Raw genomic sequence first — 72089 nt, 5'->3', positions numbered from 1 at the left:
GGCTCCATCATTAGCTTTTGTAATTCATTTAAACGGAGGTACATTTTTAAGCCGGGATTTCGTGATTTCAAATTCATATATCAAACCTAGAGATATACACATACGGGCATGTTCAAACTTTATAATCATCCACTTTATTCATACACATACACATTTTTTGCTTTTGTCATCATATTTAGGATAAACACATTTGGAATTTCATTTGAATTGGACCATATGATGGTATTTGCTTGTAGTAGCTCAATGATCCATATTTGAATTGAATGGACAATCTAATTTTCGAGTTGGAGACATTGATTTTCAAAACTTGCACTTTTTTGCGTGCAAAACAAACAAATTCTCGGCCATGATATCATAGTCGGCTGTACAAGAGCAGAATATAATTTCAGGCGCCAAAAGCTTTCAAACTTCCCGCTCACATCGAAATATCTCGCGCCCGAAAGTTTAGCCCTGTGATATTCCTGTTTTACCCTGCCACATGAACGGAAAAGGGCTACTTTGGTAACTCCATTGTTTTCCCCTCTTTGCCCCCAACATTCTTCCCCAGAGCCCCTCCCCTTCCCCTCCCCGACCCCCCCCCCAACCACGGCAAGCCGCCGAATATAGTCCTCCGCCGGAGCGGTGGACCTCACACCGCGACGGATCTACCTTCCGCACCTTGGAACCCCCAACTGCCAACTCACCACTTCACCGGAGCCGCTTCAGCGACTGGCTTCTACACCGCTCCAGATCTCCTTGACCGCCATCATGGTCCACCGCACCGGATCTGCTTAACCGGTGCCCTCGTCCACCACAGTGTAGGCCCTTCAGTGACTCCCTCGTCCGCCCCTTCACTGGCCCTTCATACAAGCCCTCGTCCGCCGCAACAGATCCGCCTCACCGAAAGCACTGTACAATGCGCCCACCGAAGCCTTCGTCCACTGCACCGGACCCGCTACACGGACGCCATATTCAACTCCATCGGCCCTGCTTTACCGATGCCGTAGCCTCATCAGGTTATTTCGATCTGTACTCCTTCGGTTTTTCTCTTTATAGTGCAACTGTTCACTTACCACATATGAGCTTTCTTGTATGTCGACAGGCGCCGCAACCGTAGCACCGGAGCCACTTCACCGACGGCGGCAGCCGGCCCAAACTCAACCGCAACACGAGCACCATCGACGATCCTTAGCTATCAAGTATGCCAACGATACCCATACGCCGCCGAGAATCAGGTACTATTATCCAACGGCCGGCGCCTACGTTCACTTTCTTAGCATAAGCACCACACCTTTGAATTTCTTCAGGGCATCATTCAGTTTTTCATGAGACGCGTTATTCTGCTTGCACCTGTAGGGCCATACTTCTGGCAGTGAATATTTTACATGTGCTAAATTACATACGAGTGCACATATAGTTAATATGGTTTAGTTTTGTCCTAAGTATTACTGTACTTCCTAGATATCACTGCCTACTATTTTACTTCTTGCATGCTATATTTATGATAATGGTGTTGTTCTGATGCCACTTGTTGATTCCATCAGACTGCTTCATGTTCTCTATGCTCAATTACACATCAGCAAACTAGCATGTGGTTCCGCTGGTTTTTGTTCGTTTTACCCTACATTTTCTGATGCTAGCTATTACATCACTGCTACGAGCCTCTGTTCATTACTTTTTTGTGTGTTCTTGATCTTCCCAAGTTGCATGACTAATTTGATGGTTCTATTAATTATGGAGCTGCCAACCCCATCAAGCAAAATATTTATTCTTTTGGGGCTGGCACCTCGAACAAGCATAAAAATAGAGGGAAGCAGATATATTGTCGTGTATGCACACCACCCTTCTTTCATTAGTTTAGATGAACCATTGATGATCAATTCGAACCAGTGCATGCGATTAAAAATTAATTTTACCTAAATAGAGGGTGCAGAATAAACTACAACAAGTAGATTTGCAACCACGGGATGCTGACGATATCTTCAAAGAACATTGCAATAGCAGCGAGGCTTCACAGCAACATATGGTAAGCTAGTGTGTTTTAGTACATGTGAAATGTAATGCGTGTGGGCTGCTTTCTTGGCTTGTGCCCTCAACCTGTAATCCTACAGAATAACAAATAGTTCAGTTGTCTGCTTTGCTGTATTGCTTGATTCGAATGTTTGTTTGTTACTTGTTATGCTATACCTGAGTTGGCCAATATGTCAGCAGTGCCTGCTGTACTATCGTAAAGAAATGCATGCCTAGTTCATTTGAGTCCTTAACTTTTCCTCTGAACTTCATCACAAGAATGTCTTCGTAGTTTATATGAGGCCACACTGTTAAGTGCTTTCTCAGATTATTTCAACTGCTTAGATGCCTTCGCAACTTAGCGGTGGTACACTCCCTTTCAACTAGGGATGTCAACTGGGTCCCGTTTAATGTCGATTAAAGTCCACTAGTGGTATGGTAGTTCAAAAGAGTTTTTGTTTTTTGAGGAAAATGAACCAGGGAGCTAGCAAAAACTAACTAGATGGGACTGGCGGATGTCGTTTATTTTCCACTTACGTCCCTAGTTTCATCCTACCATTTTAATTTCTTTTCGACTGATGCTGCTTCGAACCATTTAAATATAGCTTGCCATGCTCGGCAATAATTCGTATGTCGTTTACCATGTAAGCTTACTGCCTGGATCATGCGATAACTATCTCTTACTTATGTCCAACGGAAACCTTTCAGGATGCCGTTCACACTAGGACACAATGTACAACCCCAGAATCTATTTGTGGAAGCAGTGCACCATCCATGTTACCAGATGGTAGGAGTTCAGAGGCAACACAGCCGGAGAGCAGTCTGAGCACTGATATTATAGTTCTTGAGGCTCTACTAGAGGCAGAAAGAGATGGTGTGGCTGCCATGAATGAGCTAATCTCGATCTTGAAGCTGGAAATTATGCAATTAGCTGCACGCATTATGCAAGCAACCCAAGAAATGGAGGAAGTAAGAATGTTGCATTTGAAGACGGAGGAGGTCCTGCTGCTTCTGCTATCTGAAGCCCAGGGTAATCCCAGTTCTTCTTTAGATAGCAGTTGAAATTGTCATTAGATTATTGTACTTGCATGTTGTGTCATGTCTCTGAATGGATTATGTTGTAAGACCCCCTATGTTGTCCATGTGTTGTAATGATCCGAATTTTTTAGGCGAGGTAATCCTCAGTACTTGTATGATTGACATAAGGTGAACTGTTTTTCGTGTGAGCATATTGTATTGGATGAAATAACTGTTTGACTCAAAGTGTATCCAACCTACTGAATTCGAAGATCACGGCATTTATAAATCATGATCATATATAAAGGTGGAATAAATCTTTGTGGTGGTTTTGAAGAAATAAATAACAAAACGTAGAATTATCTATGGATATTTGTAATCGAATAAAAATTGGATTTGGATTTAGTTGCCAGGGCCCAGGGCAAATGTGAATGCTAATTCTCCCAAGTTTTGAACGAAGTGGCTAAACACCCACTATCATTTGTGGGCTGCCCGAAGCAAGTGTTTGCAAGATGGAAATTACTGTCTACCCCTGACACTTGACATCCTTATCGACCGGATTTGCACTGCTGTCGATAGGGGTAGACTAGTAACTTCAATCAGACGTGACACGACGGCCTCTGAGCCCATTCAGACACGGTGGGCGCCAAACGTGGGCGGCAAAACACATTTGATTCAAGCTCGTCCGAAAGACATGTGTCTCTCCCTCCATTTCCCCATTCATCCACGGTGGGCGGCAAAACAAACTCTCCTCGTTCGAAATCGATGTAGGCTAATATTTTAAATAGGGGCAAATGTGTAACTTCCCTCAGACGTGACACAACCGCCCTACCTGTCAGCCCCGTTCATACACCGTGGGCGCCAACCGTGGGAGGCAAAACACCCTCTCCTCGCCCGACATCGTTACCGGCAAATATTTGGGAGATGCGAGATATCCCCAACCGATGTGATGTCCGAAATTTTAAACAGGGGATAAGTTCGTAACTTTCCCACATTTCAGACAAGCGCATCCCAAAGTTTGAGATCCCCCCCTCCCCCTCCATTTCCCCATTCATACACTGTCGGCGCCACGACAACCTCCCCACTGCAGCCAGCCTCCTCCGTCCGCCACCCCATCCTCCACCATGCCGGAGCCGCTACCCCTACCCCGCCGTCCACTACAAGAGATGGACATATCTCATCCACGGCGTCGGACCAGGATCCTTTCATCGCGTCGTCTCGCTTCATCGGCGCCGTCGTCCACTTTGTCGTTGCCGCTCCTACGACCGCCTCGTCCACGGCAACATGATTTATCCCCCAACCCGGTCGTCTGCCATCTAAAGTCTTCTTCCCCGCCGCCGACAGCCATCGCACCCGCAGCACCCTCAACGTATCAGCAGGGGCCTACACGGCGTCGCAAGAGAGGTGGTACTCTTCCATATGTGCTTAAGTTATTGATCTCACCCGGAAAATAGATCTTAAATTGTTTACTGTACTTTTCTTATCCGTACCAAATCGTAGTGGCTAGTTGAATGCAAACATTGGTTGCGAAGTAGCTTTGTCCGGTTTGCACCTTCAGATCCGCCATGTCACGGTCACTATACTCGTAAAGCTTATGGTTTCCCCCCTTTATATTCACTACCATCATCGTAGGTGCTTCCCTGCTTCGTGTCGTGCTAGCACTACTCCTCAAGACCTCAACCCATCAAGCGAAACAACATGCCACTCATAATTCCAAAGCTTACGTGTTGAAATACGAATCTGATATGATGCTCATATTACTAAAACAGAGAACGTTTAATTGGTCCCCTAATGTTCCTATATTCGTTTTGAAAAGCATGTGCGCCACCCACTAGTCCAGCTAGTTCCACTTTCCTGATTTTACTCTTGATGCTTAGGGTTTTCCCCATTTATCTACTCTACTATGATCTGCGTAGGTGCTTTCTGTCATACTAGCATTACTCCACCCTTCAAGCTAAACAACACAACACTCAAAATTCCAAAGCTTAGTTGTTCAAATATGTTGTGATATGATACTGATATTAGTTAACAGACACATTTAGTTGGTTAGCTAAAGGTCCCACTTGAGTTTCCAAATGCATGTCGTGACATATAGAGAGACAGCAGAATTGCATTTCTTTGTCACTTGTTGACTGTACTTTCTTGTTCATACCAAATCTTAGTTGTTATTTCAAAGCAAATATCGGTTGCTAACTACCCTTTGCGCGGTTTGCAGCTTCAGATCTGCCATCCCACTGCCACGGTCAACACTATACTCATCATGCTTACGGTTTCCCCATTTTATGATGACCACGATCAGCCTACATGGTTCGTGTCGTAATAGCACTGCTCCACCCATTGAGCTAAACAAGCTTAGTTGTACAAATTCAAATCTGATATTATGCTGATATTAGTAAAACTGAGAGATGTTTAATTGGTCAGCTAAATGTTCCTACTTTAGTTTTGAAATGCATGTGAGCCACATATGAAGAGACCGGAAGGAATAGTATTTCTCTGTGCACTCTGGTTCATCATGGATGGCCAACCGACATTGTATAGAAAGACTTATGATATCTTCAACCTGCTTGCTCTTCTGCTCTTCTTTAAGATGATCCTCTTCTCTTGCGGTCGACTGGTCAAGTCGAGTTATTCTCCCTTAGTATATTTTGAACCTGTCAGGTCAGGTCGACTTGTTCTTCTTTACTATATGTTGAAGCTGTCATCTGCGAAGTATCATCACTTCTGGAGCTCTCATATTTTGAGTAGTAGGCCACATTATATTAATGCACACACCAAATTACAGCATGCATGGCACCTCTTAGAAGTTGCAAAGATAGCACAAAGGAGTTTACAGGGAGGAAGTATTGGATTAGAATCACTTCTACATTACAAGGATAACCTCACTTGTTTTTATGTTTTCATGCATGTCAGGTATTGAACATTATCAAAAGGAATATGAGAATGGGCGCACGAGAGGAATATTGCGGAATGATCCACTGGCTAACAAACTTGGCATGGTGGAGGATGACCTATCTTATTCACCCATCAAGGTGCATGCTCTAACTTGGCAAGGTTGTATTGGTCGCACATATTTTGCATCTGACCTCTTGCATTACTTCTACTTTGTTACACCATCTGCTTAGTTTAAGCATCATATATGAGTATATGCCATACCTATCCATTTTCTGTACCTATTCCATGTGTCGTCATACTATGTTTTTCCAGTCAAATGTTGTTCTTTCGTAATAGATGTCCAAAAGGAAGAGGGTGATTGCAGATCCTCAAGGAGTACAAACTAGGTATTTGGAAAAGGTAGTGATACCTGTTAAATCAGATAGATCAGCAGCCACAGAAAACACGGGCCCAACTGTACCAGACTTTACCCCTACTCTAGTGGCCAAACCCCTATTAGAACTGCTGACAGCCCAGCGTCAGGTACTGTCTATGATATCAATTCAAAATTTGAACTCCTAAATTTATGCATGTGCCTTACCTTCTCTCTTGTATGAAAACTAATTTCAGATGAATATCCTTGCTCAAAGGATCATAGGATCTCACGACAATGCTGGGCTCTGCATTGCTCTTGTCAGTACCTCTTGCCCTTTGTCAGCATACTTACACTCATTGTTGTTTGATTATGTAGCATCACTGTAAATGTTCGCTTCTTTATCCTCCCTTTGCTTGAAATTATAAGATCTATATTTACTCTTAGATAAATGTAGAATTAACACAATGGTTATGAAGTTTTGGATTGCTCATGTAAGTACCTGTTGTCATGTACTCCCTTTGTATCGAATTAATTGTTGATCAATTGGATGTATTTAGAACTTAATAGTGCTAGATACATCAGCGACAACTAATAACGGACGATGGTGGTATTACTGTACATGCATCGCGAGATAGTTGATTGTCTAGCAGTACTCTGCATCTTATCTGCCCTGCCCTCCACTTTCTCCAAATTATCATATCTACATTTACTCTTACCAAAATGTTAAATAAAGCCAATGCCACTGCACACATTGATGTCTGCATTCCTCTTGTCAGTACCTTTTGCCTTGTAACGTTGTACTTAATTAATTGTTGTATCATCAGTCTGCACCTGAGCTTCATTATCCTCTATTTCTTCCAATATTATTTGATCTATATTTACTCTTTGCAAAATGTAGAATAATGGCAACGCTTATAAAGAATTTTCTTCAGGGAATTTATTGAATTATCTTTCCATCAACATGGAGAAGGGCTTTGTCCAGCCCGTGTTAACATGTAATGTAAGTTCATCCTTCTCAAGCCTTCAAACTTTGTTCTAGTATAGATTTGGATAGGCATCATTTCCTCCACTGTTGTTTACATCTGATTGGATGTTTGCAACAACTACAGTTTTAAATTGTAGTTGTAAAAACATGTTCCTTATGCAGAACAGATCCATTTATTTGCTTATATAATTGTGAAACCTGTTACGTGTCTCCTTGTTTCTCTTTCAGAGTCGTATCTCTTATGCCAGGCAGAACTTTAGGAAAGATAGTGAGCCAAACCATCTTGAGGACAGCGAGATGACCCCAAGGTCCTGTCTTGATGAAGACAGTGAGTTGAAGCTACTCACCAGCAGGTGTGAGATAACCTCTGTGCAGTCGCTGCCTCAATCAGTTCGACTTCTTCAGTCTCAACTTAAAGCGAAAAGGCTTGCTTCAGCTCAGCTCCGACTTGAAGTCAAAGATGTAATGAAGATGTCAGGGGACTGCCTTGCGCACTATGGTGCCATACAGCTAGGGATGAAGTATCTATTGTTGACACAACTGAGGTCTCATCAGCTTGTTCGGCTGCTTGCGGGGGCCCGAGCTTTCCAGGTCTAGTGCCTTCTGAAGTGCTCTCAGTTTTGTATATTCTTTTGTCGGCGCGTTTATATGCACTGGTGGCGACCTTTGATGCCCAGTGTATGTAATCCGCGGTCATGTTGCGCTTTATTATCACCGGGTAGCGAACTTTGATTCCTAATATGCTGTAATTTCTTTGTTGTATAGTATAGGTTTATTCTTTGGTCGGTATGCTGTAATTTAGGCCGGAAGGTTCAGTGGATCTCAGTGTTGTCGGTCTTCAGGCCGGCTCGTTACTCATATGGGCCAAAACATGGGCCTATAATCATCTTGCGCCATTAGCGGGTCTAAACCTATAGTAGTTTCCCGCCTTTAACAGGCCATGGTCTACATATTTACTGTAGTGACGTTGGGCTTCCTACGGGCCGTAGAAACAATGGGCCTTCTACGGGCCGTATCATCAATGGGCCTTAGACGGGTCGTATGATCGATTGGCTAAACATGGGCCAAAAACAGACCGCATTATGGCCGTAAACGGGCTAAAGTTGGAGTCGTCCGTTCATGGGCCGACCATAACGGGCCATCGTTAATATGCTGTGTTTGATGACGCTATGAAAACGGCCCAACGTATTAACGGGCCACAAACGGGCCGACTGTAACCACGCGCTGAATTTGGCCCACAAGCAGAAAATGGCAGTAACGGGCCGTAAGTAATCGAATGCTGGAAATGAGCCCAAGAATAAATGGGACCTGAGAAGGACGAAAGATAACACGCTGCAAACGGCCCAATGGATTAATGGGCCGTTAATGGGTATAAAGTGATACACTGTTCATTACGGGCCAGTTTCACCATGGGCCGTTAATGGGCCAAGAGTTACAAAGGGCCTCATCTGGGCCGAAAGACGTCATGGGCCATACATGGGCCGGAACTTAAAATGGGCTGGAATCATATTGGACGGCCCAGATGACGCTACTGGGCATAATTCCGATAGGTCGTAACGGGCCCTGGGTTAGCGGGCTATAAATGGGCTATATGCGAACAGGTCGTTAACAGGCTTTCCGTGGGCCGGCCCGGCACCTTTTGACCAAGTCAAACGGGCCGGCCTTTTCACAGGAATGGGCCTCTATTGGGCCGTGCCACGTGTCGACGTATCATAGGCGCCTTCTGTCCAATGAGTGGATGACATCTGTCCCAACGGTGAGCCGACACGTGTTTCCTCCAGCCAATGATGATTTTACACGTGGAAAATCCCCATTGGTCGGGGCTGTTAGTGGGTTATCGGATCCAAAACCGGCCCCGATAGCTTAACGGCGTTCCGTTACGGTGGATGCCATGTGTCGGTCACCCTTGACGAAAGCACTTCTGTGACGCTCGATTTATCGTCATGGAAGTGGACACTTCCGTGATGATAATTTTGGTAATGTCATGGAACACTTCTACGGCAGCACAGGTATGACTATGTTGATTCTGTCATAAAATTGTCATGGATGTACATGCATGACAAAAAATGCGACCTACTGTGACAAACACGTATCATCACGGAAGTGTATTTTTTTTGTAGTGATGCATAAGGTGGCTAGCGGGTGTCTGTCTCTCCCACTTTAGTCGGATCGGATTTGATGAAGAGGGTCCTTATGAAGGGTAAATACCAATTGGCATATCACCGTTGTGGCTTTTTCATAGGTAAGAAACGTTCTTGCTAGAAACCCCATAGCAGCCACATAAAACATGCAAACAACAATTAGAGGACGTCTAACTTGTTTTTGCAGGGTATGCTATGTGATGTGATATGGCCAAAAGGATGTGATGAATGATATATGTGATGTATGAGATTGATCATGTTCTTGTAATAGGAATCATGACTTGCATGTCGATGAGTATGACAACTAGCAGGAGCCATAGGAGTTGTCTTAATTTATTGTATGACCTGCGAGTCAATATAAACGCCATGTAATTACTTTACTTTATTGCTAACCGTTAGCCATAGTAGTAGAAGTAATAGTTGGCGAGACAACTTCATGAAGACACGATGATGGAGATCATGATGATGGAGATCATGGTGTCATGCCGGTGACGAAGGTGATCATGTCGCGCCTCGAAGATGGAGATCAAAGGCGCAAGATGATATTGGCCATATCATGTCACTTTATGATTTGCATGTGATGTTTGTCATGTTGCATCTTATTTCTTTAGAACGGCGGTAGCATAAAATAAGATGATCCCTCACTAAAAAAATTCAAGAAATGTGTTCCCCCTAACTGTGCACCGTTGCGAAGGTTCGTTGTTTCAAAGCACCACATGATGATCGGGTGTGATAAATTGTAACGTTCGCATACAACGGGTGTAAGCCAGATTTACACATGCCAAACACTTAGGTTGACTTGACGATCCTAGCATGTACAGACATGGCCTCGGAACACAAGAGACCGAAAGGTGGAACATGAGCTGTATAGTAGATGCGATCAACATGGAGATGTTTACCGTTGATGACTAGTCCGTCTCACGTGATGATCGGACACGGCCTAGTCGATTCGGATCATGTATCACTTAGATGACTAGAGGGATGTCTATCTGAGTGGGAGTTCATTAAATAATTTGATTAATTGAACTCATTATCATGAACATAGTCTAAATTGTCTTTGCAAATTATGTTGTGGATTAATAGCTCGCGCTTTAGCTCCCTGTTTAAATACGTTCCTAGAGAAAGACTAAGTTGAAAGATATGGTAAGCAATTGTGTGGACTAGGGTCGTAGTCTGAGGATTGTCCTCACTGCTACACAGAAGGCTTCTGTCCTTGATGCACCGCTCGGTGTGCCAACCCCTATGGCGTCGTCTGTGGATGTTGTGAACATCTGGCAGACACGTTCTGATGACTACCTAATAGTTTAGTGCGCCATGCTTTACGTCTTAGAGTCGGGGCTCCAAAGGCGTTTTGAACGCCATGGAACATATGAGATGTTCCAAGAGCTGAAATTGGTATTTCAGGCTCATGCCCGTGTTGAGAGGTTGAGACCTCTGACAAGACCTTTGCCTACAAGATGGAGGAGAATAGCTCAACCGGTGAGCATGTGCTCAGAATGTCTGGGTACTTCAATCGCTTGAATCAAGTGGGAGTTAATCTTCCAGATAAGAGAGTGATTGACAAAGTTCTCCAGTCACTATCACCAAGGTACTAGAGTTTCCTGATGAATTATAACATGCAAGGGAAGATGATCCCGGAGCTGTTCGTCGTGCTTAAGGCTGTAAAGGTAGAAATCAAGAAGGAGCATCAAGTGTTGATGGTTAACAAGACCACTGGTTTCAAAGAAGGGCAAGGGCAAGAAGGGAAATTTCATGAATGGCAAGCCAGTTGCCGCTCCAGTGAAGAAACCCAAGAACCCAAACCCGAGACGAAGTGCTTCTATTAGGGGAACGGTCACTGGTAGCGGAACTGCCTCAAATACTTGCTAGATAATGATGGGGAACGTAGTAATTTCAAAAAACTTCCTACGCACACGCAGGATCATGGTGATGCATAGCAACGAGAGGGGAGAGTGTTGTCCACGTACCCTCGTAGACCGAAAGCGGAAGCGTTAGCACAACGCGGTTGATGTAGTCGTACATCTTCACGATCCGACCGATCTAAGTACCGAATGTACGGCACCTCCGAGTTCAGCACACGTTCAGCACGATGACGTCCCGCAAACTCCGATCCAGCAGAGCTTCACGGGAGAGTTCCGTCAGCACGACGGCGTGATGACGGTGATGATGTTGCTACCGACGCAGGGCTTCGCCTAAGCACCGCTACGATATGATCGAGGTGGAATATGGTGGAGGGGGGCACCGCACAGGGCTAAGAGATCAATTGTTGTCTCTCCAAGGGGTGCCCCCCTCCCCATATATAAAGAAGTGGAGGAGGGGGAGGGCCGGCCCTCTCTATGGCGCGCCCTAGGGGAGTCCTACTCCCACCAGATTCCCCCTTTCCTAGTAGAACTAGGAGCCCTTCCAAGTAGTAGGAGTAGGAGAGAAGGAAAGGGAAAAGAGAAGAGAAGGAAGGAGGGGGCGTCGCCCCTCCCTCTAGTTCAATTCGGACTAAGCCTTGGGGGGCACGCAGCCTCCCCTCTCTCTTTCCCCTAAAACCCAATAAGGCTCATATACTCTCCGGCGAATTCCCGTAACTCTCCGGTACTCCGGAAAATACCCGAATCACTCGGAACCTTTCCGAAGTCCGAATATAGTCGTCCAATATATCGATCTTTACGTCTCGACCATTTCAAGACTCCTCATCATGTCCCCGATCTCATCTGGGACTCCAAACTACCTTCGGTACATCAAAACACATAAACTCATAATACCGATCGTCACCGAACTTTAAGCGTGCGGACCCTACGGGTTCGAGAACTATGTAGACATGACCGAGACACGTCTCCGGTCAATAACCAATAGCGGAATCTGGATGCTCATATTGGCTCCCACATATTCTACGAAGATCTTTATCGGTCAAACCGCATAACAACATACGTTGTTCCCTTTGTCATCGGTATGTTACTTACCCGAGATTCGATCGTCAGTATCTCAATACCTAGTTCAATCTCGTTACCGGCAAGTCTCTTTACTCGTTCCGTAATACATCATCTCGCAACTAAATCATTAGTTACAATGCTTGCAAGGCTTATAGTGATGTGTATTACCGAGTGGGCCCAGAGATACCTCTCCGATAATCGGAGTGACAAATCCTAATCTCGAAATACGCCAACTCAACAAGTACCTTCGGCGACACCTGTAGAGCACCTTTATAATCACCCAGTTACGTTCTGACGTTTGGTAGCACACAAAGTGTTCCTCCGGTAAATGGGAGTTGCATAATCTCATAGTCATAGGAACATGTATAAGTCATGAAGAAAGCAATAGCAACATACTGAACGATCAAGTGCTAAGCTAACGGAATGGGTCAAGTCAATCACATCATTCTCCTAATGATGTGATCCTGTTAATCAAATGACAACTCATGTCTATGGCTAGGAAACTCAACCATCTTTGATCAACGAGCTAGTCAAGTAGAGGCATACTAGTGAAACTATGTTTGTGTATGTATTCACACATGTATCACGTTTTCGGTTAATACAATTCTAGCATGAATAATAAACATTTATCATGAAATAAGGAAATAAATAATAACTTTATTATTGCCTCTAGGGCATATTTCCTTCAGTCTCCCACTTGCACTAGAGTCAATAATCTAGTTCACATCGCCATGTGATTTAACACCAATAGTTCACATCATTATGTGATTAACACCCATAGTTCACATCGTCATGTGACCAACACCCAAAGGGTTTACTAGAGTCAATAATCTAGTTCACATCGCTATGTGATTAACACCCAAAGAGTACTAAGGTGTGATCATGTTTTCCTTGTGAGAAAAGTTTAGTCAACGGGTCTGCCACATTCAGAGCCGTATGTATTTTGCAAATATTCTATGTCTACAATACTCTACATGGAGCTACTCTAGCTAATTGCTCCCACTTTCAATATGTATCCAGATCGAGACTCAGAGTCATCCAGATCGGTGTCAAAGCTTGCATCAACGTAACTTTTTACGACGAACTCTTTATCACCTCCATAATCGAGAAATATTTCCTTAGTCTTCTAAGAATAATTTTGACCAATGTCCAGTGATCTACTCCTAAATCACTATTGTACTCCCTTTACGAAAATAGTGTAGGGTATACAATAGATCTGGTATACAGCATGGCATACTTTATAGAACCTATGGCTGAGGCATAGGGAATAACTTTCATTCTCTTTCTATCTTCTGCCGTGGTCGGGTTTTGAGTATTACTCAATTTCACACCTTCTAATACATGCAAGAACTCATTCTTCGACTGTTCCATTTTGAACTACTTCAAAATCTTGTCAAGGCATGTAATCATTGAAAAAACTTATCAAGCGTTTTGATCTATCTCTATAGATCTTGATGTAAGCAGCTCCACCGAGGTCTTTATTTGAAAAACTCCTTTCAAAAACTCCTTTATGCTTTCCTGAAAACTCTACATTATTTCCGATCAAAAATATGTCATTCACATATGTTTATCAGAAATGTTGTAGTGCTCCCACTCACTTTCTTGTAAATACAGGCTTCACCACAAGTCTGTATAAAACTATTTTCTTTGATCAACTCATCAAAGTGTATATTCCAACTCCGAGATGCTTGCACCAGTCCATAGATGGATCGCTGGAGCTTTGCACATTTTCTTAGCACCTTTAGGATTGACAAAACCTTCTGGCTGCATCATATACAACTCTTCTTTAAGAAATTCATTAAGGAATGTAGTTTTGACATCCATTTTATAGATTTCATAAAATATGGCATTTTGCTAACATGATTCGGACAGACTTAAGTATCGCTACGAGTGAGAAAATCTCATCATAGTCAACACTTTGAACATTGTCAAAACCTTTTTTTGACAAGTCTAGCTTTGTAGATAGTAACACTACTATCAGCGTCCGTCTTCCTCTTGAAGATCCATTTATTTTCTATGCCTTGCCGATCATCGGGCAAGTCAATCAAAGTCCACACTTTGTTCTCATGCATGGATCCCATCTCAGATTTCATGGCCTCAAGCCATTTCGCGGAATCTGGGCTCATCATCACTTTCTCATAGTTCGAAGGTTCGTCATGGTCAAGTAACATGATCTCCAGAATAGGATTACCGTACCACACTGGTGCGAAACGTACTATGGTTGACCTACGAGGTTCGGTAGTAACTTGATCCGAAGCTTCATGATCATCATCATTAACTTCCTCACTAATTGGTGTAAGCATCACTGGAACTGATTTCAGTGATGAACTACTTTCCAATTCGGGAGAAGGTACAATTACCTTATCAAGTTCTACTTTCCTCCCACCCACTTCTTTCGAGGGAAACTCCTTCTCTAGAAAGGATCCATTCTTAGCAACGAATATCTTGCCTTCGGATCTGTGATAGAAGGTGTACCCAACAGTAACTTTTGGGTATCCTATGAAGACGCACTTTTCCGATTTGGGTTTGAGCTTATCAGGATGAAACTTTTTCACATAAGCATCGCAACCCCAAACTTTAAGAAACGACAGCTTAGTTTTCTTGCCAAACCATAGTTCATACAGTGTCGTCTCAATGGATTAGACGGTGCCCTATTTAATGTGAATGCAGCTGTCTCTAATGCATAACCCCAGAACGATAGTGGTAAATCGGTAAGAGACATCATAGATTGCACTATATCCAATAAAGTACGGTTATGGCGTTCGGACACACCATTATGCTGTGGTGTTCCAGGTGGCATGAGTTTGTGAAACTATTCCACATTGTTTTATGTGAAGGCCAAACTTGTAACTCAAATGTTCATCTCCGCGATCAAATCGCAGAATAACTTTTATTTTCTTGTTACAATGATTCTCCACTTCACTCTGAAATTCTTTGAAATTTTCAACTGTTTCAGTTTCATTAAGTAGATATACCCATATCTGCTCAAATCATCTGTGAAGGTCAGGAAATAACGATACCCGCCGCGAGCCTCAACACTCATCGGACAGCATACATCGGTATGTATTATTTCCAATAAGTCACTAGCTCACTCCATTGTTCCGGAGAACGGAGTCTTAGTCATCTTGCCCATGAGGCATGGTTCGCAAGCATTAACTGATTCATAATCAAGTGATTCCAAAAGCCCATTAGCATGGATTTTCTTCATGCGCTTTACACCAATATGACCTAAACGGCAGTGCCATAAATAAGTTGCACTATCATTATTAACTTTGCATCTTTTGGCTTCAATATTATGAATATGTGTATCACTATGATCGAGATCCAACAAACCATTTTCATTGGGTGTATGACCATAGAAGGTTTTATTCATGTAAACAGAACAACAATTATTCTCTAACTTAAATGAATAACCGTATTGCAATAAACATGATCAAATCATATTCATGCTCAACGCAAACACCAAATAACACTTATTTAGGTTCAACACTAATCCCGAAAGTATAGGGAGTGTGCGATGATGATCATATCAATCTTGGAACTACTTCCAACACACATCGTCACTTCACCCTTAACTAGTCTCTGTTCATTCTGCAACTCCTGTTTCGAGTTACTAATCTTAGCAACTGAACTAGTATCAAATACTAAGGGGTTGCTATAAACACTAGTAAAGTACACATCAATAACATGTATATCAAATATACCTTTGTTCACTATGCCATCCTTCTTATCCGCCAAGTATGTAGGGCAGTTCCACTTCTAGTGACCAGTCCCTTTGTAGTAGAAGCACTTAGTCTCAGGCTTAGGTCTAGACTTGGGCTTCTTCACTTGAGCAGCAACTTGCTTGCCGTTCTTCTTAAAGTTCCCCTTCTTCCCTTTGCCCTTTTTATTGAAACTAGTGGTCTTGTCAACCATCAACACTTGATGTTTTTCTTGATTTCTACCTTCGTCGATTTCAGTATCACAAAGAGCTTAGCAATCGTTTTTGTTTATCCCTTGCATATTATAGTTTATCATGAAGTTCTAGTAACTTGGTGATAGTGACTAGAGAACTCTGTCAATCACTATCTTATCTGGAAGATTAACTCCCACTTGATTCAAGTGATTGTAGTACTCAGACATTCTGAGCACATGCTCACTAGCTGAGCAATTCTCCTCCATCTTGTAGGCAAAGTACTGTCAGAGGTCTCATACCTCTCGACACGGGCATGAGTATGAAATACCAATTTCAACCCTTAGAACATCTTATATGCTCTGTGGCGTTCAAACCATTTTTTAAGTCCCGGTTCTAAGCCGTAAAGTATGGTGCACTAAACTATCAAGTAGTTATCATACCGAGCTTTGTCAAATGTTCATAACGTCTGCATCTGCTCCTGCTATAAGTCTGTCACCTACCGGTGCATCAAGGACATAATTCTTCTGTGCAGCAATGAGGATAATCCTCATATCACGGATCCAATCCGCATCATTGCTACTAACATCTTTCAACATAGTTTTTCTCTAGGAACATATCAAAAATAAACGGGGAGCAACATCGTGAGCTATTGATCTACAACATAGTTATGCAAATACTATCAGGACTAAGATCATGATAAATTAAAGTTCAATTTAATCATATTACTTAAGAACTCCCACTTAGATAGACATCCCTCTAATCATCTAAGTGATCACGTGATCCAAATCAACTAAACCATGTGCGATCATCACGTGAGATGGAGTAGTTTTCAATGGTGAACATCACTATGTTGATCATATCTTCTATATGATTCATGCTCGACCTTTCGGTCTCAGTGTTTCGAGGCCATATCTGCATATGCTAGGCTCGTCAAGTTTAACCCGAATATTCTGCGTGTGCAAAACTGGCTTGCACCCATTGTACATGAACGTAGAGCTTATCACACCCGATCATCACGTGGTGTCTCGGCACGACGAACTTTGGCAACGGTGCATACTCAGGGAGAACACTTTTATCTTGAAATTTACTGAGAGATCATCTTATAATGCTACCGTCAATCAAAGCAAAATAAGATGCATAAAGGATAAACATCACATGCAATCAATATAAGTGATATGATATGGCCATCATCATCTTGTGCTTCTGATCTCCATCTCCGAAGCACCGTCATGATCACCATCGTCACCGGCGCGACACCTTGATCTCCATCGTAGCATCGTTGTTGTCTCACCAACTATTGCTTCTACGACTATCACTACCGCTTAGTGATAAAGTAAAGCAATTATAGGGCAATTGCATTGCATACAATAAAGCGACAACCATATGGCTCCTGCCAGTTGCCGATAACTCAGTTACAAAACATGATCATCTCATACAATAAAATATAGCATCATGCCTTGACCATATCACATCACAACATGCCCTGCAAAAACAAGTTATACGTCCTCTACTTTGTTGTTGCAAGTTTTACGTGGCTGCTACGGGTTGAGCAAGAACCGTTCTTACCTACGCATCAAAACCACAACGATAGTTCGTCAAGTTAGTGTTGTTTTAACCTTCTCAAGGACCAGGCGTAGCCACACTCGGTTCAACTAAAGTTGGAGAAACTGACACCCGCCAGCCACCTGTGTGCAAAGCATGTCGGTAGAACCAGTCTCGCGTAAGCGTACGCGTAATGTCGGTCCGGGCCACTTCATCCAACAATACCGTCGAACCAAAGTATGACATGCTGGTAAGCAGTACGACTTGTATCGCCCATAACTCACTTGTGTTCTACTCGTGCATATAACATCTACGCATAAAACCAGGCTCGGATGCCACTGATGGGGAACGTAGTAATTTCCAAAAACTTCCTATGCAGACACAGGATCATGGTGATGCATAGCAACGAGAGAGGAGAGTGTTGTCCACGTACCCTCGTAGACCGAAAGCGGAACCGTTAGCATAACGCGGTTGATGTAGTCGTACGTCTTCCCCCTTTCCTAGTAGAACTAGGAGCCCTTCCAAGTAGTAGGAGTAGGAGAGAAGGAAGGAGGGGGCGCCGCCCCTCCCTCTAGTCCAATTCGGACTAAGCCTTGGGGGGCGCGCAGCCTCCCCTCTCTCTTTCCCCTAAAGCCCAATAAGGCCCATATACTCCCCGGCGAATTCCCGTAACTCTCCGATACTCCGGAAAATACCCGAATCACTCAGAACCTTTCCGAAGTCCGAATATAGTCGTCCAATATATCGATCTTTACGTCTCGACCATTTCGAGACTCCTCGTCACGTCCCCGATCTCATCCGGGACTCCGAACTACCTTCAGTACATCAAAACACATAAACTCATAATACCGATCGTCACCGAACTTTAAGCGTGCAGACCCTACGGGTTCGAGAACTATGTAGACATGACCGAGACACGTCTCCGTCAATAACCAATAGCGGAACCTGGATGCTCATATTGGCTCCCACATATTCTACGAAGATCTTTATCGGTCAAACCGCATAACAACATACGTTGTTCCCTTTGTCATCGGTATGTTACTTGCCCGAGATTCGATCGTCGGTATCTCAATACCTAGTTCAATCTCGTTACCGGCAAGTCTCTTTACTCATTTCGTAATACATCATCTCGCAACTAACTCATTAGTTACAATGCTTGCAAGGCTTATAGTGATGTGTATTACCGAGTGGGCCCAGAGATACCTCTCCGACAATCGGAGTGACAAATTCTAATCTCGAAATACGCCAACTCAACAAGTACCTTCGGAGACACCTGTAGAGCACCTTTACAATCACCCAGTTACGTTATGACGTTTGGTAGCACACAAAGTGTTCCTCCGGTAAACGGGAGTTGCATAATCTCATTGTCATAGGAACATGTATAAGTCATGAAGAAAGCAATAGCAACATACTAAACGATCAAGTGCTAAGCTAACGGAATGGGTCAAGTCAATCACATCATTCTCCTAATGATGTGATCCCGTTAATCAAATGACAACTCATGTCTATGGCTAGGAAACTCAACCATCTTTGATCAACGAGCTAGTCAAGTAGAGGCATACTAGTGACACTATGTTTGTCTATGTATTGACACATGTATCAAGTTTCCGGTTAATACAATTCTAGCATGAATAATAAACATTTATCATGAAATAAGGAAATAAATAATAACTTTATTATTGCCTCTAGGGCATATTTCCTTCAGATAAGAAGGCTGGCAACTTCAACAAAAGTATATTTGATATATGTGCTATTGATGTGTACCTTACTAGTACTCCTAGTAGCACCTGGGTATTAGATACCGGTTCAGTTGCTAATATTGGTAACTCAAAACAAAAGCTACGGAATTAATGGAGACTAGCTAAGGCCGAGGTGATGATGTGTGTTGGAAGTGTTTCCAAGGTTGATGTGATCACCATCGCACGCTCCCTCTACCTTCGGGGTTAGTGTAGAACCTAGATAAATGTTGTTTGCATTGGTGTCTGCGTTGAGCATGAACATGATTGGATCATCTTTATTGCAATACGGTTATTCATTTAAGTCAGAGAATGATGGTTATTCTGTTTACATGAATAACACCTTCTATGGTCATGCACCCAATGTGGATGGTTTATTGAATCTCGGTAGTAGTGATACACATGTTCATAACATTGATGCCAAGAGATGTAGAGCTGATAATTATAGTACCACTTTCTTATGGCACTGACGCTTAGGTCATATTGGTGTAAAGCGCATGAAGAACCTCCATGCCGATGGAATTTTGAAGTTACTTGATTTTGAATCACTTGACACATGCGAACCATGCCTCATTGGCAAGATGACTAAAACCCCGTTTTCTTTGTAACAATGGAACGGGCAAGTGACTTGTTGGAAATCATACATGCTGATGTGTGCGGTCCGATTCATGTTGACGCGCGCGGTGGATATCATTATTTTCTCACCTTCACCGATGAATTGAGTAGATATGGGTATATTTACTTAATGAAGCATAAGTCTGAAACGTTTGAAAAGTCCAAGCAATTTCAGAGTGAAGTTGAGAATCATCGTAACAAGAAGATCAAGTTCCTACGATCTGATCAAGGGGAGAGTATCTGAGTTATGAGTTTGGCAATCACTAAAGACAAGGTGGAATCGTTTCACAGTTGACGCTACTTGGAACACCATAGCGTAATGGTGTGTCCGAACATCGTAATCGAACCTTATCGGATATGGTGCGATCTATGATGTCTCTTGCCAATCTACCACTATCATTTTGGGGCTATGCATTAGAGACAACTACATTCACTTTAAATAGGGCACCATCCAAGGTCCGTGGAGATGACACCATATGAACTATGGTTTGGCAAGAAACCTAAGTTGTCGCTTCTTAAGGTTTGGGGCTGCGATGCTTATGTCGAAAGGCTTCAGCCAGAAAAGCTCGAACCCAAAGCGGACAATTGTGTCTCCATAGAATACCCAAAGAAGACGATTGGGTATACCTTCTATCTCAGATCTGAGGGCAAAGTGTTTGTCGCTATAAACAGGTCCTTTCTCGAGAAAGAGTTTCTCGAAAGAATTGAGTGGGAGGAATATAGAACTTGATGAGGTTGTTGAACCTTTACTTCAATCAGAGAGTAGCGGAGCACAGAAAGATGTTTCTGTGGCACCTACCTCAGTTGAAGAGAAAGCTAATGATGACGATCATGGAGCTTCAGATCAAGTTACTATCAAACCTCGTAGGTCGACAAGGGTGTGTGTAACTTCTGAGTGGTAATCCTGTCTTAAAGGTCATGTTGTTGGACAACGATGAACCTATGAGCTATGGAGAAGTGATGGTGGGCCTGGATCCCAACAAATGGCTAGGGGCCATGAAATCCGAGATAGGATCCATGTAAGAGAACAAAGTATGGACTTTGGTGGACTTGCCCGAAGATCGGCAAGCCATTGAGAATAACTGGATCTTTAAGAAGAAGACAGACGCTGATGGTAATATCACCATTTGTGAAGCTCGACTTGTCTCAAAGAAGTTTCCGACAAGTTCAAGGAGTCGACTGTGATGAGACTCTCTCAATCATAGCGATGCTAAAGTCCGTTAGAATTATGTTAGCAGTTGCTGCATTTTCATTTACGAAATCAGGCAGATGGATGTCAAAACAAAGTTTCCTTGACGGTTTCCGTGAGGAAAGGCTGTATGCGATACAACCAGAAGGTTTTGTCAATCCTAAGGATGCTAAAAGGTATGCAAACTCCAGCGATCCTTCTATGGACTGGAGCAAGCATCTCGGAGTTGGATCATACGCTTTGATGAGGTGATCAAAGCTTTTGGGTTTATACAAAGTTTGCAAGAAACTTGTATTTACAAGAAAGTGAGTGGGAGCACTACAACATTTCTGATAGGTATATGTGGATCAGAAATGATGTAGAATTTCTGGAAAGCATAAAGGGTTGTTTGAATGGAGTTTTTCAAAGGAAGACCTGTGTAAAACTTCTTACATATTGGGTATCAAGATCTATAGAGATAGATCAAGACGCCTGATAAGACTTTCATAGAGCTCATACCTTGACATGATCTTGAAGGAGTTCAAGATAGATCAGTCAAAGAAGGAGTTCTTGCCTGAGTTGTAAGGTGTGGAGTTAAGACTTGAAGCTTGACAACGGCAGAAGAAAGAGAAAGGACGAACGTCGTCCCCTATGCCTTAGCCATAGGCTCTATACGATATGCCATCCTATGTACCGCGATGTGCCTTGCCACGTGTCTGGCAAGGGGGTATAAGAGTGATCCAGGAGTGGATTGATACGTCTCCAACGTATCTATAATTTTTGATTGCTCCATGCTATATTATTTACTGTTTTGGACATTATTGGGATTTATTATTCAATTTTATATTATTTTTGGGACTAACCTATTACCCGGAGGCCCAACCCAGAATTGCTATTTTTTGCCTATTTCAGAGTTTCGCAGAAAAGGAATATCAAACGGAGTCCAAACGGAATGAAACCTTCGGGAACGTGATTTTCAGAACAAACAAGATCCAGGAGACTTGGACCCTACGTCAAGAAATAAAGGAGGAGGCCACGAGGTAGGGGGCGCGCCTACCCCCCAGGGTGCGCCCTCCACCCTCGTGGGCCCCCTGTTGCTCCACCGACGTACTCCTTCCTCCTATATATACCTACGTACCCCCAAACGATCAGATACGGAGCCAAAAACCTAATTCCACCGCCGCAACCTTCTGTACCCACGAGATCCCATCTTGGGGCCTATTTCGGAGCTCCGCCGGAAGGGGCATCGATCACAGAGGGCTTCTACATCATCACCATAGCCCCTCCGATGAAGTGTGAGTAGTTTACCTCAGACCTTCAGGTCCATAGTTAGTAGCTAGATGCCTTCTTTTCTCTTTTTGGATCTCAATACAATGTTCTCCCCCTCTCTCGTGGAGATCTATTCGATGTAATCTTCTTTTGCGGTGTGTTTGTTGAGACCGATGAATTGTGGGTTTATGATCAAGATTATCTATGAACAATATTTGAATCTTCTCTGAATTCTTTTATGTATGATTGGTTATCTTTGCAAGTCTCTTCGAATTATCAGTTTGGTTTGGCCTACTGGATTGATCTTTCTTGCAATGGGAGAAGTGCTTAGCTTTGGGTTCAATCTTGCGGTGTCCTTTCCCAGTGACAGTAGGGGCAACAAGGCACGTATTGTATTGTTGCCATCGAGGATAACAAGATGGGGTTTTTATCATATTGCATGAATTTATCCCTCTACATCATGTCATCTTGCTTAAGGCGTTAATCTGTTTTTATGAACTTAATACTCTAGATGCATGTTGGATAGCGGTCGATGAGTGGAGTAATAGTAGTAGATGCAGTCAGGAGTCGGTCTACTTGTCTCGGACGTGATGCCTATATACATGATCATACCTAGATATTCTCATAACTATGCTCAATTCTGTCAATTGCTCAACAGTAATTTGTTCACCCACCGTAAAATACTTATGCTCTCGAGAGAAGCCACTAGTGAAACCTATGGCCCCCGGGTCTATCTTCATCATATTAATCTTCCAATAGTTAGTTATTTCCTTTGCTTTTTATTTTGCTTTTATTTTATTTTGCATCTTTATCACAAAAATACAAAAAATATTATCCTATCATAACTATCATATCTCACTCTCGTAAGTGACCGTGTAGGGATTGACAACCCCTTATGGCGTTGGTTGCGAGGATTTATTTGTTTTGTGTAGGTGCGAGGGACTCGCGCGTAGCCTCCTACTGGATTGATACCTTGGTTCTCAAAAACTGAGGGAAATACTTACGCTACTTTGCTGCATCACCCTTTCCTCTTCAAGGGAAAACCAACGCAGTGCTCAAGAGGTAGCAAGAAGGATTTCTGGCGCCGTTGCCGGGGAGGTCTACGCAAAAGTCAACATACCAAGTACCCATCACAAACCCTTATCTCCCGCATTACATTATTGGCCATTTGCCTCTCGTTTTCCTCTCCCCCACTTCACCCTTGCCGTTTTATTCGCCCTCTCTTTTCCGTTTGCCTCTTTTTGCTTGCTTTTTGTTTGCCCGTGTGGTGGATTTGCTTGTTTGTCGCGATGGCTCTACCTAGATTTGGTGATCTTCACCTTAAAAGGTTAGAAGAGATCGAAAGTAACGTCAGGAGTTTTATGGTTTTGCAATTTGAGCATAATAATTTCTTCAGAAACGATCTTAAGGAACAAAAAAGTTTTATGAGTTATATGAATAAAGAGCTCGATGATATGTCTAAAGAATTTGATGGTTTAAGATCCCAAATAGCTCGCCTTGAGAAGTTGACTGCTGAAATATCGGATAAGCAGGCTACCTTAGTTAATAAGATGGCCGCTAAACCGGATTTCTATGAAAATAAAGATGAAGATCTAAAAGTTATTGATGTGTCTCCTATTAAATCCTTGTTTTGCAATATGAATCTTGATAATGATGAGACTGAATATGATCCACCTTTACCTAGAAGGCGTTCCAAAAATTCAGAGTTTTTAGATCTTGATGCTAAAATTGATAAAAGTGGGATTGAAGATATCAAAACCCTAGATGTTAAGAAACCCACTATTTTGGATTTCAAGGAATTTAATTATGATAATTGCTCTTTGATAGATTGTATTTCCTTGTTGCAATCCGTGCTAAATTCTCCTCATGCTTATAGTCAAAATAAAGCTTTTACCAAACATATCGTTGATGCCTTGATGCAATCTTATGAAGAAAAACTTGAGTTGGAAGTTTCTATCCCTAGAAAACTTTATGATGAGTGGGAACCTGCTATTAAAATTAAGATTAAGGATCATGAGTTCTATGATTTATGTGATTTGGGTGCTAGTGTTTCCACTATTCCCAAAACTTTGTGCGATTTGCTAGATTTCCGTGATTTTGATGATTGCTCTCTAAACTTGCACCTTGCGGATTCCACTATTAAGAAACCTATGGGAAGAATTAATGATGTTCTTATTGTTGCAAATAGGAACTATGTGCCCGTAGATTTTATTGTTCTCGATATAGATTGCAATCCTTCATGTCCTATTATTCTTGGTAGACCTTTCCTTAGAACGATTGGTGCAGTTATTGATATGAAGGAAGGGAATATTAGATTCCAATTTCCATTAAAGAAAAGCATGGAACACTTCCCTAGGAAGAAAATAAAATTACCATATGAATCTATCATGAGAGCCACTTATGGATTGCCTACCAAAGATGGCAATACCTAGATCTATCCTTGCTTTTATGCCTAGCTAGGGGCGCTAAACGGTAGCGCTTGTTGGGAGGCAACCCAATTTTATTTTTAGTTTTTTTTGCTTTTTGCTTATGTTTAGGAATAAATATTTGTTCTAGCCTCTGGTTAGATGTGTTTTTATGTTTTAATTAGTGTTTGTGCCAAGTTAAACCTATAGGATCTTCTTGGATGATAGTTATTTGATCTTGCTGTAATTTCCAGAAACTTTCTGTTCACGAAAACAATTGTTAAAAATCACCAGAACGTGATAAAATACTGATTCCAATTGCTGCTGATCAATAAACAAATTGTCTAGTTAGTCCTATTTTGGCTGATTTTTTGGAGTTCCATAAGTTTGCGTTAGTTACAGATTACTACAGACTGTTCGGTTTTTGACAGATTCTGTTTTTCGTGTGTTGTTTGCTTATTTTGATGAATCTATGGCTAGTAAAATAGTTTATAAACCATAGAGAAGTTGGAATACAGTAGGTTTAACACCAATATAAATAAATAATGAGTTCATTACAGTACCTTGAAGTGGTCTTTTGTTTTCTTTCGCTAACGGAGCTCACGAGATTTTCTGTTGAGTTTTGTGTTGTGAAGTTTTCAAGTTTTGGGTGAAAGATTAGATGGATTATGGAACAAGGAGTGGAAAGAGCCTAAGCTTGGGGATGCCCATGGCACCCCCAAGATAATCTAAGGACACCAAAAAGCCAAAGCTTGGGGATGCCCCAGAAGGCATCCCCTCTTTCGTCTACTTCCATCGGTAACTTTACTTGGAGCTATATTTTTATTCACCACATGATATGTGTTTTGCTTGGAGCGTCTTGTATGATTTGAGTCTTTGCTTTTTAGTTTAACACAATCATCCTTTCTGTACACACCTTTTGAGAGAGCCATACATGATTTGGAATTTGTTAGAATACTCTATGTGCTTCGCTTATATCTTTTGAGTTATATAGTTTTGCTCTAGTGCTTCACTTATATCTTTTAGAGCACGGTGGTGGATTTGTTTTATAGAAACTATTGATCTCTCATGCTTCACTTAGATTATTTTGAGAGTCTTAAATAGCATGGTAATTTGTTTAAATAATCCTAATATGCTAGGTATTCAAGAATAGTAAAAATTCTTATGAGTGTGTTGAATACTATGAGAAGTTTGATGCTTGATAATTGTTTTGAGATATAAAGATGGTGATATTAGAGTCATCCTAGTTGAGTAGTTGTGAATTTGAGAGATACTTGTGTTAAAGGTTGTGATTCCCGTAGCACGTATGGTGAACCGTTATGTGATGAAGTCGGAGCATAATTTATTTATTGATTGTCTTCCTTATGAGTGGCGGTCGGGGACGAGCGATGGTCTTTTCCTACCAATCTATCCCCCTAGGAGCATGCGTGTAATACTTTGCTTTGATAACTTGTAGATTTTTGCAATAAGTATATGAGTTCTTTATGACTAATGTTGAGTCCATGGATTATACGCACTCTTCTTCCTTCCACCATTGCTAGCCTCTCTAATACCGCGCACTTTTCGCCGGTATCATACACCCACCATAAACCTTCCTCAAAACAGCCACCATACCTACCTATCATGGCATTTCCATAGCCATTCCGAGATATGTTGCCATGCAACTTTCCACCGTTCCGTTTATTATGACACGCTTCATCATTGTCATATTGCTTTGCATGATCATGTAGTTGACATCGTATTTGTGGCAAAGCCACCGTTCATAATTCTTTCATACATGTCACTCTTGATTCATTGCATATCCCGGTACACCGCCGGAGGCATTCATATAGAGTCATATTTTGTTCTAAGTATCGAGTTGTAATTGTTGAGTTGTAAGAAAATAAAAGTGTGATGATCTTCATTTTTAGAGCATTGTCCCAAGTGAGGAAAAGGACGATGGAGACTATGGTTCCCTCACAAGTCGGGATGAGACTCCGGACGAAAAAAAAGAGGCCAAAAAAAGAAGAAAAGGCCCAAATAAAAAAATGAGAGAAAAAGAGAGAAGGGACAATGTTACTATCCTTTTACCACACTTGTGCTTCAAAGTAGCACCATGATCTTCATGATAGAGAGTCTCTCATTTTGTCACGTTCATATACTAGTGGGAATTTTTCATTATAGAACTTGGCTTGTATATTCCAATGATGGGCTTCCTCAAAATGCCCTAGGTCTTCGTGAGCAAGCGAGTTGGATGCACACCCACTTAGTTTTTTTGTTGAGCTTTCATATACTTATAGCTCTAGTGCATCCGTTGCATGGCAATCCCTACTCACTCACATTGATATCTATTGATGGGCATCTCCATAGCCCGTTGATACGCCTAGTTGATGTGAGACTATCTTCTCCCTTTTTGTCTTCTCCACAACCACCATTCTATTCCACATATAGTGCTATGTCCATGGCTCACGCTCATGTATTGCGTGAAGATTGAAAAAGTTTGAGAATGTCAAAAGTATGAAACAATTGCTTGGCTTGTCATCGGGGTTGTGCATGATTTAAATACTTTGTGTGGTGAAGATAGAGCATAGCCAGACTATATGATTTTGTAGGGATAACTTTCTTTGGCCATGTTATTTTGAGAAGACATAATTGCCTTGTTAGTATGCTTGAATTATTATTATTTTTATGTCAATATTAAACTTTTGTCTTGAATCTTTCGGATCTGAATATTCATACCACAATCAAGAAGAATTACATTGAAATTATGCCAAGTAGCACTCCGCATCAAAAATTCTGTTTTTATCATTTACCTACTCGAGGACGAGCAGGAATTAAGCTTGGGGATGCTTGATACGTCTCCAACGTATCTATAATTTTTGATTGCTCCATGCTATATTATCTACTGTTTTGGACATTATTGGGCTTTATTATTCACTTTTATATTATTTTTCGGACTAACCTATTAACCGGTGGCCCAGCCCAGAATTGCTGTTTTTTTTGCCTATTTCAGAGTTTCGCAGAAAAGGAATATCAAACGGAATGAAACCTTCGGGAACGTGATTTTCATAACGAACAAGATCCAGGAGACTTGGACCCTACGTCAAGAAATAAAGGAGGAGGCCACGAGGTAGGGGCGCGCCTACCCCCCCCCCCCCAGGGCGCGCCCTCCACCCTCATGGGCCCCCTGTTGCTCCACCGACGTACTCCTTCCTCCTATATATACCTATGTACCCCAAACGATCAGATACGGAGCCAAAAACCTAATTCCACCGCCGCAACCTTCTGTACCCACGAGATCCCATCTTGGGGCCTGTTCCGGAGCTCCGCCGGAAGGGGCATCGATCACGGAGGGCTTCTACATCATCACCATAGCCCCTCCGATGAACTGTGAGTAGTTTACCTCAGACCTTCGGGTCCATAGTTAGTAACTAGATGGCTTCTTCTCTCTTTTTGGATCTCAATACAATGTTCTCCCCCTCTCTCGTGGAGATCTATTCGATGTAATCTTCTTTTGCGGTGTGTTTGTTGAGACCGATGAATTGTGGGTTTATGATCAAGATTATCTATGAACAATATTTGAATCTTCTCTAAATTCTTTTATGTATGATTGGTTATCTTTGCAAGTCTCTTCGAATTATCAGTTTGGTTTGGCCTACTGGATTGATCTTTCTTGCAATGGGAGAAGTGCTTAGCTTTGGGTTCAATCTTGCGGTATCCTTTCCCAGTGACAGTAGGGGCAGCAAGGCACGTATTGTATTGTTGCCATCGAGGATAACAAGATGGGGTTTTTATCATATTGCATGAATTTATCCCTCTACATCATGTCATCTTGCTTAAGGCGTTACTCTGTTTTTATGAACTTAATACTCTAGATGCATGCTGGATAGCGGTCGATGAGTGGAGTAATAGTAGTAGATGCAGGCAGGAGTCGGTCTACTTGTCTCGGACGTGATGCCTATATACATGATCATACCTAGATATTCTCATAACTATGCTCAATTCTGTCAATTGCTCAACAGTAATTTGTTCACCCACCGTAAAATACTTATGCTCTCGAGAGAAGCCACTAGTGAAACCTATGGCCCCCGGGTCTATCTTCATCATATTAATCTTCCAATACTTAGTTATTTCCTTTGCTTTTTATTTTGCTTTTATTTTACTTTGCATCTTTATCACAAAAATACCAAAAATATTATCCTATCATATCTATCAGATCTCACTCTCGTAAGTGACCGTGTAGGGATTGACAACCCCTTATCGCGTTGGTTGCGAGGATTTATTTGTTTTGTGTAGGTGCGAGGGACTCGCGCGTAGTCTCCTACTAGATTGATACCTTGGTTCTCAAAAACTGAGGGAAATACTTATGCTACTTTGATGCATCACCCTTTCCGCTTCAAGGGAAAACCAACGCAGTGCTCAAGAGGTAGCATGGATCATTGGACAACGGTCAAAATAGTCCTTAGGAATAAGGAAATGTTTCTCAGTTATGGAGGTGATAAAGAGTTCGGCGTAAAGGGTTACGTTGGTGCAAGCTTTAATACCTATCCGGATGACTCTAAGTAGCAAACCGGATACGTATAGTGGAGCAACCATTTGGAATAGCTCCAAGTGGAGCATGGTAGCAACATCTACAATATGACATAGAGATTTGCGAAGTACACACGGATCTAAATGTTGCAGACCCGTTGACTAAAACCTCTCTCACAAGCATAACGTGATCAAACCCTAGAACTCATTGAGTGTTAATCACATGGTGATGAGAACTAGATTATTGACTCTAGTAAACTCTTTGGGTGTTAGTCACATGGCGATGTGAACTATGAGTGTTAATCACATGGCGATGTGAACTAGATTATTGACTCTAGTGCAAGTGGGAGACTGTTAGAAATATGCCCTAGAGGAAATAATAAAATGATTAATATTATATTTCCTTGCTCATGATAATTGTCTATTATTCATGCTATAATTTTATTAACCAGAAACCGTAATACATGTGTGAATACATAGACCACAACATGTCCCTGGTGAGCCTCTAGCTGACTAGCTCATTGATCAATAGATGGTTATGGTTTCCTGACCATGGACATTGGATGTCATTGATAACGGGATCACATCATTAGGAGAATGATGTGATGGACAAGACCCAATCCTAAGCATAGCACAAGATCGTGTAGTTCGTTTGCTAGAGCTTTTCTAATGTCAAGTATCATTTCCTTAGACCATGAGATTGTGCAACTCCCGGATACCGTAGGAGTGCTTTGGGTGTATCAAACGTCACAACATAACTGGGTGACTATAAAGGTGCACTACAGGTATCACCGAAAGAGTCTGTTGGGTGGCACAAATCAAGACTGGGATTTGTCGCTCCGTATGACGGGGAGGTATCTCTGGGGCCCCTCGGTAATGCATCATCATAATGAGCTCAATGTGACTAAGGAGTTAGCCACGGGATCATGCATTATGGAACGAGTAAAGAGACTTGCCAGTAACGAGATTGAATGAGGTATGGGGATACCGACGATCGAATCTTGGGCAAGTAACATACTGATGGACAAAGGGAATTGTATACGGGATTGATTGAATCCCCGACATCGTGGTTTATCCGATGAGATCATCGTGGAACATGTGGGAGCCAATATGGGTATCCAGATCCCGCTATTGGTCATTGGCCGGAGAGGTGTCTCGGTCATGTCTGCATGGTTCCCGAACCCGTAGGGTCTACACACTTAAGGTTCGGTGATGCTAGAGTTGTAATGGGAATAGTATGTGGTTACCGCAGGTTGTTCGGAGTCCCGGATGAGATCCCGTATGTGACAAGGAACTTCGGAATGGTCCGGAGGTGAAGATCGATATATTGGACGAAGGGTATTGGAGTCCGGAATTGTTCTGGGAGTACCGGGTGATGACCAGCGTGACCGAAAGGAGTTTCGGAGGCCCCGACAAGCATTGGGGGGCCTTATGGGCCAAGGGGAGGGGGCACACCAGCCCACTAAGGGGCTGTGCGCCCCTCCCACCCCACCCATCTCACGTAACCTAGACAGGTGGGGGCACCTCCCCTAGGGCAGCCGCCCCTCCCGGCTTGGGGGCAAGTTTCCTAGGGGTGGGGGCGCCCAAACTCATCTAGGGTTTCCCCTGTGGCCGCCGCCCCTCCCCTAGGGAAACCCTAGGGCGCCTCCTCCTCCCCCTTCCCCCTATATATAGTGAGGGAGAGAGAGGGCAGCCGTACCCCTTCCCCTGGTGCAGCCCCTCCCTCCTCCAACACCTCCTCCTCCTCCATAGTGCTTGGCGAAGCCCTGCCGGAGAACCGCAAGCTCCACCACCACGTCGTCGTGCTGCCGGAGCTCTCCCTCAACTTCTCCTCTCCCCTTGCTGGATCAAGAAGTAGGAGACATCCCCGGGTTGTACATGTGTTGAACGCGGAGGCGTCGTCCGTTCGGCACTTGGATCGGATCTTCCGTGATTTGAATCGCCGTGAGTACGACTCCATCAATCGCGTTCTTGTAACGCTTCCGCTTAGCAATCTTCAAGGGTATGAAGATGCACTCCCCCTCTCTTGTTGCTAGCATCTCCTAGATTGGTCTTGGTGACACATAGGAAAATTTTGAATTATTACTACGTTCCCAACAAGCCATAGAGAATAAATGGATCTTCAAGAAGAAGACTGACGCCGACGGTAATGTTACTGTCTACAAAGCTCGACTTGTTGCAAAAGGTTTTCGACAAGTTCAAGGAGTTGACTACGATGAGACCTTCTCACCCGTAGCGATGCTTAAGTCTGTCCGAATCATGTTAGCAATTGCTGCATTTTGTGATTATGAACTTTGGCAAATGGATGTCAAAACCGCATTCCTTAATGGATATCTTAAAGAAGAGTTATATATGATACAACCAGAAGGTTTTGTCAATCCTAAAGGTGCTAACAAAGTGTGCAAGCTCCAGCGATCCATTTATGGACTGGTGCAAGCCTCTCGAAGTAGGAATATACGCTTTGATAGTGTGATCAAAGCATATGGTTTTATATAGACTTTTGGAGAAGCCTGTATTTACAAGAAAGTGAGTGGGAGCGCTGTAGCATTTCTAATATTATATGTGGATGACATATTATTGATTGGAAATAATACAGAATTTCTGGATAGCATAAAAGGATACTTGAATAAGAATTTTTCAATGAAAGACCTCGGTGAAGCTGCTTATATATTGGGCATAAAGATCTATAGAGATAGATCAAGATGCTTAATTGGACTTTCACAAAGCACATACCTTGATAAAGTTTTGAAGAAGTTCAAAATGGATCGGTCAAAGAAAGGGTTCTTGCCTGTGTTACAAGGTGTGAAGTTGAGTCAGACTCAATGCCCGACCATTGCAGAAGATAGAGAGAAAATGAAAGTCATTCCATATGCCTCAGCCATAGGTTCTATCATGTATGCAATGTTGTTTACCAGACCTAATGTGTGCCTTGCTCTAAGTTTAGTAGGGAGATACCAAAGTAATCTAGGAGGCACACATGAGGTCTCCCTGGGGTTCTCCCGGTACCTTATACGGGACTCCGAACAAACTTCGGTCATCAAATCACATAACTCATAATACAAATCGTCAGAGAACATTAAGCATGCAGACCCTACGGGTTCGAGAACTATGTAGACATGACCGAGACTCATCTCCGGTCAATAACCAATAGCGGAACCTGGATGCTCATATTGGCTCCTACATATTCTACGAAGATCTTTATCGGTTAAACCGCATAATAACATACGTTGTTCCCTTTGTCATCGGTATGTTACTTGCCCGAGATTCGATCGTCGGTATCTCAATACCTAGTTCAATCTCGTTACCGGCAAGTCTCTTTACTCGTTCCGTAATGCATCATCCCGCAACTAACTCATTAGTTACATTGCTTGCAAGGCTTATAGTGATGTGCATTACCGAGAGGGCCCAGAGATACCTCTCCGATACTCGGAGTGACAAATCCTAATCTCGATCTATGCCAACCCAACAAACACCTTCGGAGACACCTGTAGAGCACCTTTATAATCACCCAGTTGTGTTGTGACGTTTGGTAGCACACAAAGTGTTCCTCCGGTATTCGGGAGTTGCATAATCTCATAGTCATAGGAACATGTATAAGTCATGAAGAAAGCAATAGCAACATACTAAACGATCAAGTGCTAAGCTAACGGAATGGGTCAAGTCAATCACATCATTCTCTAATGATGTGATCTCATTAATCAAATGACAACTCATGTCTATGGCTAGGAAACTTAACCATCTTTGATTCAACGAGCTAGTCAAGTAGAGGCATACTAGTGACACTCTGTTTGTCTATGTATTCACACATGTACTAAGTTTCCGGTTAATACAATTCTAGCATGAATAATAAACATTTATCATGATATAAGGAAATATAAATAACAACTTTATTATTGCCTCTAGGGCATATTTCCTTCAGTCTCCCACTTGCACTAGAGTCAATAATCTAGTTCACATCGCCATGTGATTTAACACCAATAGTTCACATCACCATGTGATTAATATCCATAGTTCACATCGCCATGTGGCCAACACTCAAAGGGTTTACTAGAGTCAGTAATCTAGTTCACATCGCCATGTGATTAACACCCAAAGAGTACTAAGGTGTGATCATGTTTTGCTTGTGAGAGAAGTTTAATCAACGGGTCTGCCAAATTCAGATCTGTATGTATTTTGCAAATTTCTATGTCTACAATGCTCTGCACGGAGCTACTTTAGCTAATTGCTCCCACTTTCAATATGTATCCGGATTGTGACTTAGAGTCATCCAGATCGGTGTCAAAGCTTGCATCGACGTAACTCTTCACGACGAACTCTTTATCACCTCCATAACCGAGAAATATTTCATTAGTCCTCTAAGGATAATTTTGACCGCTGACTAGTGATCTACTCCTAGATCAAAATTGTACTCCCTTGCCAAACTCAGGGCAGGGTATACAATAGGTCTGGTGCATAGCATGGCATATTTTATAGAACCTATGGCTGAGGCATAGGGAATGACTTTCATTCTCTCTCTATCTTCTGTCGTGGTCGGGCTTTGAGTCTTACTCAACTTCACACCTTGCAACATAGGCAAGAACTCTTTCTTTGACTGTTCTATTTTGAACTACTTCAAAAACTTGTCAAGGTATGTACTCATTGAAAAAACTTATCAAGCGTTTTGATATATCTCTATAGATCTTGATGCTCAATATGTAAGCAGCTTCATCGAGGTCTTTCTTTGAAAAACTCCTTTCAAACACTCCTTTATGCTTTCCAGAAAATTCTACATCATTTCCAATTAACAATATGTAACTCACATATACTTATCAGAAAGGTTGTAGTGCTTCCACTCACTTTGTTGTAAATACAGGCTTCACCGCAAGTCTGTATAAAACTATATGCTTTGATCAACTCATCAAAGCGTATATTCCAACTCCGAGATGCTTGCACCAGTCCATAGATGGATCGCTGGATCTTGCACACTTTGTTAGCACCTTTAGGATTGACAAAACCTTCTTGTTGTATCATATACAACTCTTCTTTAAGAAATTCATTAAGGAATGCAGTTTTGACATCCATTTGCCAGATTTCATCAAATGTGGCAATTGCTAACATGATTCGGACAGACTTAAGCATCGCTATGAGTGAGAAAATCTCATCGTAGTCAACACCTTGAACTTGTCGAAAACCTTTTTGCGACAATTCGACCTTTGTAGATAGTAACACTACTATCAGCGCTCGTCTTCCTCTTGAAGATCCATTTATTTTCTATGGCTTGCCGATCATCGGGCAAGTCAATCAAAGTCCACACTTTGTTCTCATACATGGATCCCATCTCAGATTTCATGGCCTTAAACCATTTTGCGGAATCTGGGCTCATCATCGCTTCCTCATAGTTCGTAGGTTTGTCATGGTCAAGTAATATGACCTCCAGAACAGGATTACCGTACCACTCTGGTGCGGACCGTACTCTGGTTGACCTACGAGGTTCGGTAGTAACTTGATTTGAAGTTTCATGATCATCATCATTAATCTTCCTCACTAATTGGAGTAGGCATCACTGGAACTGATTTCTGTGATGAACTATTTTCAAATTCGGGAGAAGGTACAATTACCTCATCAAGTTCTACTTTCCTCCCATTCACTTCTTTCGAGAGAAACTCCTTCTCTAGAAAGGATCCAGTTTTAGCAACGAATGTTTTGCCTTCGGATCTGTGATAGAAGGTGTACCCAACTGTCTCCTTTGGGTATCCTATAAAGACACATTTCTCCGATTTGGGTTTGAGCTTATCAGGATGAAACTTTTTCACATAAGCATCACAACCCCAAACTTTAAGAAACGACAACTTTGGTTTTTTGTCAAACCACAGTTCATATGGTGTCGTCTCAACGGATTTAGATGGTGCCCTATTTAATGTGAATGCAGCTGTCTCTAATGTATAACCCCAAAATGATAATGGTAAATCGGTAAGAGACATCATAGATTGCACCATATCTAATAAGGTACGGTTACGATGTTCGGACACACCATTACGCTGTGGTGTTCCAAGTGGCGTGAGTTGTGAAACTATTCCGCATTGTTTGGGGTACATACCAGCGGCACTATGTCCGCCGCCTCGACGAGGAGATGGCCAAGTAAAGCCAGGAGTGGGTTCTCCGCGAGTCCGCCACCATCGTCGCCTCCTCCCAGGCCCGCCGCCCTCTCCCTCCGCCCACGTCTTCGGTGCCGCGGTCGCAGTGTGCACTACATAGGAGCAAGTGGACAGAATAATCCGCGGGCGTCAGTTGGCTGCCGAAAAGCCTTGTCGTGACGCCACACCCTTCCATCGCCGGAAGCCCGACGACGACGAGATGACCGAGGAGCCGCTGGGCAGGCTAGCATGGTTTATGAGGTCACCGTTAAGTATAGGGTTAGGTAAAAAATATCCTAGTTTAAATGAATATTGTCTGGTTTGTTTGAGTTTGCATCAGATTTAATCAATTTAAATTACGTTTGGAATGCAGTTGGACATATGCGGGTAGCTTTAAATGACTGCCTCCCGCGTTCATGTCTGCGGACTGGGCCCTTATTATGGACGGATGTGATATCTGATTTGCGGGGCAGCATTAGAAATGTCCTTAGTCGCGGACTAGCATGGACTGAGTTCGCGGATAAAAATAGTGTGTCCGCTTCCCAGTGTCTGCGTGCAGCCATCCATTACGTGGACGGTCTACCTCGGGGCCCCACTCAGCAGCGTCTCCGCAAGCTGCATGCACAAGATCCATGATCCATAGCTTTGATCTTGCGTCCGTTTCTGTTGGTGTCTTCGTGAGACCAGCCAGTCCCACCTAATGAAGTTGGATCCAAATACGTTTCAGGTGGCTCCGTAATCCAAGGGAGTCCGTTACGATCGAGCTGACTCGTACCAAAGCCAGTAATCCGGAGCGGAGTACTCCTACTTGCGTGGAGAGGAGATAACTTATAATCACAAGTTGGTGGATAATTACTACTCGGAGAGAGATCAGATCACGACCCGGTTTACTCGCCCGATAGGCGCTGCCACGCCAACGGACAGCTGGGCCCGTGGCCACCAGCAAACCTCATCCAGCCCGTTATCGGCGGGCCCCGGGACCCCCAAACCCGTTCAAAGATGGGTCCGGTCTGTCATCTGGCCCACACGTCGGTGGCCGCACGCAGCGACTAGATTAGCGGAGCCCGGTGATTATCCACAACCCGAGCACGGGCGGGATTAGAGCTGTAATGGGAGACGGATAAGTTAGATAATTACTACGAGTATAACTCCTAATCACCGGCCCCCTCGGCCAAGCCAAACAACCTCGCCCTCACCCCTTTATAAGCCAGCCCGCCCCGCGACTCCAAACCCACCCACCACCAGCAGCTTTCCTCTCTAGCTCGATCGATCGATCGAATCCTTCCGTCGCGTTCGCGTTTCCGTTTCGTGTGTTTAGACCAAGTTTCCAATGGCTCCTCTTGGTGACGCTGTTGCCCCCGCGTCCGCCGCCGCCCCAGGCCTCGTCGTCTCTTTCGGCGAGATGTTGATCGACTTCGTGCCTGACGTTGCCGGGGTCTCCCTCGCCGAGTCCGGCGGCTTCGTCAAGGCGCCTGGAGGCGCGCCCGCCAACGTTGCTTGCGCCATCTCCAAGCTCGGCGGCTCCTCTGCCTTCATCGGAAAGGTACGCACCCGTCGATCGCCGTGTCCCGTGATGATTCTCGCTGTCTTTTGCGTTTGTTGCCATGCTTCCGTGCGCGCGCGTTAGATCCGGCGTTTGGTTGGCTCGGATCTGGTGCGCTCCCCTCCGGATCGGAGGCTGGTGGCGCCGTAGGTGGGCTGTCGGTGTCCGTCCGATCGTCGGTGCACGGCGCGGATCGGGCGTTGACTTGCTTAGGATTGTTGGTGGCACAGCAATGCTGTTCTGCAACTTTTTTCTCGGTCTTGAATGTGATGTACTATTTGCGGGTAGGAAATCTTAGTTGCTGCATACGACTGGAGGCAAAAGTGGTAGCAGCAGCAATTATTATTATCGCCGGCCAGCCGTGGGAGTGGAAGTGGATGGCGCGAGACAAACGAGCGCTTTGTCCTCACGTGACCTCACCTATAATCTCGTTTGCATCGTCAATTTTTTTCTCGCCAAAGAAATTACTGAATTTTTAACAACTTTAATATTGAATCAGTCGCTCTCTTAGGCTCCATCGATAATTTTTGGCATTATAATTGTTGAACTGAATAGAATAAAAATGGATGCTTTGGCCCCGTCGCTGTAAGGTACCGCTCGGCTCGATGATGCCACTGCCTTTGTTGGCCTTTCGGATCACGTGTAGTTTAACACGAGCCATGGTGGGTCCCTGCTGACTCGGATCTGGCGGCTATTATTACCTGCACCATAGGTCATTGAACCGTCCAAATCTAACACGAATCCACTCTAACACAAGAAGCAACTATCTTACATTATCTTTCAAAGATTAATGCATTATTTTTTATGAACATTTGGTTACTCTCATTCGGTCGGTGCAATGAATAGTATTGACTTTTCTTAAATTCTTATATATCGAACGGTGACGTTTTTTTGCAGTTTGGCGATGACGAGTTCGGCCACATGCTGGTGGAGATCCTGAAGCAGAACGGCGTGAACGCCGAGGGCTGCCTGTTCGACCAGCACGCGCGCACGGCCCTGGCCTTCGTCACGCTCAAGTCCAACGGCGAGCGTGAGTTCATGTTCTACCGCAACCCGTCGGCCGACATGCTCCTGACCGAGGCCGAGCTCAACCTGGACCTGATCCGCCGCGCCCGCATCTTTCACTACGGCTCCATCTCGCTCATCACCGAGCCCTGCCGCTCGGCGCACGTCGCCGCCATGCGTGCCGCCAAGTCGGCCGGCATCCTCTGCTCGTACGACCCCAACGTCCGCCTGCCGCTCTGGCCCTCGGCGCAGGCCGCCCGCGACGGCATCATGAGCATCTGGAAGGAGGCCGACTTCATCAAGGTGAGCGACGACGAGGTGGCCTTCCTCACCCAGGGCGACGCCACCGACGAGAAGAACGTGCTCTCGCTCTGGTTTGAGGGACTCAAGCTGCTCATCGTCACCGACGGCGAGAAGGGGTGCAGGTACTTCACCAAGGACTTCAAGGGCTCCGTGCCCGGCTACTCTGTCAACACCGTCGACACCACCGGCGCCGGCGACGCCTTCGTCGGCTCCCTCCTCGTCAGCGTCTCCAAGGACGACTCCATCTTCTACGTAAGAAAACTAAATCATCACCGATTCTGATCGAACTCCATTATGGGTATATGTTGCTAATGATGCTGTTTTCTGTGTGATTGGACAGAATGAGGCGAAGCTGAGGGAGGTGCTGCAGTTCTCGAACGCTTGCGGCGCCATCTGCACCACCAAGAAGGGAGCCATCCCGGCGCTGCCCACCACCGCCACCGCCCTGGAGCTCATCAGCAAGGGCAGCAACTAGAGACGCCTTGTGTCGCGCCGTCGGGTCTGAATCTTAGGGGAGTTTAGCTGCACTTTTATTATTAGGGATGAATTGAGTTTAGTTCGTGTGTGTCAGTGTGTGACCTCGTGGGCGCTTAATAAAAAGCAAGCATGTGTGGTGATTTTGGTTGCCGTCTTTGTGTAAGGAGGCTACTGATTGTTGTAGCCTTCACCCAAACTTTATCAGAGTCTTGAATGAATTTATCAAAATCTTGTTCTGCTAGCTTGAGTTTCTTTCTGATGCGATGGTCTCTGGTTCATAAGTTTTTGCGCCATCAGTAATGTTTTCATAATTAACAAGAGCTTCATTCTACGTTTTTCTGAAACAATGTTTTCTGGTCTCTGGTTCATAAGTTCGCACCATCAGTAAAGTTTCCGCTTGGCAGTCAGCATCAGTATAGTTATAATTTGACTTTATTTTGCTCAGAGCTGTAAGCAGGCTAGTAATATGTGGCTTGGCTTTGATTCTACGTTTTTCTGAATCAATGTTTTCTTATCTGATCAGGCTGGAGTTCACTGTTGAGCCCATTATTCTGTTGAAATCTTCAGTCAACCTTACCTCTTTTGCATCCATGCCTCAAAGGCCTATGCGTACAGAAATACTAGCAGAGTACCCGCATAGCACGTTCGTAGCTCGAACCATACTGACCGGGATCCTCTGTTTTGATCCTAACTATTGCTAGACAAGATACACGATGTACAGAGCCTGCCTATCTGATCTTTCTACAGGATCGGCCCAAATCGTGGGCGCGCCTTGGCACAAAAGAAATGATGCTGTACAGTTTCACATCAATCAGTAGGAGATCTCCTTTTACCTTTCCATTGCATCCATTCGTCTCAGACTTTCCATGAAATCAACCTCTCTTTCTTTATAACCGGCCGGACACCGCAGTACCATCACTAGAATCAGATATCACCATCATCATCATCATCATCATCAATGGGGTCAGCGGGAAGCAGAGGAACGACGAAGCGATCGGCGGCAGCCAACGCGCTGGTGCAGAACCTCACCAACTCGGCGTGGATGTACCTGGCGCCGATGGCGTTCGGGGTGGCGAGGAGCCTCTACAACCAGCACCTCCGGCGGCGGCTGGGCCGGCACGTACCGTCCGTCGACCCCTTCATCACCGTCGACGTCGTCGCCAGGCCGGGGGACCCGCGCCCCTACTACGCCTACCACGACGTGGAGGCCAAGTCGAGTGACGCCTACGCGGAGGTGCTGGCGTACCTGAGCGCCGCGTGCTCGCGGGAGGCGCGGAGGCTCCGCGCGGAGGGCGCCGCCGAGGGCCACGGCTTCGTGCTCGGCCTCCGCGACGGCCAGGAGGTGGCCGACGAGTTCAAGGGCGTCACCGTGTGGTGGTCGCTGTGCCGCCGTCCCCGGCCGACGCCAGGAGGCGCTGCCGCCTCACGTTCCACGAGTCCCACCGGAGGCTTGTCGTCGACGAGTACCTGCCCCACGTCCGCCGCACCGGACAGGAGCTCGTCTCCAGCAACCGGCCACGCAGGCTCTACTCCATCAAGAAGGAGCTCAACTACCAGTATACATTGCAAACTTCTCCCTGAATCATGGTGTCCTTCCGTTTTGTTTCTTTGGGAGTTCGGCAGCATTCCACTGATTAATGAGTTGCTTAATTTCCATGGCATATCGTCGTTCAGTTCTAGGAGGGAGGAGGTATGGAGCTACACAGACTTCGACCACCCAGCCACGTTCGAGACCCTGGCCATGAACCCAGCAAAGAAGCGGATGATTATGGACGACCTGGACGACTTCCGCGACAGCAGGGACTACTACCGCCGCATCGGCAAGGCGTGGAAGCGCGGCTACTTCCTCTACGGCCCGCCGGGCACGGGCAAGTCCTCCATGGTCGCCGCCATGGCCAACCACCTCAACTACGACGTCTACGACGTCGAGCTCGCCTCGCTGCAGACCAACAGCGACCTCCGCAAGCTCTTCGCCGAGACCACGCGCAGGTCCATCATCGTCATCGAGGACATCGACTGCTCCCTCGACCACGCCGCCACGGAGCCGCAAAGGGACAGCGGGACGGTGACGCTGCCGGGCCTGCTCAGCTTCATCGACGGGCTGTGGTCGGCGCACGGCGGCGAGCGGATCGTCGTGGTCACCACCAACCGGACCCGCGCGCTCGACGATCCGGCGCTGGCCCGGCGAGGGAGGATGGACGTGCACGTCGAGATGAGCTACTGCGAGCTCGGGGCGTTCATGACGCTCGCCAAGAACTACCTCGGCGTGGACGCGCACCCTCTCTTCTACGCCGTGGAGGAGCTGCTGCGGGTGGCCGACATGACGCCCGCGGACGTCGCCGAGTGCCTGATGGCGCGCTCCGAGCGCACCGCCCGCCGCGATGCCGATGCATGCCTCGCGCGCTTGGTGGACGAGCTCAGGAGGAAGGCCGCCGTGGGGAAGACGGCGGTCAAGGAGAAACTTGTGTTATTACCGGGGAAGGAGAAGAGTGAGGAGAATCAGGCGGCTGCAAAAGAAAACGGTGGGGAAGCCACGGCCGACGGAACAACTAGCTAGTCATGCACTCGTGCATGGTTGGTAGCAAGCCTTGCAAGTGTACAGTTTAAACACATTGCTTAGATACATTCTTGAAAATACTAATACTCCTGTTATTATGTGCCGTTTTCACTTTTTATTAGCGTTTCTTGTTCTTTTCTTGGGGTTATCGCATCTTGCTCTTCTTCAATTGCCCATGTGTCTCCGTGCCTACGTGTATGTGTGCGCCACTGCTCACTGAAAACCGACATGGTAAGCCGCGCTGCAAGGTGTTCGAACAACGGATCCGGCTTGCCTGCTCCCTCTCCATGCTCTCATCCGTGCTCCCACTTCATCCTATGGCTGTTCTTTTCCCTTTTTCTTTTCTAATCTAATCATCTCCCCCCCTAATTTTCAGGGGATGGGGCCGGGCCTTATTTTCTTCCAATCAAATCAAGCCACGTATGCAGGAGCACGGATGGGAGCAGGCAAGTCTCGTCCTCGAACAACCCAATGGATTCCCAGCGCTTGGGACTGTAAGACACGACATGGGTTACAGGCTTCCGGCTACGTTGCCTCCCTTGGATTTCTATCACAACCAAGTCGTCTATGAAATTGTACTACCATGAATAATATGCCAAACTTGGTAAAACGGCTGGCTTCACCGACCTCTGACACTAGACTGTCAAGGAACTACAACTTCTGCAGCTGAGATTTTCTCATGCCAAAAGGAGAGCACAGTAGAACAGCGGGAATTTCGTGCCACGATAGGATAACACAGTAAAACAGTAGGAGCCGGTTGAAGGTCAGGTTAACGCTTCATTATATTCATTCCACAGGTCAGGAGGTAGAGGTCCTTGGTGGGACGTGAAGACACCGACGAACTAACCTGCCTACGGACATCACTTCTTAAGCAACAGATTTCTGAACTCATCGTTCGACTTCAGCTCCTCCGCAGCAACATCTGGTTTCTCATCTTTCTTGTTCCATCCAAGTGGTTTGACTAAAGCCCGCGGCGCAAATAATGTGTTCTTGCCTGTGATTTTCGTCTCACCTTTGGGCATCTCCTTCTCTGAAGTACCGTCGACTGGCGCCTTTTCACCATGATCACCTCCAGAGGGCAATTTATCTGTAGAAACCAAGTCAGATTAATCATATTGGTCAGAATCTTAAACTACAAGGATGATTTAGTCCATGGCATAATTGCGAGGATGAAGGTTGCCTACAAAGGTCAACTAGAGGTCACTGACAGTCTTATGCTCATGTAAGACATATCAATTTATTGTGGGAATGTGGTTCATGTCACATGTCCTCGAGGAAAAACAGGAAATATAATTCCCAGGAGTCACTTGTACAGCAATCCAAGATATACAATTATAAAAGTAGCCACCCTATATATGCGCTAATATGCATCAGTGTAAACATGCAAAAGGACATACAGTATTACTTCAGCAATAAGTGTAAAAGTACATGCTTAATGCTAACAGGTTTCAGAAGCCAGTCATAATTGGATTGACCCAGTTCCCCACAAGTGAGACGGTCATAGGTGTTAAGTATATATGTTGTGTTTGTCTTGTACAGGCCCAGGCCCATAGTCTAGAGTGAGGCCCAGGCCCATGTAACCTTGTATATATCTCTCTCCTCCTCAATACAGAAAACTGTTCGGTCATTCTCTCTTCCTCACGTTTCCTAACATGGTATCAGAGCAGGACCAAACCCTAGTCCCTCTTCCAGCCGCCACCCATGAAATCGACGCCAGTGAGGTGATTCAGGCGGATCTGTCTGGTGAGGAGACATCCACATCGCTGCCCCATCCCATCTTCGTCATCAACCTGTAGGAGCTGCTCTCCAGCAGCTCCTCTGTGTGTCCTCACAGCTACTCTGTGAGAATACTTCCCCTGCTCTCCAGCAGTCATCTCCAGCAAGCTCTTGGTGCCTTCCCTGCTTTACAGCAAGCTCCAGGTGTTCCCCCTTCTATCCAGCAAGATCCAGCAAGCTCCACCTTCTATCCAGTGAGATCCAGATCCTGTTTGTGGCTGTCTGCTGCTCTTCTCTTGTTGCTGCCTGCAGCTGCTATCAGATTGGGTGTTTCCAGCTGCTGGCCGCTCACCACTATGGCAAGAAATGATTTCGGATTTGGTTCTTTGATCATAGATATCAAGCTTGATGGTTCAAACTACAGGGAATGGGCATTTTCTGCCCGGACTGTCTTGAGGACGGCTGGTTTTGTTTCTCATCTGACAGATGATCCACCTAGTCCAAATGATGATGCAGCAAGGAAGTCTTGGCAAAAGATCGATGATCGTGTGATGGGAGTTTTAATTCTGGGTGTTGAACCCTCACTCCGAATGAGTCTTGAGCATCACACTTCAGCTAAAGAGATATGGAAGTACTTTGAGCAGCGCTACCTTCAGCCCAGCAGTGCACTTCATTTCTCCTTGTTGCAGAATTTACACAACACTCGGCAGCCAGAAGACATGTCCATAGAAGAGTACTATGGAGCTTTCACTCGCATCACTGGGCAGCTAGGTTCCATGGTTCCAAAGGGTAATTCTGGTTGTGAGTCATGTGCAGCAAAGGAAAAGTATGACCATCAGACTCTCATGTTTCAGTTTGTGATGGTCTCAAGCCAGACTTTGAGAACATTCGCACTCAATTGCTTGGTCGTACGACTCCTCCCACCTTGACAGAGGCACTTGCTAGCTTGATCGCTGAGGAGACTCGTCTCCGTTCTCTTGGGGCTACTTCTGCGCAGACTCTACACACTAGTGTTCTGGCTTTTCCTCAGCGGCCAGGTGCCTCCAAGGCCACACCTTCAACTGTCGTCTGCTCGTTCTGCAAGAAGGCAGGACACCACAGAGATGGTTGTTTCAAGCTTCATCCAGAGCTGTTAGCTGAGTTTCAGGCTAGACGGGCCCTCAATCAGCAGCGTCGTGCACCCCAGGCTCCTTATCAGCAGCAAGCAAGGGGTGCTTCTGCATCTGTTCTCTCTCAGCCCGCTGTTGCTGCAACCCAGCCTTGGGTTCTGGACTCTGGAGCTTCTTTCCATGTGACCTCTGATCGCTCTCAGCTTGTGTCTTGCCACGGGATGGTGCCTCTGTTCAGACTGCTGATGGTACACCTTGTTCTATTACTCATCAGGGTTCTCTTTGCACATCCAAGTTTTCTGTTCCTGCCATCTCCTTTGCTCCAGAGCTGTCCATGAATCTTATGTCTGTTGGCCAGCTTGCTGATATGAACTACTTTGTTGGTTTTGATGACTCATTTTGTTATGTGCAGGACCGTCAGAGCAAGAGGGTCATTGGAACTGGCCATCGCCATAGAGGATCCACATCCCTCTACATCCTTGACACCTTACACCTTCCTTCAGCTTCCACCACATCCGCGTTCCGGATGGCTGCATCAACATCAAGATCCACTTCGTCGTTTTCTTTTGCCCAGTGGCACCATCGCTTAGGTCACTTGTGTGGTTCTCGTTTATCTACCCTTGTTCGACAAGGTGTTTTGGGTCATGTTTCCATAGATGCTGGTTTTCACTGTAAGGGTTGTAAGCTAGGGAAACAAATACAGCTTCCATACTCTTCCAGCACTACTCATTCTAGTCATCCTTTTGATTTAGTGCACTCTGATGTATGGGGTCCTTCCCCCTTTGTTTCGAAAGGTGGCCACAAACATTATGTCATATTTGTTGATGATCACTCTCGACATACTTGGGTCTATTTTATGAAGCATCGTTCTGAGTTGTTTTCTATATATAAGACTTTTGTACATATGGTCCATACTCAGTTTTCCAGTGTTGTTCGTGTTTTTCGTTCTGACTCCGGGGGGGAGTATCTATCTACTGCTTTTCGCGAGTTTCTCTCATCTGAGGGTACTCTCCCTCAACTTTCATGCCCTGGTGCCCATGCTCAGAATGGCGTTGCTGAGCGTAAGCATCGCCATATTGTTGAGACAGCTCGTACCCTTCTGATTTCTTCCTTTGTCCCCACTCATTTTTGGGGTGAAGCTATCTCAACTGCTGTTTATCTTATCAATCTCCAACCTTCTACTCGCCTTGAGGGCAAGTGTCCTGGTGAGGTTTTGTTTGGTTCTCCTCCCACGTATGACCACCTCCGTGTCTTTGGTTGTACTTGTTATGTTCTTTTAGCACCTCGTGAGCGTACCAAGTTGACTGCTCAGTCTGCTCAGTGTGTCTTCCTTGGATATAGTCTTGAACATAAGGGCTACCGTTGCTATGATTCTTCTGCTCGCCGCATTCGCTTTTCTCGCGATGTCACTTTTGTTGAGGATCAACCCTTCTTCTATTCCCCTTCCACTAAACCATCATCCTCAACTTCTTTAGAGTCTACCTCGTTTCTTTCACTTCCACCTATCTTTTTAGATGAGTCCATAGCTGAACAACCTTCTGTCCTAACATCACGTTTCCTAACAATAGGTACCTTCCCAAACTGCGCTGCTTGACCATCAAATAGCATAGCAAATACTCCCTCCGACCCAAAATGCTTGTCTTAGATTAGTCTAAATACGGATGTATCTAATACTAAAACGTGACTTGATACATCCGTATTTAGATAAATCTAAGACAAGAATTTTGGGACGGAGAAAGTACACTACTAGTTCGCTTGTTACAACAATGTTCAATGTTTGCCAGCTGTAAAAAGTTCCCATTCCGTCCACAGTAGTTATAGGCTTTTAAGTTTATATGCAATTTTGCAATGTGAAAACACCACGATTCTACTATTAACAGGAGAAGATGTGCGGTGTCAGCCAAAGAACATACCTTTGAAGGAAGTGCCTGCTTCACGGTTCTTCTTACTCTTGCTTGGATCTGAAGGAGCAATACTTACTTTCTTACTGAGCAACTTTTGCTTGTTTTTTCTAATGGCCGCCTCAAGATGATCCTTGTCTGAAAAGTCCACATACGCCAACCCCTGCAAAACATCCATGGAAAAACAAATGAACATGAGAGATTAAATGTTCTGAGGATGCACTCCACAAAATTTACGTGACTCAAGAATTCTTCCCATTTAACAAATTATACGAGATGAGCGTAATGAGAAAAGAGGCAAGATCATAGAACCCATCATTTTTTCTTAAAATTTGCAAACATGCTAAGCACGGAAATCTATTGAAGGGAAATATGCCTTAATAACAATTTGGGATCTAGTAACGATGATACCATAATGGTAAATTATAGGAACTTTCTAGAGCCGGCTGAAGATAGTGGTTAACTCAAGAATTGGCGGCAACGATGATACCACGTCGAGATGATTTTGGCACAAAAAGCTTGAGAAAAGTAACTTCCCAGAAGACATGTACACCTATTTAATCAACTCAGATGTACCAATGAACTACTGGAACATCTACCCTGATTATAAGGGAGATATTTTTTACATCTTGACTGCTGTAATGTCTATATATGTACCGCTCAGAATACATGTGCATCTCCAGCATAAAATTGTACTCCCTCCGTCCCAAAATGTAAGACGTTTTTCGACACTACACTAGTGTCAAAAAGCGTCTTACATTATGGGACGGAGGGAGTAAAAATCTACCTCAGGAATAGGAACAAGCAGGAAGCCAGCAAATTTGCCTTGTTTCACAGCGGACAAATGCTTTGGTGCAGAAATTTTTTGAGGGAAAAAAAAGATAAGGCCAAAAGGGAAGAAGCCCTTCTGGCATATTTATAAGAGGTGGTGACCTGAGAATTCAAACCCAGGTTGGGTAACCAGTTGCCCCAGGAAACTTCTCAATTGTGCAAAAATTGATAAGTGAGCACATCATTGGATGCTAGAGGCAAAAAATTAAGGATGTTGAACACGTACCCTTGATTTTTTCGTGGATCTGTCCCTCAATAACCTTATGTCTACCACGCCACCAATGTCGGAAAAGAAACCACGGATGTGCAGCTCAGTTGCCTATAGAAAGAGTAGATGCTTACTTTATTGAAGTTCAGGAGCTAAGTGCAGATACAGAAACAAAAGGAGGCATACTTTCAAGTCTATATTTGACATGTAGGCAGTGCATTTGTCACTGTAGAAGTACGGCTTCGGTTGATTTGAACTTGTATTTCCTCCTTTGCTCTCACCTTCTACTTTCATTTCCACAGGCGCCTCGGCCTTCCCTTTGCTGACCTCTCCAGCTTCTTGAAGATGACTGTCTATGCTTTGTTCCTTCGATCTGTGGTCATCTGATGACATGGTCTTTTTAGGTGGATTATCTTTCCTTTTTTTAGCAGGAGGCTGCACTTTACTGGTCATTTTACTTGGCTTTCTTTTCTGAGAGGAATCATTTGCATAAGAAGTTTCTTTGGGGGCTGAGGATGGGTCCGATTTAGCCTCCTGCTGAGCCTTGAACATTATAAGCTCCTTCAAACGAGGGGTGACCTGGTCAAGTAGCATGATGATAAGTAAGCAACTACAGTTTACACAATAACCTGCTACACACCAATCTAAGTCACAAAGTTAAATTATAAAACACTTTGACTTGCGGGATATGGTAACCCCTTTCAGAATAATTACAAATGCAACAGATAAAACTAATCTTTGCACTGAGGACTAGTCTTGCATGTAAGCCTTTATGGTATCAAAAATCGCAGCAAATAGTCAAACTTTAGACACACGGGCCAGAAACATCAAGAAACTTGGGGCAATATCATACTGTATTATGGGGAATAATCAAGCAGGATAGCAGATCTTATGAGTTGCTCTCTAGGACAGAGTGCATTGAACATGTGTTTCATACATATTTATAATCAATCAAAGGAGCATTCACTCACATAGTGTTCGGAGGGATATGAAAGGTGCAACAGACAAATTAAACATTTATTTACCAGAAAGGCCCAGTTTTTATAATGGAACGAAGAAGAAAAATGCTTTATCACAAAACGAAGAAAAATGCTGTAGTTGTCAAACACTAGATGATACCCCACGCGATGCTGCAGGACACTACTCAAAATAACCACTGAGAAGAGATGATTCACATAATGCAAAAAAAAAAAGCAGGATAATGGTGGATAGTGGTAAATTAACATTTGTTACAACTATATTCCTTACATATTTTATCTACGAAAATTAATGATTTCGTCAAATTATAGTTCTCCCATTAAAATATACTCCCTCCGTTCAGAATTATAACAGGGTTATCCAAAAATATGCACACAAAAAAGAGGCACAGTACAGATAACCCAAAGGAGAGATAGTTCTGAGGATCTAGGAACTGCATCAGACAATGTCTCTTGAATAGATATGTAAACTGCATGTATCTTATACTGTGGACAAAATACTAAAATAGTACATAGAAGTGTAGAACCTACATCCAGCAATGTCTCTCGGATTAATGGGCACTTTAAGACCTTGACATATCGAAGTATTATGGTAATTATTTTTCAACATGTATACTGGGTGACTTGGCTCTATCTACAAAGAAGATGGTTCTTATTGGAAGAACAAAATAATGTCAGCCATCATTCAAGGGACCGAAAAAAAGCATAACATATTTGCCACTGGAGAATGGTTTCACTTATGTCAACAACTCAACACAACACACAATATGATTGAATCTAGTATATAAATGTTCGCGTACAAAATGTCAAGTATATATGTCAAACATTCGTCCACAGTATAAGATACATGCAGTTTACATATCAAGTATATATGTCAAACATTTATCCACAGTACAAAATATCACCTCACTGTCTCAAATGCTTATTTGAAACCAGATCCATGACGAACTGATAAGAGGCACACAGCTAAATGCCCAACCAGATAACTACCTATCCAGAAGACAATAATTAAGCGGTTAAAAGAACTAGGAAGGCACCTATCCACTACCGTAGCTAATGTGGCTTAAATTCAATCGAAGGAAAATGATACGGACCTAAGACAAAGATAAAAGGTGAAAAAATGAGGATATACACCCAAAAAATCGTGCAGCAGCATACCTTTTTTATAGCAAGGTCATAATCATCCAAGGTGCCATGCTCCCTTTCAAATCTTATCCACGCATGACATACAGCCTAGTAAGTTGCAGTCATTATTATTCATTGCCTTTGCCAAAGATAGAACATAAATGGCAATGGAAATAGAAGGAACTATGACAATTAAGATATCTGTTTCAAATCATGCAGTTCATTTGCAGTAACTATGAGCCAAGGTTCTTTTGGCAATACAAGTATCACCAAATACAAAGAAAATTATAACTGAAATAAAGTTTCAAGTATTAAATACTAGTATTCAGTAAGAAAAGGTTCAAAAGCAAGGAAAATTATCAATTTGGGGATCGTGCCATGGTGCTCATCTTTGGTGTATAGCTCAAGTCCACCAGAATGGCCCATTTGTCAGAATGGGGTTGTAGGCCGGATATGAACTTTTTTTTTTTGAGAAAATGCAAAGGGCTTTTGCATTTCATTGCATTGAAAAGGTGGAGTTTTGATACAATCCTCCTAGGAGGTCAGTTACAAATTACAAATTACAAATCAGGGTCAGCGAAACTAGTGCACGTCCCAGGTGGGCGGCAGGATGACGCGTAGGCCGTGGGCGCCCGCTCTTGCCCACTCCTTGGCTTCCTCTTTGATCTTCGAGACCAGGACCTGAACCAGGGGCTGGGCGCCCTCAAAGATGCATTTGTTGCGCTGTTTCCAGATCATCCATGGCATCAACAGAGCAATGGAGGCTAGGCCCTTACGCATCAGTGTTGGCGTGTTTTGCCTTGCCTGTAGCCACCAGTCCATCAGTGAATCTTCGTGGCTTGGCCCTGCAGTGGTCATCCGTAGCCAGGACAGGATTTCGTGCCAAGTCTGCCTGGCGAAGGGGCACTCCAAGAGGAGGTGGCGCATCGTCTCGAGAGCCTGGTCACAGAGTGGGCATCTTGGCTGGTGCTGGAGACCGCGTCGAGCCAAGCGGTCAGCCGTCCAGCACCGGTCTTGGCTGGCCAACCAGTGAAAAAACTTCACTCTTGGCGGCGCCCAATTCTTCCATATGAGCTTCCACGAGAAGCAAGTCATGGATCACTGGAAGGTGGCAAGATAGCATGAGCTAGCAGAGTATATACCGGAGGCCGTCCATCTCCAAACTAGCTGATCAGGGGTGTCCGAGAGCGTGATATGCTCGATCGCCAGCCAGACTTGAAGGTACTGGCCAATCTCGTGTATGCCCAGGCTCCCATGAATGTCCCTGGCCCAGCTATGGCCTTGCAGTCCTTCAGCGACGGTCCGGATTTTGCGCCGGTGTTTAGGTATGCACTTGTAAAGTGCCGGATATGAACCTTACAACAAGAGTTCTCATGTCATATCGCTTCTGGAACTATGGACTTTATCTATTTGAATATAGTCCAAATTAAATAAGTGGGCTACTCATTCAGCTCTGATACTTATTCTCCCATTATTATGGCCTGACATGCTTTTGGATATATAACATCTCGCAGCATTCCATTATTGTGGAGCCCAATAGATCAAGTAGTGCAGTACACACTAGCAAGCTGGTTTACAGACCAAGCAGGAGAGACATTCCTGTAGTTTCTCAAGAAGAGCTTACCTCTGATCCAGACCCAGCAAACTTTTTGCTATAACAACGCTTGTAAAGTGATCTTGCCTCATGAGTATGCCCCATTTCTATCTCCATTGAAATATAGTGCTGCCAAACCTCCAAAACACACCCACTGGAAGTAAACAGATTCAACTTAGTGCCAGCAATGAGAACATTGTATGAACTTGCACAAACATAATAATAAACCTTTTCTTGAGAGCATTTTCCCAAACTGCGCGTGCTGCAGCTATATCTTTGCCAATATTACACTCTAACTTAGCCCAGTATGCATGCAAGAGTAATAGCTCCTCAATTCCTAGTTGTGGTGAGAGGAACTCAGCAGCATCCTGATATTATATACTCAAAGTTAACTCTCCTTCGAAACAAAAATAATAATTAACTCTAGTACAAATAAAATAAAATGCATGTACACAGCTAGCTCGTAGAGAACGTACCACGAATGTCTGCCTAATCAGTTCGAAATCCAAGCCAGTTGGCATTCCCCGTCTTAAACTATCAACTCGAGTAAGATAAATATTGAGGTACTGCAAAAATGCAAGCATCCAAATGAAAGGTATATCAGACCTTACTAAATCAGTTGACAGAAAATTACAGGCCATAGGACGAGAGTCCTCAAAAAGGACGTGCTAGGTTATCCAGGAAATTACAGCTATTGTCGGGCTGATCAAAACAAGCAGATCTGCAAACTACAATTACTGTCCCAATAAGAAACAGACAAACAGTGACTTCCAAGATGCAACGAAATGTGGTATCTTTGCACGCTCATGCACATGTGTGTGTGTGTGGTGGGGGTGAGGCCGTGAGGGGTGAGATGGAGGATGCAAGTGCAGATAAATCACCTCGTTCATGCTTGGGAAAGAACATTGAATGGCTAGCTCAAAGACCTGCAAACAAGACGTGCATATATGTTGGTATTTGCTAATATATATATACAAAAGAAAATAAAGGCGAGACGAACAATAATCTTCTCCAATGAAGGCAACAAAAGAGTACAGTGAACACAATAGCATTTCATGGCATGCACCAGTATTCTAATGAAGTGCTTGTTGCTTTAGGATATTATCTACCAACTATGGAACAAACTAGGTACCTACCGCCATGAAGATGGCAGGATGGGGAGCACTTCCTCTGTCCAGGTTTAAAAGTTCGCCTCATACTTTGGGTCAAACTTTGACCATACATTTAACTAATACTCCCTCTGTTCTTAAATATAAGACGTTTTGGCAGTTCAATTTAAACTGCCAAAACGTCTTATATTTAGAAATGGAGGTTGTACAAAATATTATTTATGTAACAAAAAATTATATCGTTGAAAACTTTTTTCGAATATCCAGTGGCATAATTTATGTTACATATAAATTAGTTAAACTTATGGTCAAAGTTTGATCCAAAGTACAAGAGAGACTTATAAACCCGGACGGAGGAAGTAGGACGATGTTGATAATTGATAGAGATGTTGTTCCTTAGAGTGGCGGACTTAACCCCTAATCAACAATCCAAAGGATACGATTCGATCTCTATGTCCAGTCTTATTTCTTTCCTATCTATATAACTCTCCTATTTTAATAAATAATATTCCATATTTGTTAGAATATTACCTAAACCTATATCAGTTGATTCAGTGCACATAACATATTAGGGGTAACAAAGTTACACAAATTAAATATCCTAACAAGCTACCGAATACTATATTAAAATGAACTTTCCTCCCAACTTATTATGGGGTTCTCAGTATAAAGCAGAAGCAGAGCCCTAGTTCTCTACCTAAATACCCAATCACTTTAATAGTAATCGCTTCATATTGGCAGAATGGGCTTAAGTGACAGGACTTCTGCCAAGAGAGGTGAACAAATTTCGGAAAATGCTAGTTAAAGTCAACAGCAATGAAAGCTTAAATATAGCACCCCTTGGTCAATTTTAAAACCTGTCTGCTATTGCAAGTAAGAAAACTCAGTGAATATATAACATAACAAGTACTGAACAGTGGAACCAGACTTTGGACACTGAATTCTGCCATTTCTTTTGCATACAAGTAAAAAATTGAGTTTCTAAATTATAAAACCAAAACTCAGGGAACATATACATGTAAATAAACTGAACTACCAAATAGTGGCACCAGATTTTTGACACTGAATTATGCCATTTCCATTACATACAAATACGATTTCAAGTTTTTGAATTGTAAAATCCCCGACTACATACCAACGGAGAGACCCAAGGAACTTACATGTCGCAGTTCGTCTTCAGATGCACGAATGCGCTCCAAAGACAGCAAGTAGTGGACCCATAGGTCACTAACCCATGTACAGTTTCTCGTCGCTCTGTGGTAAACACTTTTTAGTATAGCAGGTACCTGCAAAAGAAATCAGAAATTAAGCAATTATTGCCACTTAAAAGAAAACATCATCATAATTATTTCACTAGATCTACAGATCTAGATGTATTGTCACATCGGACATCACAGCTTCAAAGAGTACCTTTAGGGTTCTGTCCAGGTAACTCGTGTATCCCATCCATAGATCACTTGAAACAGGAAGCTCAGAAACGGCCCGTTCGTATAAAACTTGGACACGAGCAGGGTCACCAAAAGACTCCTCAAATTTGATGTATTTCTGTTTCAGCGCCAACAAACAAACAAACAAACAACAGTGAGTTACTGAAAACCAAGATTTCATAAAGAAAACATCGCCATACCAGGAACACTTGTAGTTTGTTAGCCTCGGATTCAGCCGCGTCGCTTAGTTCATCCTCGTACTGCTTCCGTGCATTGTACATCTCGCTGGCCTTTTTGTAAGCAGATAAAACATTTGGGGGAACATCATCAACCTGGGAATCTGGGTCCCTTGTATTGCCTTCTTCAGCTTCCCAACTCTTATACGCAGCAAGTGTTGACTCAATGTCAGCCAAAGGCACAGATAACTGGCGGTGGAAGAGCGCGCGGACACGTTGAACCTGCTTTGCCTTCTCCTCGTCATTACCATCATTTATGGTCAAAATAGCCATCTCATATTCCCTGTAGGCTTCCCATAGTTTGCTGCCTTCAGTCACGTGTAGACCCCCTGCAGTGATTGCACGCTCATACAAATCCCTCATTTTTGAGAGACCAGATTGCGAACATTGAGACACTGACTGATCATGCTCTTCAACATAATCAAGGTAATCCCGCCATAACTTAATATTCTGCAATAACATGATCATCAAGATAAGTTTGCACTCCACACGCTCAGTAGTCTAAACTCAAAACCACAAAAACAGTTCGACATACCAGATATTCTTGCACTCCACGTTCATAGAGTTTTTCAATATCATCAAAAGATCCACGACTGTAACAGACAGTATATAGGTTTTAGTTGCCAATAACATAAATATTTCAGGAGATCATTTCAAGAGAAAAGAATCACAAACCCAGAGCTCAATGAAATCTCATCCTTTGCCCAATCCTGCCACATCTTCGGTGTGAGAGGGAAGTACTTGTTCATCTCCTCCCTTGCAGCACGAAGCTTCTCGATATTCCCGGATTTTCTCAAGCATTGTATGAGCTACCAAAAAACAATATGGAACAGTAAAACATCATCAACATTAAGCTAGTAAACGATAGCACTTATCAATCAACAATATCCACTTTAAAGGCAGCCAAAGCATCCCAATTACTAAACTAGTGAAAGATCCATCCTCTTAACAAAGCTCAGCGGTGCTGAAATTGTCATCCTAATGGCCAAATCTAGTGCATGAGTGGTGCAAAATGCAGAGGAGCACGCCCTAAGTAGATAACTTGGCACGTAGAAACCACCACAACGCTCAAATTAATCCACGACCACTGCAAATGCATGCTGCTTCTTGATATTCCCTGATGACCTCGAGCATTATGTGTACAGACAAATCAAAGGCGAAACAGCAAAACATCCATCAAACATAAGCTAGTCAGGTGGTGAGATCATATCAATGTCCACCTACGGCGGCCAAGGCTCAGCTACTGACATAAGAAAGACGCAGGTGGACATAGAAATCAAGAGTGTATTTAATATTTCTGACAAAATGAGCTCAACCACACTGAAATCGTTGCCCAATGGCAAAACCAGCGCCACAAAGGTCCAAATGCGTAAGAGCGTGCCCTGGGTCGAAAACCTAGTCGACGCTGTGGAGAGCGTGCCCTGAGTCGAAAACCTAGACGATGCTGTGGAGCTCGCATCAACCCGTGGGCGTCACAAAACCCGCTCAAACCCCTAGTTAGTCGTCGGGAGACTACGCATGGAGAAGCGAGAGAGGATGCGGCGGACGGTAGTACCTGAACGTGGGATTCGTAGTTGAGCGGCTGCTCCAGGAGGGCGCGCTCCAGGGCCTGGATGCGGAGCTCGTCGCCGGCGTCCCCTTCGTCGTCAGAGTCTGAGTCTGATTCCATGGGCGGCGCGTCGGGCTTCTCCCGGTCTTCCGCGCCTCCTCCGGCGACGTCCGCGGGCGGCGCCGCCGCCGCCTCCAGCCGGTCCTCTTCCATGGGCGTCGCCATGTGTTTGTGTCTCTCGGTGTCTCGGGCTTGGGCTCGATGCTGGCAGACACTGTTATTTGGACACCTTGACAACAAGGAGCACATCTTTGATCTTTCTTTCTTTTAATTCTAAAAAAAACATCTTTTTTTTGGGGGGGGGGGGGGGGGGGGGGGGGGGGGGGGACCTTAACCGGCGCCCGTTAGCCATCAGCCAGGTTCCAGCGAACTGCCTTCTAAACATAAGATGAAGAACACGGATCTTGAAGCGCTGGAGGTTGCCACGTCAGGGGCAGACACCCGTTCGTTGGGAGTGAGGTCTCGTGCGAACGATTCCAGCGTGCTAAGCTTATCTATACATCTCCCTCGGCACTCCACTGCTCCCCAGCACTCTCATGCCCTCTCTCGATCCCTCCATCGCAACCACTCACAACCCCCGCGGATGGAGCAGCAGCCGGCAACAAGGGCAAGATACAGCGAATCCGAGAACAGGGCGGCGCACCCTGCAGCCGCCGGCCAGGTTGTGTCGCGTGTGGAGGAGCACCCCAGGACCGTGTCGGTCGCGTGAGCAGGAGGACCATGGGTTGTGGCGGCCGAGTATGGAGGAGCACCTCGTCGTCACACATGTAGGTCCCGGGCGAGCACCGCTACAAGGTCTACGTCGACGATGCCCGCTACAGCGACGACCATCGCCACCCCTTCTTCTGCTCCCTGACACGGTGGCGACGGTCGTGTGCCAGCCTCCAGCTCCCGTTTGTGCTACCTCCCCAACATCGGCGTCCACGAGGCCGAGGAGTGGGGCGTGGCCCGATGGCTGATGAATGTTATTTTTACGCTTATCACACCTAAGTTTAAATCGGTTTATTTTATAAAAACCGAGATATCTGCTACGATATTTGTACTAATGACTAATGAATGCAAAGGATTTCAAAATCCTTTTTTTATTTTGTTTCCACGGAAAATTGAGCTATACATGGACTAAATCAAACAATTGTACGGGAAGGAGCAAAGAGGAGATAAGAGAAGCCAAGTGAGAGGTGTAGGAAGCAGTCCAAAGCGCAAGAAGGCGTCTAGTATGAGGGCGGGCGTTCGTGCCAGCACTCATACCAGGTGCCCACGGCACCGTCTCGTCCAACCAACAAGTATTATTAAAGGGCCAACTCTGGAATCAGATCAGAACATCACTGAAACCTCCATCTCGTCACCACACTGGTGCAGAGACGTCCTATACAAATGGTTTTTACCCCCTTTCTGCAACAGAGTTTTAAACCGCCGCCTTGCATGGTAGCAAAGTAGTATGGAAGTAACGGTAACAGTGGCAAAAGTAACGGTAGCAGTTTTGTAGCAATTGTAACAGTGGCAACGGCAAAGTAACATAGCAAAGATCAATATGTGAAAAGCTCATAGGCAATGGATCAATGATGGATAATTATGTCGGATGGCATTCATCATGCAACAGTTATAACCTAAGGTGACACAGAACTGGCTCCAATTCATCAATATAATGTAGGCATGTATTCCGAATATAGTCATACATGCTTATGGAAAAGAACTTGCATGACATCTTTTGTCCTACCCTCCCGTGGCAGCGGGGTCCTAATGGAAACTAAGGGATATTAAGGCCTCCTTTTAATAGAGAACCGGACCAAAGCATTAGCACTTAGTGAATACATGAACTCCTCAAATTACGGTAATCACCGAAAAGAATCCCAATTATTGTCACCTTGGGGTATGCGGATCATAACACGTAATAGGTGTATACAACTTGCAAGAGGATCAAGAACACAAATATATTCATTAAAACATAATAGGTTCAAATCTGAAATCATGGCACTCGGGCCCTAATGACAAGCATTAAGCATAGCAAAGTCATAGCAACATCAATCTTAGAACATAGTGGATGCTTCTATGCCATCTGCTAGCAGACGACAAAGAGGGGGGCCGTTAGGGTTTAACAGCCAGTGGGCCAAACCCCATCTTTGTCGTCCGCTAGCAGACGACAAAGAGTTGGCTGATGGCAAAGCCACCCTTTGCCGTCTGCTAGCTCTTTGCCGTCTGTTTTCTTCTAACTGATGGCAAAGCCACTCTCTGTCGTCCGCTAGCGGATGGCAAAGATTTGGTAGACGACAAATCTTCTTATTCCAATAGTGATTGTGTATGATTTATCATAAAGATCAAATAAAATGGTATGCGTATTGCGCTGAGATGTAAACTTAAATCTTCGCACAAACAAATCAATGAGGTGATAGTATTGTAGGCACTTATCTGACACGAAATCCTCAAGACCAGCATTTTGTGCATATGCTTCAAATTCATCCTTGAAACCTACATGAACCATGAATTGATCCAACGGCCATTCGCAAGGCCGTACTCGAGCTTCCCTTGGTGGTTCAAGGTCCGGCTCACGTATAGTGAGCCTTGGGGCTTGCTTCTTCGAGGAACCACCTTGGTATATTTTCCTAAACATTTTTCTTCCTTTGAAATTTTTAGTGACTCAACATAAAAGGGAACCAAACTCAACAAAACTGATAGCAACTACTCCTACAAGTGTCTAGAGGCTAAATCATACATCAAAAATACTTTGGACCATATAAATTTGACATGCAAGCTCAAGAACAAGGTCACCACAGCAGCAAAAATTTGCAATATATAAAGCACTAGAACAAAAACTAATTGGGCCATTGGAGGAGTCACATACCGAAGAACAATCCCCCCCCCCCAAAATAGTTTTGCAAATGGAGCTTTGCAAGGAGATCGAAAATGGCAGCAAGATGAGCTAGAACACGGGTTTGAGCAAGGAGATGATTTTTTCTGGAGGAAGACGAAGTGGATGGGTGCTGGAATAAGTGAGGGGGCCCACATGGGACCCACAAGGCAGGGGGCACGCCAAGGGGGTCAGGCGCGCCCTCCACCCTTGTGGCCCACTGGTGCAGCCCCCTGGTGCATGTTCAGTGCCAGAAATTCTAAAATATTCTATAAAAAATCATACTAAATTTTTAGGGCATTTGGAGAACTTTTATTTTCAGACATTTTTTATTGCACGGATAATTCAGAAAACAGACAGATAATACTATTTTTGCTTTATTTATTCTAAATAACAGAAAGTAAAAGGTGGGTACAGAAAGTTGTGCTTTCTAAATTCATCCATCGCATGCTCATCGAAAGGAATGCATTAACAAGGTTGATCAAGTCTTATTAAAAAACCTCTTTCGAATAACATGAAACCGGAGAATTTTCGAATAACACTAGGTTACCTCAACGGGGATATGCATGTCCCCAACAATAAGAATATTATATCTCTTTTTGACAGTAGGAAGAGGGAATTCAAAACCTCCAATAGTAATAGTTGAAATTTTTCCAATAGAATTGATACTATAAACTTGAGGTTGTTTCTTCGGAAAGTGTACCGTATGCTCATTACCATTAACATGAAAGGTGACATTGCCCTTGTTGCAATCAATAACAGCCCCTGCAGTATTCAAAAAGGGTCTACCAAGGATGATTGACATACTGTCGTCCTCGGGAATATCAAGAATAACAAAGTCCGTTAAGATAGTAACGTTTGCAACCACAACAGGCACATCCTCACAAGTACCGATGGGTATAGCAGTTGATTTATCAGCCATTTGCAAAGAGATTTCAGTAGGTGTCAACTTATTCAAGTCAAGTCTACTATATAAAGAGAAAGGCATAACACTAACACCGGCTCCAAGATCGCATAAAGCAGTTTTAACATAGTTTTTTTAATGGAGCATGGTATAGTTGGTATTCCTGGATCTCCTAGTTTCTTTGGTGTTCCACCTTTAAAAGTGTAATTAGCAAGCATGGTGGAAATTTTAGCTTCTGGTATCTTTCTTTTATTTGTAACAATATCTTTCATATACTTGGCATAAGGAGACATTTTTCAGAATATCAGTCAAACGCATACGCAAAAAGACAGGTTTAAGCATTTCAACAAAGCGCTCAAAATCCTCATCATCCTTTTTCTTGGATGGTTTAGGAGGAAAGGGCATGGGTTTCTGCACCCATGGTTCCCTTTCTTTACCATGCTTCCTAGCAACAAAGTCTCTCTTATCATAACATGGATTATTTGATTGTGGGTTATCAAGATCAACATCAGGTTCTACCTCCACATCATTATCATTACTAGGTTGAGCATCAACATGAACATCATTATTAACATTAGCATTAGGTTCATGTTCATTACCAAATTGTGTCTCAGCATCAGAAATAGAAATATCATTGGGATTCTCATATGTATCTATAACAGGTTCACTAGAAGCATGCAAAGTCCTAGCAGTTTTCTTTTTCCTTTTATTATTAGGACTAGGTGCATCAGTATTAATTCTCTAAGAATCTTGCTCAATTCTCTCAGGATGGTCCTCAGGATACAAAGGTTCCTGAGTCATTTACCACCTCTAGTCATAACCCTAATTAATAGCATTATCATTGGTCTTACTATTCAACTCATTGAGCAAATCATCTTGTGCCTTAAGTACTTGTTCTACTTGAGTTTTCACCATGGAAGCATTCTTACTAATAATTTTAAGATCACTAACAGTTCTGCTCATATAATCACCCAAGCAGTCAAGCATGTAAGCATTGCGTTTCAATTGTCTACTAACATAAGCATTGAAATTCTCTTGTTTAACAATAAAATTATCAAACTCATCCAAGCATTGACTAGCAGACTTATTATGAGGAATATCACCTTCATCAAATCTATAGAGAGAATTTACCTCTACTGCCTGTTTCGGGTTATCAAGACCATGTATTTCTTCAATAGGCGGTAAATTCTTAACATCTTCAGCTTTAATACCCTTTTCTTTCATAGATTTCTTTGCCTCTTGCATATCTTCGGGACTGAGAAATAGAATACCTCTTTTCTCCGGAGTTGGCTCAGAAGTTGGTTCAAGAAGTGTCCAATCATTATCATTGCTCAATATATTATTCAATAGCAATTCAGCTTGCTCAACAGTTGTTTCCCTGAAAACACAACCAACACAACTATCTAGGTGGTCCCTAGAAGCATCAGTTAGTCCATTATAAAAGATATCAAGTATTTCATTTTTCTTGAGAGGATGATCAGGCAAAGCATTAAGTAATTGGAGAAGCCTCCCCCAAGCTTGTGTGAGACTCTCTTCTTCAATTTGCACAAAGTTAAATATTTTCTTTAAAGCGTCTTGTTTATTATGAGCAGGGAAATACTTTTCAGAGAAGTGGTAAATCATATCCTGGGGACTACACACACAACCAAGAGCAAGAGAATTAAACCATAACTTAGCATCACCCTTTAACGAGAAAGGAAACAACTTAAGACTATAGTAATAGTGATTTTTTCTCATGAGCAAATAGGGTGGCTATATCATTCAATTTAGTAAGATGTGCCACGACAGTTTCATATTCATAACCATTGAAAGGGTCAGATTCAACCAAAGTAATTAACTCAGGATTGACAGAGAATTCATAATCCTTATCAGTAACAAAATAGGTGAAGTAGCAAAGTTAGGATAATATTGCATTCTAGCATTCAAAGACTTTTCTTTCCACTTGCATAATAATTTCTTAAGATCATCTATATCCTTACAAGCAAGAAAGTCCCTAGCTACCTCTCCATCCATAACATAACCCTCAGGCATAACAGGCAATTCATATCTAGGAGAGCTAGTTTTATCAAGTGTTTCAAAGTTTTCAGTTTCAATGATTTCATCAGTTTCAGAGATATCATCATCTTCAGCATAATCAATAGTTCTAACTCTAGCAAGATGTTCATCAAGTAATTCACCCGGTGGCACAGTTTTATCAAGCAAAGTAGTGGCATCATAAGCATCATTCATAGTAGAAGTGGCATCATCAATAACATGCGACATATCAAAATCAGTAGCAGGTGTAGGTGTCTGTGACGCCCGGATAACTACAGTGATCCCCCGCTAATGATGCCACGTCACCTCGGTTACCGTTGATAGACTCTCGATAGTTCAAAAACGAAACAAATTCAAAATTTAATAAAAGGCAAACAATAAAAGTTTTCAAACATTAAAACCAAATTGTTCGCGTTGTGCCAAATAATGCATAAGTAATTATGGTGGAGAAACCAAACTTTTATAAACCGTTTAACTACTCGAAAGTAAATAAGACATTAGCAAAGACAAGTAATTAAATGCCTTTTACAGTTAATAAAATACTAAACTGTTTTATTTTGTCACCAACCTTTTGGGGCTTTGGGGTATTTTGTAACACTAATTTAGGTACTACTTATATATTTTATAAAACAAAATTATATAGAATATGAAATAGAAAACTAATAGAAAGAAAATAAATAAAAGGAAAAAACAAAACAAATAAAAAGGCAGGGAGAGAGATAAAAACACACTGGAGCTCTCTCTCTCCCTGGGTCGAATGGCCCAACTGACCATCCAGGCCACCAGGAGGCCCACCCATCCCACCTTATCACCCTGAGCAACGAAACCCTAACCCCTCCCGACACCACACTCGCACTCCCTCTCCTCCCCTGGATCTAGATCGAAGACGCGGCGCCCCGACCCCTTCGCCGCTCGTCATCGACCGCGCCCGAGGCCACCGCACCACCTAGCGTTAGCTGCCGTTGCCGACCACCACTGCCTCGACCCCGTCGTCGTTCGTCGCCGCGCATCGTCCCCATCCTCCTCGCTGGACTGCCTCCCCATCTCCGACGCCGTCGTCCCTGTCGTCCACCCCGAGCCCTGCTGCCCTAGTCCCTACGACCCCGCGGTGAGGAACCCCGACCGTCCTTCCCGCGCTCCAGCGTACGCTCGCGCCCCTTCCCCCTGAGCATGACCCCGCGCCCGACTGACTGTAAAGCCCCAATGCGCGCGCCCGTGCCGCAACTCGCACTGCAGCTCGCCGGATCCGCCGCTCGCCTCCGCATCGCTTCTCGCCGCGGCTGCCTACGCCTGTTGCCGCAACCGCCTGCGCCTGGGGCCACGCCGGCTGCGCTCACCATTTCCCCCACCGCGCCCTTGCTCCCGCTGCTAAACCCCCTTGGTCGCCGACCGCACCGTAGCCGCCCCACGCCCGTCTCTGTTCGGCCGATGCTGCTGCTGCTCTTGCGGCTGCCGCTTCTTCCTGCCGCGGCCGCGCCAGGCCCCGACCGGCCTCGCCGGTGCCGCGGTCGCCGTGCCACCGCCGCCTACCTCGCCGCCCTGATCGCCTACGCATGCCCCACCATCGCCTGGCCGCACCTGGCCTCGCCCGCTTCCCCTGGCTGGCGCCTTGCCCCGCCCCAGCAGCCTTCGTCCGCCGGGCGCGCCCTGCCCCGCCAGCTTCTAGTCTTGGCCGCCGGCGCGACATCGCCTCGCTACCAGGAAAGGCTGCGGTTCCGCCCGCTGCCCGACAGCGCCCGCTAGCGCCCGTGCCCGTTATGGCCCTCTGGCCCATTGACGGCAGGGCCCCACGCCACAGAATGTTTTAATTAAAAAAAGAGAATCAAAAAATAATAATAATAAATAAATAGTTAATTAATCAATCAATTAATTAAAGAATTAATTAACTTAATTAATCCTGATTAGATTAACCTAATCAATTAATTAAGCTTATTTAATCCCGCTTAATAAAACCCTAATTAACATGTTAGCCAATGACAGGTGGGTCCCACTGGACCCACAGCCCAGGTTTGACTCTGGTCAGCTGGGTTTGACCTGCTGATGTCATGGTGATGTCATGCTGACATCACCTTTCACTGTTCTGGATAATGTTCGATTTAAATAATAAAATAAATTTCAAAAATGCATAAAACTTTGATAAATCATAGAAAATAAACCGTAGCTCGGATGAAAATACTTTATACATGAAAGTTGCTTAGAACGACGAGACGAATCCGGGTATGCAGCCCGTTCGCACGCCACACATCCCTAGCATAGCAAACACGCAACTTTCCCCCTCCGGTTCATCTGTCCGAAAACGCGAAACACCGGGAATACTTTCCCGGATGTTCCCCCCCCCCTTCGCCGGTACCACCTCCTACCGCGTTAGGGCACACCTAGCATCGCGCATTGTCATGTCTTCCATCGTCATGCTTATGTTCGCATTATATTTATTGTTTCTTACCCCTCTTCTCTCGTTAGACACCGAGACCGACGCCGCTGCTACCCAGTACGACTACGGTGTTGACGACCCCTTCTTGCCAAAGCAACCAGGCAAGCCCCCCCCTTGATCACCAGATATCGCATATTCTTCTCTATGCTACTTGCATTAGAGTAGTGTAGCATGTTACTGCTTTCCGTTTATCCTATCCTGATGCATAGCCTGTCCTTGCTACTACTGTTGTTACCTTTACCTGCAATCCTAAATGCTTAGTATAGGATGCTAGTATTCCATCAGTGGCCCTACATTCTTGTCCGTCTGCCATGCTATACTACCGGGCCGTGATCACTCGGGAGGTGGTCACCGGTATATACTATATACTTTATACATGATACATGTGGTGACTAAAGTCGGGTCGGCTCGAGGAGTACCCGGGAGTGGTTCACGGATTGGGGGCTGAAAGGACCTTTGTCCCAAAGGCCCTCTGTGTGGATCTTTGTGTCGGAGCGACAGGGCAGGTTGAGACTACCTAGGTGAGAGGTGGGCCTGGCCCTGGTCTGTTGGGGATCGTTGCAGAAATTAAAAAAATTCTACGCATCACCAAGAACAATCTATGGAGTAACTAGCAACGAGAGAGAGGGGAGTGCATCTTCATACCGTTGAAGATCGCGAGACGGAAGCGTTGCAAGAACGCGGATGAGGGAGTCGTACTCATAGCGATTCAGATCGCGGTGGATTCCGATCCTAGCGCCGAACAACGGCACCTCCGCGTTCAACACACGTGCAGCCCGATGACGTCTCCCACACCTTGATTCAGCAAGGAGGAGGGAGAGGTTGAGGAAGAGGGCTCCAACAGCAGCACGACGGTGTGGTGGTGATGGAGTGGCAGTTCTCCGGCAGGGCTTCGCCAAGCTCACGCGGAGGAGGAGAGGTGTTGGGGAGGGGAGGGGCTGCGCCTTGGATGTGGTGCTGCAGCCCTCCCTCCACCCCTCTATTTATAGGGAGAAGGGGGAAGGGGGCCGGCCCCTCTAGATGAGATCTAGAGGGGGGGCGACGGACAAGGGGGAGGGGGCTTGCCCCCCAAGCAAGGGGGGCGCCCCCTTTAGGGTCCCCCAACCCTAGGCGCATGGGCCCTAGGGGGATGGCGCCCAGCCCACTTAGGGGCTGGTTCCCTTCCACCTACAGCCCATAAGGCCCTCCGGGGCAGGTGGACCCTCTCGGTGGACCCCCGGAACCCCTCCAGTGGTCCCGGTACAATATCGGTATACCCTCGAATATTTCCGGTGACCGTATGATGACTTCCCATATATAAATCTTCACCTTCGGACCATTCCGGAACTCCTCGTGACGTCCGGGATCTCATCCGGGACTTCGAACAACATTCGGTAATCACATACAAATCTTCCTTATAACCCTAGCGTCATCGAACCTTAAGTGTGTAGACGCTACGGGTTCGGGAATCATGCAGACATGACCGAGACAACTCTCTAGCCAATAACCAACAGCGGGATCTGGATACCCATGTTGGCTCCCACATGTTCCACAATGATCTCATCGGATGAACCACAATGTCGAGGATTCAAGCAATCTCGTATACAATTCCCTTTGTCAATCGGTACGTTACTTGCTCGAGATTCGATCGTCGGTATCCCAATACCTCGTTCAATCTCGTTACCGGCAAGTCACTTTACTCGTTCCGTAATGCATGATCCCGTGACTAACTACTTAGTCACATATTGAGCTCATTATGATGATGCATTGCCGAGTGGGCCCAGAGATACCTCTCCGTCATACGGAGTGACAAATCCCAGTCTTGATCCGTGCCAACCCAACAGACACTTTCGGAGATACCTGTATTGCACCTTTATAGCCACCCAGTTACGTTGTGATGTTTGGTATACCCAAAGCATTCCTACGGTATCCGGGAGTTGCACGATCTCATGGTCTAAGGAAATGATACTTGACATTAGAAAAGCTTTAGCAAATGAACTACACGATCTAGAGCTATGCTTAGGATTGGGTCTTGTCCATCACATCATTCTCCTAATGATGTGATCTCGTTATCAATGACATCTAATGTCCATGGTCAGGAAACCGTAACCATCTATTGATCAACGAGCTAGTCAACTAGAGGCTCACTAGGACATGTTATGGTCTATGTGTTCACACATGTATTACGATTTCCGGATAACACAATTATAGCATGGACAATAGACAATTATCATGAACAAGGAAATATAATAATAACCATTTTATTATTGCCTCTAGGGCATATTTCCAACAGTCTCCCACTTGCACTAGAGTCAATAATCTAGTTACATTGTGATGAATCGTACACCCATAGAGTTCTGGTGTTGATCATGTTTCGCCCGTGGAAGAGGTTTAGTCAACGGATCTGCGACATTCAAATCCGTATGCACTTTACAAATATCTATGTCTCCATTTTGAACATTTTCACGAATGGAGTTGAAGCGACGCTTGATGTGCCTGGTCTTCTTGTGAAACCTGGGCTCCTTGGCAAGGGCAATAGCTCTAGTGTTGTCACAGAAGAGAGTCATTGGCCCCGATGCATTGGGAATAACTCCTAGGTCGGCAATGAACTCCTTCATCCAGATTGCTTCATGTGCTGCCTCCGAGGCTGCCATGTACTCCGCTTCACATGTAGATCCCGCCACGACGCTTTGCTTGCAACTGCACCAGCTGACTGCCCCACCATTCAAAATATACACGTATCCGGTTTGTGACTTAGAGTCATCCAGATCTGTGTCGAAGCTAGCATCGACGTAACCCTTTACGACGAGCTCTTCATCACCTCCATAAATGAGAAACATATCCTTAGTCCTTTTCAGGTACTTCAGGATGTTCTTGACCGCTGTCCAGTGTTCCATGCCGGGATTACTTTGGTACCTTCCTACAAACTTACGGCAAGGTTTACATCAGGTCTGGTACACAGCATGGCATACATAATAGACCCTATGGCCGAGGCATAGGGGATGACACTCATCTTTTCTCTATCTTCTGCTGTGGTCGGGCATTGAGCCGTGCTCAATCTCACACCTTGCAATACAGGCAAGAACCCCTTCTTGGACTGATCCATATTGAACTTCTTCAATATCTTGTCAAGGTATGTGCTTTGTGAAAGACCTATGAGGCGTCTCGATCTATCTCTATAGATCTTGATGCCTAATATGTAAGCAGCTTCTCCAAGGTCCTTCATTGAAAAAAACTTATTCAAGTAGGCCTTTATGCTTTCCAAGAATTCTATATCATTTCCCATCAATAGTATGTCATCAACATATAATATGAGAAATGCTACGGAGCTCCCACTCACTTTCTTGTAAACACAGGCTTCTCCATAAGTCTATGTAAACCCAAACGCTTTGATCATCTCATCAAAGCGAATGTTCCAACTCCGAGATGCCTGCACCAGCCCATAGATTGAGCGCTGGAGCTTGCATACCTTGTCAGCATTCTTAGGATCGACAAAACCTTTCGGCTGCATCATATACAATTCTTCCTTAAGGAAGTCGTTAAGGAATGCCGTTTTGACATCCATTTGCCATATTTCATAATCGTAGAATGCGGCAATTGCTAACATGTTTCGGACGGACTTCAGCTTCGCTACGGGTGAGAAGGTCTCATCGTAGTCAACTCCTTGAACTTGTCGATAACCCTTAGCGACAAGTCGAGCTTTATAGATGGTAACATTTCCATCCGCGTCCGTTTTCTTCTTAAAGATCCATTTATTTTCTATCGCTCGCCGATCATCGGGCAAGTCTGTCAAAGTCCATACTTTGTTTTCATACATGGATCCTATCTCGGATTGCATGGCTTCAAGCCATTTGTTGGAATCTGGGCCCGCCATTGCTTCTTCATAGTTCGAAGGTTCACCGTTGTCCAACAACATGATTTCCAGGACAGGGTTGCCGTACCACTCTGGTGCGGAACGTGTCCTTGTGGACCTACGTAGTTCAGTGGTAACTTGATCATGATCGTCATCATTAACTTCCTCTCTAGTCGGTGCAGGCACCACAGAAACATTTTCTTGTGCTGCGCTACTTTCTGATTCGAGAGAGGTCATCTCATCAAGTTCCACTTTCCTCCCACTTACTTCTTTCGAGAGAAACTCTTTCTCCAGAAAGGACCCGTTCTCGGCAACGAAGATCTTGCCTTCGGATTTGAGGTAGAAGGTATACCCAATGGTTTCCTTAGGGTATCCTATGAAGACGCATTTTTTCGACTTGGGTTCGAGCTTTTCAGGTTGAAGTTTCTTGACATAAGCATCGCATCCCCAAACTTTAGGAAACGACAGCTTAGGTTTCTTTCCAAACCATAATTCATACGGTGTCATCTCAACGGATTTCGACGGAGCCCTATTTAAAGTGAATGCGGCAGTCTCTAAAGCATAACCCCAAAATGATAGCGGTAGATCGGTAAGAGACATCATAGATCGCACCATATCCAATAGAGTGCGATTACGATGTTCGGACACACTATTATGCTGAGGTGTTCCAGGCGGCGTGAGTTGTGAAACAATTCCACATTTCCTTAAGTGTGTGCCAAATTCGTGACTCAAATATTCCCCTCCACGATCTGATCATAAGAACTTTATTTTCCTGTCACTCTGGTTCTCAACCTCACTCTGAAATTCCTTGAACTTTTCAAAGGTCTCAGACTTGTGTTTCATTAAGTAGACATACCCATATCTACTTAAGTCATCAGTGAGGGTGAGAACATAACGATAGCCACCGCGAGCCTCAACGCTCATTGGACCGCACACATCAGTATGTATGATTTCCAATAAGTTGGTTGCTCGCTCCATTGTTCCGGAGAACGGAGTCTTGGTCATTTTTCCCATGAGGCATGGTTCGCACGTGTCAAATGATTCATAATCAAGAGACTCCAAAAGTCAATCTGCATGGAGTTTCTTCATGCGTTTGACACCAATGTGACCAAGGCGGTAGTGCCACAAGTATGTGGGACTATCATTATCAACCTTACATTTCTTGGCATTCACACTATGAATATGTGTAACATCATGTTCGAGATTCATTAAGAATAAACCATTGACCAGCGGGGCATGACCATAAAACATATCTCTTATATAAATAGAACAACCATTATTCTCGGATTTAAATGAGTAGCCATCTCGCATCAAACAAGATCCAGGTACAATTTTCATGCTCAAAGCTGGCACTAAATAACAATTATTGAGGTTTAAAACTAATCCCGTAGGTAAATGTAGAGGTAGCGTGCCGACGGCGATCACATCGACCTTGGAACCATTCCCGACGCGCATCGTCACCTCGTCCTTCACCAGTCTTCGCTTATTCCGCAGCTCTTGTTTTGAGTTACAAATATGAGCAACCGCACCGGTATCAAATACCCAGGAGCTACTATGAGTACTGGTAAGGTACACATCAATAACATGTATATCACATATACCTTTGGTGTTGCCGGCCTTCTTGTCTGCTAAGTACTTGGGGCAGTTCCGCTTCCAGTGACTGTTTCCCTTGCAATAAAAGCACTCAGTCTCAGGCTTGGGTCCATTCTTTGTCTTCTTCCCGGCAGCTTGCTTACCGGGTGCGGCAACTCCCTTGCCGTCTTTCTTGAAGCTCTTTTTACCCTTGCCTTTCTTGAACTTAGTGGTCTTATTCACCATCAACACTTGATGTTCCTTTTTGATCTCCACCTCCGCTGATTTCAGCATCGAATATACCTCAGGAATGGTTTTCTCCATCCCCTGCATATTGAAGTTCATCACAAGGCTCTTGTAGCTAGGTGGAAGCGACTGAAGGATTCTATCAACGACCGCGTCATCTGGGAGATTAACTCCCAGCTGAGACAAGTGGTTGTGCAACCCAGACATTTTGAGTATGTGTTCGCTGATGGAACTATTCTCCTCCATCTTACAACTGTAGAACTTGTCGGAGACTTCATATCTCTCGACCCGGGCATGAGCTTGGAAAACCATTTTCAGCTCTTGGAACATCTCATATGCTCCGTGCTGCTCGAAACGCTTTTGGAGCCCCGGTTCTAAGCTATAAAGCATGCCGCACTGAACCAGGGAGTAATCATCAACACGTGTTTGCCAAGCGTTCATAACGTCTTGGTTTGCTGGGACGGGTGCTTCACCTAGCGGTGCTTCAAGGACATATGCTTTCTTGGCAGCTATGAGGATGATCCTCAAGTTCCGGACCCAGTCCGTATAGTTGCTACCATCGTCTTTCAGCTTGGTTTTCTCTAGGAACGCGTTGAAGTTGAGGTTGACATTAGCGTGGGCCATTTGATCTACAAGACATATTGTAAAGATTTTAGACTAAGTTCATGATAATTAAGTTCATCTAATCAAATTATTAATGAACTCCCACTCAGACAGACATCCCTCTAGTCATCTAAGTGATACATGATCCGAGTCAACTAGGCCGTGTTCGATCATCACGTGAGACGGACTAGTCATCATCGGTGAACATCTTCATGTTGATCGTATCTTCTATACGACTCATGTTCGACCTTTCGGTCTTCCGTGTTCCGAGGCCATGTCTGTACATGCTAGGCTCGTCAAGTCAACCTAAGTGTATTGCGTGTGTAAATCTGGCTTACACCCGTTGTATGCGAACGTTAGGACCTATCGCACCCGATCATCACGTGGTGCTTCGGAACAACGGACTTTAGCAACGGTGCACAGTTAGGGGGAACACAATTCTTGAAATTTTAGTGAGAGATCATCTTATTTAGGCTACCGTCGTTCTAAGCAAATAAGATGTAAAACATGATAAACATCACATGCAATCAAATAGTGACATGATATGGCCAATATCATTTTTGCTCCTTTTGATCTCCATCTTCGGGGCGCCATGATCATCATCGTCACCGGCATGACACCATGATCTCCATCATCGTGTCTTCATGAAGTTGTTTCGCCAACTATTACTTCTACTACTATGGCTAACGGTTAGCAATAAAGTAAAGTAATTACATGACGTTTCAGTTGACACGCAGGTCATAAATAAATTAAGACAACTCCTATGGCTCCTGCCGGTTGTCATACTCATCGACATGCAAGTCGTGATTCCTATTACAAGAACATGATCAATCTCATACATCACATATATCATTCATCACATTCTTCTGGCCATATCACATCACATGACACATGCTGCAAAAACAAGTTAGACGTCCTCTAATTGTTGTTGCAAATTTTTACGTGGCTGCTATAGGTTTCTAGCAAGAACGTTTCTTACCTACGCCAAAACCACAACGTGACATGCCAATTTCTATTTACCCTTCATAAGGACCCTTTTCATCGAATCCGATCCGACTAGAGTGGGAGAGACAGACACCCGCTAGCCACCTTATGCAACTAGTGCATGTCAGTCGGTGGAACCTGTCTCACGTAAGCATACGTGTAAGGTCGGTCCGGGCCGCTTCATCCCACGATGCCGCCGAATCAAGATAAGACTAGTAACGGCAAGTAAATGGACAAAATCGACGCCCACAACAACTTGTGTTCTACTCGTGCATAGAAACTACGCATAGACCTAGCTCTGATACCACTGTTGGGGATCGTTGCAGAAATTAAAAAAATTCTACACATCACCAAGATCAATCTATGGAGTAACTAGCAACGAGAGGGAGGGGAGTGCATCTTCATACCGTTGAAGATCGCGAGACGGAAGCGTTGCAAGAACGCGGATGAGGGAGTCGTACTCGTAGCGATTCAGATCGCGGTGGATTCTGATCTAGCGCCGAACAACGACACCTCCGCGTTCAACACACGTGCAGCCCGATGACGTCTCCCGCACCTTGATCCAGCAAGGAGGAGGGAGAGGTTGAGGAAGAGGGCTCCAACAGCAGCACGACGGTGTGGTGGTGATGGAGTAGCAGTTCTCCGGCAGGGCTTCGCCAAGCTCACGCGGAGGAGGAGAGGTGTTGGGGAGGGGAGGGGCTGCGCCTTGGATGTGGTGCTGCAGCCCTCCCTCCACCCCTCTATTTGTAGGGAGAAGGGGGAAGGGGGCCGGTCTAGAGGGGGGCGGCGGCCAAGGGGGAGGGGGCTTGCCCCCCAAGCAAGGGGGGCGCCCCCTTTAGGGTTCCCCCCCCAACCCTAGGCGCATGGGCCCTAGGGGGATGGCGCCCAGCCCACTTAGGGGCTGGTTCCCTTCCACCTACAGCCCATAAGGCCCTCCGGGGTAGGTGGACCCTCCCGATGGACCCCCGGAACCCCTCCGGTGGTCTCGGTACAATACCGGTATACCCCCGAATATTTCCGGTGACCGTATGATGACTTCCCATATATAAATCTTCACCTCCGGACCATTCCGGAACTCCTCGTGATGTCCGGGATCTCATCCGGGACTCCGAACAACATTCGGTAATCACATACAAATCTTCCATATAACCCTACCGTCATCGAACCTTAAGTGTGTAGACCCTACGGGTTCGGGAATCATGCAGACATGACCGAGACAGCTCTCTAGCCAATAACCAACAGCGGGATATGGATACCCATGTTGGCTCCCACATGTTCCACGATGATCTCATCGGATGAACCACGATGTCGAGGATTCAAGCAATCCCGTATACAATTCCCTTTGTCAATCGGTACGTT

General features: G+C 44.5%; 2 protein-coding genes and 1 pseudogene across 2 annotated transcripts; 2 read left to right on the top strand and 1 right to left on the bottom strand.

The window, feature by feature from the left end:
* Positions 1-36642: 36642 nt before the first annotated feature.
* LOC109733840 (fructokinase-2) lies at positions 36643-39121 on the top strand. The gene is made up of 3 exons (XM_020293052.4): positions 36643-37095; positions 37993-38655; positions 38744-39121. The coding sequence occupies exons 1-3, from the start codon at positions 36883-36885 to the stop codon at positions 38876-38878; spliced, it is 1011 nt and encodes a 336-aa protein (XP_020148641.1). The 5' UTR covers positions 36643-36882; the 3' UTR covers positions 38879-39121.
* Positions 39122-39714: 593 nt separating this feature from the next.
* LOC109733826 (AAA-ATPase At3g28610-like) lies at positions 39715-41572 on the top strand (annotated as a pseudogene).
* Positions 41573-42150: 578 nt separating this feature from the next.
* Positions 42151-55520, bottom strand: LOC109733841 (uncharacterized). The gene is made up of 15 exons (XM_020293053.4): positions 55226-55520; positions 54346-54479; positions 54206-54263; positions 53635-54120; positions 53418-53552; positions 53168-53293; positions 51780-51824; positions 51375-51464; positions 51127-51266; positions 50929-51052; positions 49338-49412; positions 47389-47781; positions 47221-47313; positions 46176-46326; positions 42151-42524 (listed from the first exon to the last, which is right to left on the bottom strand). Exons 1-15 carry the CDS (start codon positions 55442-55444, stop codon positions 42298-42300), a joined length of 2496 nt encoding a protein of 831 aa, XP_020148642.1. The 5' UTR covers positions 55445-55520; the 3' UTR covers positions 42151-42297.
* Between the last annotated feature and the right edge of the window lie 16569 nt (positions 55521-72089).

Source organism: Aegilops tauschii, chromosome 7, assembly GCF_002575655.3.
Source record: "Aegilops tauschii subsp. strangulata cultivar AL8/78 chromosome 7, Aet v6.0, whole genome shotgun sequence".
Taxonomy (NCBI): domain Eukaryota; kingdom Viridiplantae; phylum Streptophyta; class Magnoliopsida; order Poales; family Poaceae; genus Aegilops; species Aegilops tauschii.
This window is presented reverse-complemented; position numbering and strand designations above follow the sequence as displayed.

Excerpts from the sequence above, each read along its gene's own strand:
- LOC109733841 (XM_020293053.4), bottom strand. The coding sequence starts at position 55,444 with ATGGCGACGCCCATGGAAGAGGACCGGCTGGAGGCGGCGGCGGCGCCG. Across the intron at positions 49,413-50,928 it reads TTGCTGGGTCTGGATCAGAG|GCTGTATGTCATGCGTGGAT; the intron begins GTAAGCTCTTCT and ends GCAACTTACTAG. Across the intron at positions 46,327-47,220 it reads GATCCACGAAAAAATCAAGG|GGGTTGGCGTATGTGGACTT; the intron begins GTACGTGTTCAA and ends GATGTTTTGCAG.
- LOC109733840 (XM_020293052.4), top strand. The coding sequence starts at position 36,883 with ATGGCTCCTCTTGGTGACGCTGTTGCCCCCGCGTCCGCCGCCGCCCCA. Across the intron at positions 37,096-37,992 it reads CCTCTGCCTTCATCGGAAAG|TTTGGCGATGACGAGTTCGG; the intron begins GTACGCACCCGT and ends GTTTTTTTGCAG. Across the intron at positions 38,656-38,743 it reads AGGACGACTCCATCTTCTAC|AATGAGGCGAAGCTGAGGGA; the intron begins GTAAGAAAACTA and ends GTGATTGGACAG.